This window comes from Silene latifolia, chromosome 2 (genome assembly GCF_048544455.1).
Source record: "Silene latifolia isolate original U9 population chromosome 2, ASM4854445v1, whole genome shotgun sequence".
Taxonomy (NCBI): Eukaryota; Viridiplantae; Streptophyta; class Magnoliopsida; order Caryophyllales; family Caryophyllaceae; genus Silene; species Silene latifolia.
The window spans coordinates 11,418,814-11,490,902 of record NC_133527.1 but is presented as its reverse complement, the minus strand read 5'-3'; the positions used below and the strand labels follow the sequence as shown (position 1 = coordinate 11,490,902).

Here is a 72,089-nt window from a genome sequence, read left to right as displayed (position 1 = left end):
TGAACATAAAGGAAAAGGCGATTATAAGAAGTTTGAACACATGGACACATGGTATGTTAAACTTCTATTGCAATCAACAAGTGTTTACACACTTACGATACGCATCACAAGGTTGTAATACGGTATTGACTACCCGGATGTGATGTCAACATTTGTCGTTTGAGTTATTATTAACTCACCTTATACTTTGTTACATCCTAACGGGTTGTAGAGACAATTGAACCCCGTTAAAGTGAACACGGATTAGCATTGTATTCGCCCATAGTTACTTACATGAGGTGACATCTCGAAGTGACTAGAGTGTGATGCGATTGATGGCAAGTTCAAGTGCCATGGAGTCATGTGTGATGACTAATCGATCACATAGGCAGACTGTTAGGAACACCTTATCGGGCCTTATGACCGCTTATAGAGTTCTGGCAAATTTATATAGCCTGGTCGTGGCGAGAGCTACTATAGTATTCTATTGAGTCGATTCTTTTGACTAAAGACTATTCGTCTAAGATGGCACATTTTCAGATTAACTTTGATTTGTGTTACTACGACCTTCGTAAATGGGGTCAAATAGGCATATTTTGGGTTATGATGGCTGTGGCTAGTCGAAGGGAATAAGTGCAATAGGAATTGTCCACCCCTAGTTTGAGATCGGAATTTAGATGGAAGATGACGGTGTTCTCAGATGATTATATAGTTGTTATACATTGTGTTCGCAGGTAGTTATTAGTTGTAGTTAATTGGGCTAAGTAAAGACGAGCTAAACTTCGGGACGAAGTTTAATTTTAGGAGGGCAGAATGTAACATTTCGTATTTGTATAATTAATTGATGTGTCAAAAGTGTGTGTTAACCGTGTTAGAAATGCGTGACGTCCGTAAGTACGATATGCAATACCCTCCTGAGGTTTGGGTACGGGGGCGAACTTCGGGACGAAGTTCATTTTAAGGGGGGAAGACTGTAATACCCCGTATTTTTATATAATATAATTAATTAAACGGATATTATTTTATATTATTTATTATACATTTTATATCCCTAATTAAGTCGGGTAGATTGTTGGGTCGATAATTATGTTAAGTTATTTATTTAACTCGCGTTGTGTCGATACAAGGTAATTGAGACGGGTTTATATAGGATTCGAAATGTGAGCTAACCATTTGAGTTGGGCCATTAACTGTTCAGCCCAATTAAACCCTAAGCCCAACTAAACCTAACTAACCCTAATAGTATACCCTAACCCTAATAACCCTACCCAAACCGCCTCCCTCATCTCACACTCCCTCAACCCGCCTCCCTCCTTTCCTCATCTCAAACTTCACCCTCACGCAAAACGAGAGAGAGAGAGAGAGAGAGCATAGGTGGTTGACGGTGCAGCAAGGACGAGCAAGGGACTATTGACGTCGACCTAGGGTGGCCGTGGTGACTGTTGTGGTGGCAGGAAGGTAAGAACGCAACTCACTTCCTCTGTTTTTCTTCTTTCTGTCGGGTTTTGTGGGGGGGTGCGTGTCTGTTGGAGGTGTTTCTGGTGGTGGTTGTCGGGGTATATGGGTAGAGTGGTAAGGGACGAGTGAAATCGTGATGGTTATGATGGTTTTAGGTGGTGCTAGTGGCGGTGAGAGGTGGCAGCGACAGGGGGTGCAGCAACGGGTTTTATACACGGGTTTCAGGCGGGTTTAGATGGGTAGCCTTGGGGTGGTGCCACCGTCGACTAGGGGGAGGTCGACAAGGTGGTCTTTGGGTTGTCTGTGTTCGTGGGCGACGGCGAGGGGGCGTGGTGGTTTGGCGGGGGTAGGGTTCTTGGTTGCGGTGGTGGAAAAAGGAAAACAGGAGGTGTTGGTGAGCGTGGGGTGAACCAGGCCAATTGCGGCGCTGGTTTGACTCGCCGGCGGGAGTCGACCCCAGTGGGGGTGGTTGTTGGTGGCTGGGTCGAAGTGGGGGTCTGGTCTGGTGGTTGACACGGTGGTGAGGTGGTGTGTGGTGGTGCGTGAGTGCGTGTGAAGGGGGGTAGTGCGATGACGGGCTGTTTTTGGTTTAGAAGCGGGTTTTTCATAATGTAATCGCTGTATTCGTAATGAGTCGTATTCATAATTAATTAATTTAATTCCCGTGTCACTAAATAATTTATTTAATTAATTCCCGAGTCGGTTAAATAATTCAAGTCAGGTCTTTGAGTCGGGTTCGTTAAAAGAGAAAAGTTACCATATCGGGAAGGTTTCCATTTTAAGAAATTATACTTTTATAACTTCCTATTTTGGGAAGTGGGTCAAATATTAATCGGGTTATTTTAGTTAACAATTGGGCACAAGTTGGTGTCGGGATTATATTTCGGGAAAGCTTCTATTTTGGGAAATTACTATATTTAGTAGTTAGTAATTATAATTATTATAATTGTTTTAGGTGACGGATTCGTGAAGGATCGATAGTCAAATTCATTGCTTTACTTTCTGGACTGCTTAACTGCTTAATTGGAATTGCTGACACCTTGAGGTAGGGAAATACACTTGTCCTATTATCGTCATAGTTGAATTGTGTTGACTTGATTCCTGGTTGTTGATTTCCGTTATCATTTATATTTGGGAAGTGATTGACTGAATTTATCGTATTGAGTACGATATCACAACATCGGGTATCTGGCATGACTTTGTGAATTATCAGTTCAGTGAATTATATACATATTGCATTGCATTAATTACTGTTGAGCATTTCATATGCATTGGAGTTGGAGGATGATGTGGTGGTGATGTGGAGATACGAGGTGATGTTGTGATAAGGCCCAGGCGGGTTCTGCAGGACTTGCCCTGGTGTCCTCCGCTGCGAGCGGGCAGATCGACTACGGTCGATATTTATAGTCTACCGGGGATCGGTATGGCTGGGCGTGCCGGGGTTGTGTGTGATGAGTTGAGATGGAGATGGAGGTGTCGGAGTATCATGCATATCATATTTACTGTTTTATTGTTTTCCCTACTCAACCTCGTGGTTGACCCTGTGTATTCGTGAACACCTGTGATGAACCGTTTTATGGGGAGCAGACTTGACAGGTTTATGAGATAGGACGGGAGCTGGATGGGCGTGAGACACTGGATCAGATGACCCAGTGGCTAGTTCATCATCTAGAAGACTTCACTTTTATTTACGTCAGTTCTTGTAATTTATTTTAAAAGGAGAATTTGTAATAATTAAGTTAAAATGTTAAATAAATTGCCTTGGAGTTTAATTTGTTATTCACTACCTCGGGAAACCGAGATGGTAACACCGTCATTTATCTGAGGAGTCCTAGTTCAGGCCCTTAAATAAACGGGGGTGTTACAAATATACACTACCTAAAATTATTAGTAGATTATTCATTCAACATCTAAAATAAGATTTTTAGAAAGATAAATTCTTCCTCTTTTCTCCCTTTCTCTAAACCGAAACATTGAGAGAGCAAAGAAATATTTTGGTCAATTTTATACAAAATTAATATTGTTCTAGTAATAATAATATTAATTTTATTAAGTTGTTACTTTGGGTATTAATCCTTGGGAGGGATTCTCTACTTGAATCCTTGTTCATCCACTTAAGGAAGCTCAAGAACAAGTGAGTAGGAGAACTCACTTGTGCCCAAATAATCCGAAATCTTCAATGTAAGATGATTTCTTTCTTTCTTATTCCTTTTATTGTTTGCATGCATAAGATCAACATTTAATTTTATGACTAAATTAAATCAACACATAAATGAATATGTCAAGTAATGAGATATAGATTTCTAACACCTCCTTTTTCAAGACATCAACAAAGAGGTACACATGGACGAAGCAAAATGCAAGAGCCCTTCTCCTAGCCACCTCCGAGACATTAGCATCTAATCGTTTTGAAAATATGTCGATAAGAGCCAACATGTCCACACCATGTGGAGCAAGGAGAAAGTTGATTTGGCTTGTCGACAAGCCCAACATGGAACGGAATTTCTCCTTATAGCACAACCGAGTCGGAGGAAGCATCGGAACACAACCCGGCCACCCACCAATGGCTCTAACTTCTTCGGCAAGAGGACAAAGCTCACCTTTCGGAAAAACGAAAACATGATGTTTCGAATCCCAAAACCGAGAACATGCTTCAAGAAATGAAGATTGCACCTTGACTTGACGAAGCACCAACAATTGACCAACTCCCATGCAAACGAGTTGATACTTTTCGGGAGGCGACAAATCCCGGCACCATTGTCGCAATGCGTTCTCAAAAGCATCCATTAAATATTTTTGTGGAAGTAGAAGAGGTTTTGTAGAGATGATTTTGTGTTTCGGATGATGAAACAATGAAGCGCAAACGTCCCTAGTTATACAAAATGATCAGCGCATTTTTTCAGAAAAAGGGGAGAGCTGGCTTCCATCGCCAGGCTGCTCGCGCCTCTTTGAGGCTTCCTCGGGATTCCCGCTGTTGACTTGTCTCTTTCAACTTGTGTTTCCTCCTGACATCTCAAACCTCCCGCCAGGAAGCTCGCGCCTCTTCGAGATGATTCAGGACATTTTGTGTTTCCTCACACTCACATTTCCTTGTTTTCGTGTTTTACGAAATCCGTCACGGTTTCCATGACGCAGCTTTAAACATACGGATTTTTCTTTCTTTTTTTAAGGGGGGAAGGGCTAGTCGCCCCGATCCGCGACGGATCGTTTCCATGTCAGTCGAAATTCCGAAATTTTTTCGCTTTTTTCGCAATTTTCCATCAAAAATCAAATTCGGAAATTAATAACAAGGCATCAATTTTCATCAAAATTCAAGCACTCACAAATTCGAGTCTTAACCTCAAAAATCAAAAATCAAATGTACTCGCAAAAATCCTTTTTCTAAAATTCATCCTGACGGTTTGAGTTTGAATTTTTTTCGAGTCGTAAATCAATTTCAATAATTTCGATGCAATTTAATTCACGACACAAGTTAATTGCTCAAATTTTCAAATCAATTCCTTTTGAATTCTGAACGTGTGACGATTCGTCACGGAATTTTCAAAATTCATTTCAAAATTTCAATTTTAACTTCAAGTCATCTTGGTTAATTTTGATTTTCAATCAAATGCTTTACGTGTTTTCAATCAAATGCTTCTACGTGTTTACGTTTATGTATACATGCTATCTGTTGTCTGTTTTCTACACTAACGATGCAGGAACTGTTGCAAAGCAAAAGGAGAATCAACAACCAACAGCGCTCCTCCGAAACACAACACAAAAAGGCCAAAAATTACAAAATAAACCACAATCCAAAAACACATATATACAAACCGCCTCACGCAAAATGTAAATATGTAGAGACGAGTCCAAGACACGGAAAAACTACAACAACTACTCAACGTCTCCCGTCGGGCCAGTCCTGGTCTCACTGGGAGTCGCCGCCAACGCAGACACCACCACCTGCTTAGGCTCCCTCTCCGGAGAACTCTCCAGCGTCTCCTCCTCCATCACGACGCGAAGCTCCTCCGCCGCAGCCAACTGAGCCCTAAGAGAGGCAATCTCCGCGTCTCGGCTCCGCAGCTCGTCCTCACGACGCCTCAAGTCCTGGTCCCGATGGATGATCCCCAGCTCCTGGCCCTCGATTTTCGACCTGGCTGCCTCCAACTCAGCACGGACCCGAGCAAGCTCTGCCGGATCCGCAGTGCCCTACAAAACACAATAACAGATCCTCAAGATCTAAAAACGTGAAATACAACACCAAACACACATAAACAGCACACAAAAAACGTACCTGAGAAAGTCGAGCCTCCCTCGTAGCCCAGGTCACCAGCAAACGCCTTCCAGCGGTTAGCCATCCGCCAAAAGTCCTGGTGACTAACAGTCGTCACCTACAAAACAAAAATGTCCTTCAATACAATGTAAGGGAAAGTGTAATTGGAGAAAGTGTTCAAGTCAGGAACTCACCCTCAGAACGATCAACCTCCACTCCATGCCAGCATCGGTAACCTCGGCCGCCGCGGGCTCCGGTAAGCGCAACTGACGCTCCTCGCCACCCGGTCCCTGAAAAGTGGTCTCCGTCGGGAAAGCTGGGGGCTGAGTCCTTATCAGCAGGTCAACTCCCTACCATTGGGATCCACATCAAAGATGACAAACCCTCCTACCAAGAGAGGAAATGAAAACAAAAAACAGAGGAAAACATTCCTCGATCGGGTACCAAGCAAGCCTCGACAACCGGAAGGTGTCGTAGTCAACGTTCCGCAGCAACAGCTCCTCACCTCCCCGACCGTGAAGGTACTCCTCAACCTCATCAGGGGTCGACTCCTGGAACAACACCCTAGGCAAGTCTACCGGCACGACGAAAGTCTCGGTAAAGCACTGGCGAACTAAACGCTCGCCCAAGTACCAAACCGGCTCAATCGCCGTCTCCAAGTACAGACGCAGGGAGCTGCGAGGCCGCAAACGCTCTCTGATGGCAGCCGGTACACCCGTGTAGTGCTCCCAATGCCGCCCAACAAACTACATTCAAAATAAAGCTATTCAGCTAACTGGGGGCTTCATGAGTTACCTAATCATCCTATCTCTATCTATTTCTATAAAGGAGAAGGGGAAGAGTGCAAGAACTTACATCAGCAACCCGAAACTTGTTCACGCGACGCCTGCAGTCGTCGTAAGTCGACTTAATCGACTTCTTCCGAGCCACCGTCCAACCCCTCACAGCAGGGTAGGTCGAGGGAACACCGTCTGTGGTCTCCGGACGCAGAGGAGTGAAGTAAGCATACAACCAAACCTGTAATCAAACACAACAAACACAAATCAGCTAATTTCTCAAAAATTGCCAAAATCAATATCAAAATCAAACTAAAAAAAAAAACTACCACAAAAAATACTCGAACCTCAAAGATGAGGCCGGGACCAACTAAGGCAGGAGCACTACCCGCTCCCACCGTCTCCGGACGCACCGTCGCGTGCAAGTACCGGGTGAAACTCGCCAAAGCCGGCGTAACTCGGTCAAACCGACCCAAAGTGTCAAGGTCGGTGAGGATAGGAAGCACTTTGGTCGACAAGCGCTCACCTTTGTCACCAAAGTACGTGGCACCCAAGAAGTACCACAACCACAGCCACGCCTCCTTTGTGTCGGCCTCAACCTCTGTCTCTGGACTCTCCAACGGCGCCGGAGTAACACCTGCCATCCTCCCAGTGAAGTGGTCCTTCACGTACGAACTCGCGATCAAGTACGGAGTGACGTCGGAAGGCTCCAGCAAAGCAGTACCGATCAGAGCAGTGACCGCAGGAGAGGACACTCTCTCCGGCGTCTTGGTAAACTCAATGGGCAACTCGCCACAAGGAAGGCCGGACACCATGGAAAAGTCCTCTAAAGTCACGCCGACCTCCCCAAACTCCATGTGGAACGACGATGTCGTATCCCAGTACCGATCCAACATAGCGCGGATGAAACACAGGTTCGCCCTAATCGAAGACATGTGAATGTCCCGCTAGGCGCCACCAACGGCCCAAAAGCCGACATCTCTATCAATGCCCTCGTCCCGGCTCGGAGAACGTCGTAGAAACCCAAACAGGTAGAAAAGCCCGAGAAAGTCCTCATGGTGCCAATCTCCTGAAATAAAAAACAAACAACGTCAGAATGCCTATTCAGACCTGACACTTCAAAAATGACGAAATTCAATCGGGGAACACGACTCACCAAGCCCTCGTGAACACGGTAGGAGAGGTCTCTGTCCAGTCGAAGCAACAACTGACTGCCGTCAAAACCCTCGGCCCAAGCAGGCGGTGCCCGTAAAAGCAACCCCCGCGGGGCCGTAACTCGCCTGGCTCTCCAACGCGCGTTGTCAGCATCATCCTCGGCTGTCTCCGCTCTCTGTCTCTTATAACCGCGAGACTCAACGTGGTGAGCAGGGCCCAGCTCAACGACCCTAACAACGTCCTGCAACGACCATCTGGTCGCCCGGGGACGGCGCGGCCTCGAAGAAACCTTCCTCCTAGAGGTACCAGCCTCAGACCCACTCTGAGCTCTCCCAGTGACAGTGGCCCCAACAACGGGCGCCTCACGCTCCTCGACGGCCCATGTGGCCCCAGCAGTCTGCTCAGGAGGTCTCTCCTCCTCGGTGATGTCCTCCACAACCACGGCGGGTTACTAGCCGAAGTGCTAACCGGGCCCACCCCGAACAACTCCTCAAAAGTCGCAGCAATGGACTCAGCCTGTCCCGAACACTCCTACAAACAAAAAAAACGACAGCCGAAATTTCGGCATTACGACGGCATAAAATGGATAAATCCAAACAAAAACAAAAAAACAACCTGCAAAACAAAACAAGGGAATTCCCGCCCAAGATCCAACCAAACAAAACGGTTCACAAAAAAAAAAAAAAAGACGCAAAAAACGGCTCGCCCATCTTTTCAAGCAAAAGACGAGTCAAAACCACAAAAACGGCATTTCAAGACCCATACAAGGTCCGCCTACAAACCAAAATACATTCCCGACACAATGGGGTATTTTTCTGCGACTCAAAAAGGCAATTCATACGCTAATTGGAGCCCAAACCGGTCAAAAATTCAAAAGCGACCGCAAAAAGGCAAACGTGATTTTATCACGCCTAAAGGTGACCTAAATTACTAATAAGGTCCATTTCAAGCCAAACTGACTCAATTCAAGCTCAAACAAGCGCTTATTTTGTCAGATATAAGACCGTCACAAAAGGCAAAAATCCAATTTTGCCCACATTATCCAACGAAGGTCCATAAATGGCGAATACGGGTTTTCCCAACTACAATGCAACCTAGTGGGACCCCCTACCCAAGCAAATAAACTTGGCATTGCAAAATGAGACGGTTTCTCGCCTCACTCACGTTTTTCGAGCATAGGGAGCGGGAACGGGGACCAAAATGCAAACTAAAAGCACCCTTATACTTCTAAACAGGTTTCTAACCTAATGCAAGCATCAATTTCACTCGAAATGGGCTCAATCAAAAACGTCCAATTCGATTTTCTTGGGTAAAATTCGCCCTAATTCAATCAAGCAAAGGATCAACAAATTTAAATGGATTCAGGAGGAAATACATACCTTGAGATGACATTGTTGATGATGGCACGATTTCGAGCAAGCTAGAAGGTCCAACAATGGCGAATTTGGCTTTGTTTTGTCGAAAAAAGGTTGAAGATGAAGTGAGGTTGATATGCGGACCAACCTCGCGTCTTTTACAGAAAAATAGGGAAGCCCCTTTGGTTCGCCAGGTGGCTCGCGCCTAAACCAGGTCTCCCCTTGCTCTATTCAGCGAATTTTGGGCTTTAGCCCAATTTCGCGTAATAAACTTCAAGTTTTCAATGACGATATTAAGGACCGTCATTTCCTCAAATACAAAAAAACAAATAGTGAAAATATAAATTCACTATTTTCCTTCAAAAATTTCAAGCAAACGGCGATCAAAACCGCCAATTTCAAATATAATGGTGAAATCAAATTCACTATTTTCCTTCAATTTCAAAAATAAATAGCGAAAATTCAAAAACCGCTATTTCTCCAAATTTTAAGCGACGGTAATTAAAACCGTCATTTTCAAGATAATAGTTGGAAATTGAATTCCACTATTTCCATCACATGTCAACGGCGGCACATAAACCGTCACTTCAATTAATAATGAAGATTCCAAATTCGCTATTTCCATCAAATATCAACGGCGGCATATAAACCGTCACTTCAAATGTAATAGCAAACTCAAAATTTGCTACTTTCCTTCAAAATTCAAACGGGCGATCGAAACTGCCACTCCAAAATTCGAAGAAAAACGACGAATGGTGAAGATTCCAAATTCACTATTCCTCCAAATACCAGCAGGGGGCTTCCTCGCGGAACCCGCTCATTCCAAAAACAGTGATAGTAAAAATCCATACTCACTATTTCCACAGCGGCATCATGAGTTCGTTACTTTCAAAACAAGCCCATTTGACGCGGCTATTCCCATGGTCCATTAATCGACCGCCTCATTGGCTGGCGAGCCTTTGTCCGCAAACATTCGAGGACAGATCCCAAAGATCCCTCGGGTACATTTCCTTACCTTTGTCCGGCTGGCTCGCGCCTCATATAGCCGTCTGGTACAGGGCCTGTTCCCTTCCAGCATTAGTACAGGACGATCCCGACTCCGGTTAGCCCGAATATAGGACGGATCAGATGACTATTTGATTATTCAAAACCATATTTGCAAAATGCCTTACTAAGACAAATGGAACATGTTATGCACCCTAAACCTAATACGGTAAATGGATGTTTAATTTCCGTCTTGCACGCAAATCAATCATTAATCCAACTCGACATCTTATACTTGATACTTGGATTAAATCAACCGACTTAGAAAGCTCTCACATGTTAGGTTTAAATTATTAGATGCCTATTCATGTATTTAAACCGTTTTATCAACTTTTGCATTCAACCAACCAAGATCGATCAGTAGAGGCCGCTAACGCGGGCGGGATTGGGTGTCTGATTAAAGGGCTTCCCAATAGGTACCTTCACCTCTTACTTAGAAACTTTGGATAGTGGACGACCTTATCCAGGGCGTACGAGAGTCATTCTAGAGATAGGATGCTAAAGAGGGACGATTTCCTTATCTTTAGTATCTATGTCAAACGCTGCTTTGTGCTTCGATTTGACCGAGATATAAAGTGGAATTCGAACGGGTTCCAGGCATCCCACAAATGCTTGGTGGCGACTCCGAACTTCTCTAATCGTTTCAAGACCTTAACGAAACCGACCGATCTAAAGCGATCCGATCGAAAGCATCTTTACGCCGCCGAGCGTGGCTTTTAAAAGACCGCTGCATGTCCACAGATCGAAATGGGCTCGCAGGTGGGTCGTGTCCACAACGACCTCCCGAACGGCTCAAACTGAAGTGTATATAATACACGTTTTTTCGGTATTAAAGGGTACCGGAACAAAATTCTCCGAAAATCGCGCAGAAAGTTTCTCGAGTCAGATAAAACGGCCACGCAAAATTTGATTAGCAACAGAATACATTTGGGGGTGCCTATATAACATAAACCAGCATTCGTCGAACCTCGGATAATCGTGAAAAATGTATTAATACTCGTTATCCGAGGCTGAAATCGAATAGGTTAACTCCTGAAATGACCTCGGACACGTGTTAAAAAACTGGGAGAAAAACAGGGTCCGGGACGACCTCCCGAACGACTCAAATTGAAGTGTATAATATACGGTTTTTTGGGATTCCAGGGTACCGGAACGAAATTCTCCGAAAATCGCGCAGAAAGTTACTTGGGTCAGATAAAGCGGCCACGCAAAATTTGAGTAGCAACGGAAGACATTTGGGGGTGCCGGTATGCCATAAACCGGCATTCGTCGAATCTCGGATAATCGTAAGTTTCTCGGGATAGATAAAGCGGCCAAGCAAAATTTGAGTAGCAACGGAAGACATTTGGGGGTGCCGGTATGCCATAAACCAGCATTCGTCGAACCTCGGAAAATCGTGAAAAATGTATTAGTACTCGTTATCCGAGGTTGAAATCGAATAGGTTAGCTCCTGAAATAACCTCGGACGCGTGATAAAAAAAACCGGGAGAAAAAAAAACAGGGTCCGGTACGACCTCCCGAACGGCTCAAATTGATGTGTATATATAATTAACGGTTTTTCCGGATTTCAGGGTACCGGAACAAAATTCTCTGCAAATCTCGCAAAAAGGTCCTCGGGTCAGATAAAGCGGCCACGCAAAATATGAGTAGCAACGGAAGACATTTGGGGGTGCCGGTATGCCATAAACCAGCATTCATCGAACCTCGGATAATCTTGAAAAATGTATTAATACTCGTTATCCGAGGCTGAAATCGAAAAGGTTAACTCCTGAAATGACCTCGGACGCGTGATAAAAAAACCGGGAGAAAAAGAAAAAGGGTCCGGTACGACCTCCCGAACGGCTCAAATTGAAGTGTATATAATACACGGTTTTTCGGTAGTCGAGGGTACCAGAACAAAATTCTCCGAAAATGGCGCAGAAAGTTTTTCGGGTCAGATAAAGCGGCCACGCAAAATTTGATTAGCAACAGAATACATTTGGGGGTGCCTATATACCATAAATCATCATTCGTCGAACCTCGGATAATCATGAAAAATGTATTAATACTCGTTATCCGAGGCTGAAATCGAATATGTTAACTCCTGAAATGACCTCGGACGCGTGATAAAAAACCGGGAGAACAACAGGGTCCGGTACGACCTCCCGAACGGCTCAAATTGAAGTGTATAATATACGGTTTTTTGGGATTCCAGGGTACCGGAACGAAATTCTCCGGAAATAAATCATATGCATAAGAGCATGATGGATCATTGGCAAGCCATAAAAGAATCGTCGTGAATTCTCGAGGAGAATACGATGAGCGATTTCAGTGTTGGACAGAACACTCTGTTATGTGTCAAGAGGTTGCACATATTAAAGTTCGAACACGCGTAAGGATTTATGAATATCCTAAGCTTTTCAAGCTAAAAGGAGAAATAAAAGGTTAGGAAAGATACTTAGTTGAAGTAAGAAGTTACTCAAACTAATATTTTCAAATATGCTAGAACTTGTGAGAAGTGCTAGGCTAATCATCTTGATAATTGTTGCAAGACTCTACAAAACATTTACATAGTGCATTGTGAGTGGGTGGAGTACTTGATCAGTGCAAGTTATATCATTCACCGCAAATTCATTGGTTATGTGATAATCAACAGGGAAGTTCTTTCAAGATAAAGAACACAAACTGAGGTTGGGAACCTATATGTGTACTTGGTAAGGTTCATGCTATGAAAGATAACATGAACATAAAGGAAAAGGCGATTATAAGAAGTTTGAACACATGGACACATGGTATGTTAAACTTCTATTGCAATCAACAAGTGTTTACACACTTACGATACGCATCACAAGGTTGTAATACAGTATTGACTACCCGGATGTGATGTCAACATTTGTCGTTTGAGTTATTATTAACTCACCTTATACTTTGTTACATCCTAACGGGTTGTAGAGACAATTGAACCCCGTTAAAGTGAACACGAATTAGCATTGTATTCGCCCATAGTTACTTACATGAGGTGACATCTCGAAGTGACTAGAGTGTGATGCGATTGATGGCAAGTTCAAGTGCCATGGAGTCATGTGTGATGACTAATCGATCACATAGGCAGACTGTTAGGAACACCTTATCGGGCCTTATGACCGCTTATAGAGTTCTGGCAAATTTATATAGCCTGGTCGTGGCGAGAGCTACTATAGTATTCTATTGAGTCGATTCTTTTGACTAAAGACTGTTCGTCTAAGATGGCACAGTTTCAGATTAACTTTGATTTGTGTTACTACGACCTTCGTAAATGGGGTCAAATAGGCATATTTTGGGTTATGATGGTTGTGGCTAGTCGAAGGGAATAAGTGCAATAGGAATTGTCCACCCCTAGTCAGGGTTATAAAAATATCTCAGGGCCACTCGAGGAGTAATGAACTGGAAATTTTGAGGAAAAGAGAGGTCGTTTGACGGTTCATGTTTGCGATAAAACAGCCTCGGGCGAAAGTCGGATGGTCGTGAACAATGATTTAATACAGTTATTTGGGGCTGAGATCAAATAGGGTAACTTTAAAGCGACCCCGGGTGTGTGGTAGAAAAACCGGAAGAAAATAAAATATGACTCATACGACCTCCCAAATGGGTCAAATTAAAGCGTGTAATACACGGTTATCGGGTTTCAGGGTCCCGGAACAAAATCGTCCATAAATCACACGTGCGGTTCCTCGGGTCTGCTAAAGAGGCCACATAAATTTTGAGGAAGAACAGAGGTCATTTGACGGTTCATAATTGCGATAAACCAGCCTCGCGCCAAAATCGGATGGTCGTGAATATGGATTAATACTTTTTATTTGGGGCTAAGATCGAATAAGATAATTTTTGAAGCGACCCCGGGTGTGTGGTAGAAAAACCGTGACAAAATAAACCGACCCGATACGACCTCCCGAACGGCTTAAATTAAAGTGATACACAGTTTCGGGGTCCCCGAACAAAATCATCCGTAAATCGTATGTGTAGTTCCTGGGGCAGATAAAGCGGCCACATAAATTTTGAAGAACAACAGAGGTCATTTGACTGCTCATGATTGCGATAAACCAGCTTCTGGCAAAAATCGGATGCTCGTGAACAATGGATTAATGCTTGTTATCTAGGGCTAAGATCGAATAGGGTAACTTTTGAAGTGACCCCGGGTGTGTGGTAGATAAACCGGGAGAAAATAAAACGTGATCCGGTACGACTAGGGCCGAGAATCGGTCCAATACCGGACCAAATTGGTCCGGATCGAAAACCGAAAATAAAAGTTTAGTGGACCGAAGACCGGACCTAAAACTTTTGGTCTTGGACCAGACCAAACCCGATATATTTGGTCCGATTTCGGTCCATTGGACCGAAATGGACCTAAAATTGGTTTTTCACTATTTCGTATACGATAATTACATTTTAATTCCGCTAAATAAGTGCATTTAAATACATTTTAATGCGGCCACAAAAAATTTGAGTAGCAACGGAATACATTTGGGGATGCCGGTATGCCATAAACCTGCATTCGTCGAACCTCGGATAATAGTGAAAAATGTATTAATACTCGTTATCCGAGGCTGAAATGGAATAGGTTAACTCCTGAAATGACCTCGGACGCGTGATAAAAAAACCGGGAGAAAAAGAAACAGGGTCCGGTACGACCTCACGAACGGCTCAAGTTGAAGTGTATAATACACGGTTTTTCGGGATTCCAGAGTACCAGAACAAAATTCTCCGGAAATCACGCAGAAAGTATCTCTGGTAAGATAAAGCGGCCACGCAAAATTTAAGTAGCAACGGAAGTCATTTGGGGGTGCCGTTATGCCATAAACCAGAAATCGTGGAACCTCGGATGATCGTGAAAAATGTATTAATACTCGTTGTCCGAGGCTGAAATCGAATAGGTTAACTCCTGAAATGACCACGGACGTGTGAAAAAAAAAACGGGAGAAAAAGAAAAAGGGTCTGGTACGTCATCCCGAACGGCTAAAATTGAAGTGTATAATACACGGTTTTTCGGGATTCCAGGGTACCGTAACAAAATTCTCCGGAAACCGCGCAGAAAGTTCTGTGGGTTAGATAAAGCGACCACAAAAAATTTGAGTAGCAACGGAATACATTTGGGGATGCCGGTATACCATAAACCTGCATTCGTCGAACCTCGGATAATCATTTGAGGAGAGAGACTAATTAATTGTCATATAAATCATGGCGGGGTCCGCATGCAAATTTATCCCTAAATTCAGCAACCAATGAGAAGTCACGAAAAAACCTATCTTTTATACTAGGTAGATTTCACCAACAAAAGATCCAAACTTTATCACATAAACAACTTAAATAAAACAATACCAAATTTCCCAAAGAAATCCAATAGCATACAACAAACAAATAACATTTCTAGACACCTTAATATAATGTTGCACTTACTCCGTTCAAATCATTTGTTTAACTTTGATTAAAATACTCGTAAAAAAGCATAAAAAAGTAAACAAATAAACGGAACGAAGACGGTCTAATCGTGGAATTTATAACAAACTAAAACAAACCCACCTCAGCCTGATACTCAAATTTCTCAACAGGGATTTCAGTATCCACTGGTTCAGCAACAACAACATCACAACGCACTGACAAATTGCTATTATTCAAATTTCTTTGGTTTTTCTTACCAATACTAAATCTTACACAATCTCTTGATACTTTATTTTGAGGGCAAAAATTAGTGCTAAAGTTGAGTTTATTGAAATGGGCATTTTTAAGAGTTAATGAAGAAGAAGAAGGGAGTGAAGTAAGAGAAGGAGATATTATGGTTTTATTTAGAAAGGCGCCATTTAAATGTGGAAACTTGGAAAGAGAGAAGTTTAGAGAAGTGGAGTGAAGAGTGAAAAAGGGTTTTAGGTAGAGAGCAGTTGGGAGGTTTTAGAATGACGCAAATTCTCGTTTAAGACGGAAAATATTCGTTTTAAATTTAAAATGGATCAAATAGTTAGACCATTTCAAATGGTATACGATGGATTGATGGTCATGCTTCGGTTATAATATACGGAGTACTCATGCTCTCATGCTTCGGTTATAATATTACTCAATTGTTCAAGTCAATCATTTCATTGGTATATGATGGCACAAAATCTCATTATAGACGGCAACTATTCGTCTATAATTAAACACAGGTCAAGTAACATACTACATTACGCATAAGACAAACAACTACTTGCGTGGTGGGCCCAAAAATGTCACCACTTTAAGGGTATTTAACCCGTCTCTTCCTATAGACGGATATATCCGTCTATACTCTATAGCAAGACTTGCTGATATGATGGTCATGCTTCGGATAATCGTGAAAAATGTATTAATACTCGTTATCCGAGGCTGAAATGGAATAGGTTAACTCCTGAAATGACCTCGGACGCGTGATAACAAAACCGGGAGAAAAAGAAACAGGGTCCGGGACGACCTCCCGAACGACTCAAATTGAAGTGTATAATATACGGTTTTTTGGGATTCCAGGGTACCGGAACGAAATTCTCCGGAAATCGCGCAGAAAGTTACTTGGGTCAAGATAAAGCGGCCACGCAAAATTTGAGTAGCAACGGAAGACATTTGGGGGTGCCGGTATGCCATAAACCAGCATTCGTCGAATCTCGGATAATCTTGAAAAATTATTAATATTCGTTATCCGAGGCTGAAATCGATTAGGTTAACTCCTGAAATGACCTCGGACGCATGATAAAAAAACCGGGAGAAAAAGAAACAGAGTCTGGTACGACCTGACAAGCTCTTAATGTTAGTTGAGTACCGGGCTCCCCAATGGATTGACCTGCAATAATACCTACAGCTTCTCCTAATTCGACCAGGTCGCCGTGAGTAGGACTTCGGCCATAACATAATCGACAAATCCAAGACGTACTCCTACAAGTAAAAGGAGTTTGAATGGCTATTGGTTGGGTTCGAAAGGTTATGAATATATTTACAAGCCCAATCCCGATATCTTGATTGCGAGTCGCAATGCATCGCGAACCCAGAGATATATATCGTCTGCTAATACGCGACCTATTAACATTTGGGTAAAAATTCTTTCCGGCATCCTACCGTTTCTAGGACTTACAGAAATACCCCGAATGGTGCCACAATCTGTCCTACGTACAACGATATGTTGAACTACTTCGACAAGCCTGCGGGTAAGATATCCCGCATCTGATTTTCGTACAGCGGTATCCACAACCCATTTGCGGGCTCTGTAGCAAGAAATTATATATTCTGTTAAAGAGAGTCCTTCGCGTAAATTGCTTTAAATAGGTAAATCAATCATTTGTCCTTGTGAATGAAAGCTTTTATTGGCTACGGTGGACATTTATGCTCCAAAAAAATTTCGGTAAATAAAAAACCTGTATATTTAAGTTTGTGTTGCTTATAATAGGAAATGAATTACTCCATACAAAAGTTTTGGCACACCTGTAACACATGCAAATTCTCATTTAAGACGGGATGTCCGTCTTAAGCTTAAGCCGGGTCAAAAATGCTCATGTAAGATGAATAAGACAAATGAAGAATGCATAGGGAAAACAAAATATTTGCCCTATATGTAATATAGGATGATATTTGACCCCTTTAAATATTAAAACGGATAACTCCGTCAAGAAAACTAGCTAGGTAGCACATACATGGTACATTCATAGTTTCATACCAATGAAAACAAAAAAGAAGTTAAATTTATCTGCTCAACCTTGTTTGGTTTATTATCTTACAGAATTATTTAATCATCATAATGGTCATTATGCTTAATTCTATTTACCAAATTGTTTTAAAGTGGATAAATAATATCTTCGTCACATTAAATTTCAACACTTTCTTTAATCACTACAAAATGAAAAGGAGACAATGACATATGATGTAGTTATTATCGGCACAAATAAATAGTACTCCCTCCCAATACCTATGTTTGCCCCATTTCAATAAAATACTCCACCCATATATTAGAGAAATGGGGCAAACATTGTTATTTGGAGGGAGTAGATGCTCTTTATACTAATTCTAAAAAAAGGCATAACTCTAAGTTACCAGACTCGGACTTAAACTTAACCCGGCCAAACACGGCTCAATTAACGGGTTCTCAAAATGAGTAGCTTAGGTGACTTCGGTATCAGCATGGAACAATATATGTTCCTCTTTAAATGTCCCCTCGCCAACAACTAACACCCAAGTTTCTACTACTTTTGTTACTCTACTGTCCATGAAATCTACCACCGTGAATGCACGTGACTTACCCAAGTCGAGAGGTTTTACCCTCGGTACAATGGCTGCATTCAAGTAAATAGTATTATCACTTCCAATTGATATCATATTCCGGAAACCCCCATTGAGCATTTCTTTATGCATGTGCCCGAACACAACCAAAGGTACATGATAATTACTATTCTCTTTTAAGAGGGATATGACTTGGGCTAGATCTGCATCATGAAATAAGCTTCGAATCATCAAATCCATGTTAACATCAAAGATTAGAGTGCCACAAAAGCTCAATATACGCTCAATGTACCCTACCAGTGGTAAGTCAATCAGGATGACGGAAATTGTTTCCCTCCAAATCCATAGTTTTCATAAAACAAATATTCATGTTGTACGGAGTAATTAAGGCCATTTCAGAAATTTAAATAAATTAATGATAGGATAAGTAACATGTGCCTAAATAATTATTAACATGTGCTCATAGGCCATAGGACACAATTTAGAAAAAACCCAGGTGCAAATGAAGAAACTTTTAAACCAGGAAGAGGAAGAGAGAAACAGAACTGGATCCCCAAAGTCTCCACCACCTGCCCAGTCTTTCCCGCATATGTCATCTGTATCAGAACCAAGACCTGAACACGCGGGGATACATAAGTTCATCCAAAATACCACAATCTTCGATTCTACGGCAAAGGTCTATAAATTCACTGTTCACCTACCTGTTGGCCCATTATGTGCGAGAAATATAATTCAGTGGCCGTCAGGAGTTTCAATAGCAGCCTTATGAATTTTGTCTGCACTTTCTTCCATTGTTTTGACTCCAAATCTAAAATCACAACATTAACCAAAAGCTCTATAAAAGCCAAACGAGTCTTTCAATTCCAAAGGAAAACAAAGTCCCAACTCCTATAGATATAGATAAATGCACTCAAATCTGTGCTATTTACGTGGATTTAAAACTTGGACCCAATTACTTGCTATGCTTAAGAGCCAACAGTTTGGAGTTGAGCATTGCCCAAGTTCTCGAAACTTCCAACACTAAAGGGTCTGAAAGTCTACAACGACAGAAGGAGTATGTATAACATAGCTATTACTGAGTATTGAAAAATTTCAAGATATGACTCCACTAATGTTCCTTTGTTAATTTACCTTTGACCGTATTGGCGGATTCAAACCGATACGGATTTGGATGATGATTCATGTTAGCCGACCTTAACCTATTTTGGGACTAAGGCTTTGTTGTTATTGTATGACTCCACTAATCAATGGATACAAATTGGTATTGCCAAAGTCAGTTAATATGACTCCACTAATCAATGGATAAAAGTTGGTATAATAAGAATTACTTGAGAAAGATTATAATTATTGAGAAAACGTGTATTCCTGTAGCTTTACAGGACCACCAATCAAGTGCAAGACTATAAAAGAGGAAGTTTCAGAACAATTAGATGGGAAAAAAGGTTGTAATACCGGCAACTACAGCCAGAACAAAATCTTAGATAACATAAAAATAAGTGTGACAGTATAAATCTAAATGCGGGGAAGTCCAAGCGCCCATATCCAACATGCTCTTCCCCTAAGCTAAATGTTAACAAGGGTACAAATTAGTCATTTAATTTTACCAAGCAAGTTGTACCATACATCTATTTGATAGAAAATAGGTAATTAACAAAGTTGTTTTTTTTTTTTTTTGTTTGAGGAGGGGAGGGGAAATAGGCATGCCTACTCAACTCTGCTGAGAAGCTTTGCTTGCAGCGATTGTAGAATGATAAATTCATAACTCATATAAAGCTTCTATCAATGAAAATATGATAATCAACCAATGAGGCGAGCCAAATGTAAATAGGATCAATTCTAAATGAACTCTGCTGAGAAGCTTTGCCGGCATCATCTTCCTTTCCCCCAAAATCACTCCTTGCTCTTCTATTTTTCTTTTCACAATTATCTTCTCAGGATACATGATAGAGCGCACCACCAAAAGTCTGAATTTTCTAGATTATCACGTCCAAATTTTTTTTCACTCATCATTTTTCTTCAGTACTACTTTTCATCTTTAACCATCCCCAAGCAAGGTCAATTGCTAGGTCATGACCTTGCTTGATCACACTAATCACCAATTAACAAAAAAATTATGGTGACTTTTGGAGAGAGAAGGTCAATTTGTGACTTTTGGTGGAGAGATGTAATTGGTTGGAAAGTGAAAACTAATTGGGTTGATGACCTAGGTCGTGACCTACTGCTTGGGAGGGTGAAAGTAGGTCAAGATAAATAAAGTGGGATTAAGAGTAAAATCGGGTCGCGACCTAATTAGCGTGACCTCTACTTGGAGATGGTCGAAAAGAACTGGAAATGTATCAAATTTTGCCATTTCTAATACAGTCTGAGTGTAGGCAAAAAATGACCATAACCTCTTATATTTCAATATATACCGGAATCCAGAACATGACCTAAACTATATCTAAGGTTTGTCGTTTGCATCTGAGTATTGAATTTTTTGTTTTATTCAGCTAGGAATTAATGGAGAAGAATTCTCCTAAAGACAACAGAGCGTCAGAGCCAATAAAAACTTATGATGGAAAGTTTTCAGTAAATGGGGCAAGGTTTCATCCACTTCAAAACATAAAAGCAGAATAACTGACATGTAAAAGTGCAAAACCACCAATCGAATGTTTGATTACAAAAGAAGAAAAACCCATCACCGACTTCCTCCATCCTCCATGAATCTCCCATCAATTTTGGTACTAGAATATAAGATAAGCTTTCAAATAACAGCAATTTTATTTTACAAACAACGACCCACTATGATCACATCATTGCTGCAGAAATATAGATCAAGCTTTTACGTCTTTCAATGTCATGGGAGGTGGTATTCAATTTTCAAGCAGGAATAACACAGCATTTTAAGGTAGAAAGTTTAAACAGTAAAGGAACTTACGCATCCAGCTGTAGCTGAACTCCATCGTTTTTCCTAGCACATACAGAATAGCCAAAAATAAGTAGAATTATGCAGTAGATTTGACAATCATTGGTAAATAAACAACAATAGGGAGAGTTCAAATGGACAAAACAAGTGAAGACTAATACGGATTTATATCGAGAATTCAGTCATTCACAAATGACTGCATTCAATTCATCAATACATGATGAATTTCTTCGATACCTAAAATAATTCAATAAAAAAATTATCAATTATTATACTCAATTGGGAAGTTGAACTTACTTTGAGGAGAACTTTTGGGTACCCCAGGAATCATGATTTCCAAGTATTGCTGCTTTAGGCATGTCTATCTTTGCGACACTCTTAACAAGCTCGTAATTCTCATTCCCAAAGTCACCTAATAATCCGAAAGACGAGAATGAATTCAGATGGATGAACAAAGGGGAGGCCATATCTACTGCAAAACTAAAGCAGGCAGGATAACTGCTCAGCGTATCTTACCAGTCATGACTCGTGACTCAAGATGAATAAAGGGAATAATATCTCAATGTCCTCAAAACATCAAAGAATGGTTCTTAAAGATCTAAAAACAGGAAGTAAAAAAGACTTGCCTGTAAAAAGAACCAGTTCCGACTGTAGAAAACATAATTACTTGTTAGAATGCAACTAGAATTACCAGGTTAAGTTCATTCCAGGTATAAAGCTTCGCAAGAGTAGAATTACCAGGTAAGTTCATTCAACTATTTGGTTGAGTCAGGTCAATATCGGATAACGGGTAAGGTCAGCTCCAGTCACGTTTGGATTGGAATAAATAAGGCTGCTATTAGTTATCAGTTTAGCCTTGGGTCAGGCCAGTTCCTGATTCTCCCAATTTACAGGTTCTATCAGGACAGGTTTCATTCGGTTCGGGTCAGGTTCCTCAAGTCGGATCAGCTTCTGCCAGCTCTAAGTTTAACATAACCATGTTCTAAAGGAAATTCTTCAAGTGAGTTTAAAAAAGTCGGTTTCAGCTTTTTCTATGTATTAGTCTCTTGGTTCGATAAATTGGAATTCATAAATTTCATTTATGAACTCTTGGGGATATTATTAAAGCAACCTTTTACCAATTATTACTAGTATGATTTATGTTCCTTATTAGCCTAAATCGCAATACTCTATTTGATATTTTGGATTGGGCACCACTAAACAAGTCCTACACTACAATTACCCTACCCCACCCCACCCATACAAAAAAAAGAGAAAAAAAGGAGAAAACAATTTGAATCTCCACGCATTCACATATCTTAGATAGTCAGATAACTCAGATTGTAAAAGATTGATGAACAATTAGCAAAGGCGTATTACCTGTAAACATTTGAGCGCCTTGTAATTTTGCTCTAATACCCAATCCTCATGCTTCAACATAAAAATCAACGAAATAATAAGTGAGAGAACAGTGTACACATTAAATCACATATAAGAGACCTTGAATAAAAATAGTACATAGCTAAGAAATTGACAAGATATGAAATGAGAATGGCTTAGACAGATGGCAATGAAAGATAAAAGAAAGCTTACAATGTCTCCAACAACAACAATACGAAAAGAGGTAGCCATGGTGGAGTGAAAAGAACGACACTTGACAGAAGTAAAGGGATGCTCAAACCAAGGCTTGTTGAGTGCACAAACAAATCCGGCCTTCCCTGTAGACATCAACACTATTAATCCATCTTGTGAAAATCCAAAAATAGTGGTTTCAGGCCTATAGGTAAGTATAGGTGCTTGTTTGGCAATGCGATTCGATAGGGTATTCGCTTACTTAATAAACCAATTAAAGCTATTCAATTAGTCATTTGAATTATGTGGTATGGCATAAAAAGCGCCCAGAGAATCTCGAAATGTTATGACTGTTCAAACTTATGTTCGAATCTTCTTTCCTAACAATCACAAGTTTCTAACCCAAAAGGCTATTTGAAACGCTATTTGCAAAACAATGTGCTCCATACCTTTCATTCCTATGAATTTTTTAAGCACATAGTACTCATAGGTGAAGAAATTCCAATCTCATATGCAATGAGTGCTAAATCGTTTCCGATAGGAGACATTTCATTGAATTGATTAAAAAAAAGGTAAGACATGATACCACCAAAGTGATAAAGACAGTAGATTATCAATCCCGTGGAGACTCCGTGTCTCCGTGAAGGGCATCAATATATTCCCTATGTGTCGGCGTAATGTTTGTGATTGCTTTTGAATCAATTTTTAGGTTAAACATTCTCCACAAGACAAAACAAACCTAAAATTCAAAACTTAAACTCCACGACACAAAACATATCTAGAACGAAAACGTAAAACAGAACACATAAGACCTGGGGGATCTGGAGCGTACTATTATATTACACTAATGTGATTTGGGTGAGTCAACAGACTATCTTGTTCTATATCAAATATATTCAAATTTACTAACCTATACTATCTACAGGTATATTTATGACTTTTTGACAACCAAATATGAAGCAAGCAATGGCTTTGTCCAATTTATGCAGTATATGACATCAGAACATACATAATTTGACAAAAATAAAATGAAACAAAGAAAGCTTATAAGAGTAAAATGCAGCAAAAGCTAAATACAATGATCGCAATGGGATTTTTACTCAAACCTCACAATTAACTCCAGTTCCGAACCTTTTCTCAGTATCCTGCCAGCAACTAACGCCAATTGACCCCTATTGAGATTGGTTCTATTATATCATCATGGGTACGATATCATAATACAACAGTGGGTAACCACCATAGTAACAAAATTATAATCAAGATTCAGCAATAAAGATACAATAAATACATAAGAAAGTATCATGATATGTATGGCACGCACCGAAACATCAGCTCGCATCCACACAAGCAAAACTGGAGGCGGCCTCAAGATATGTAGTCCTAAAGCAAAGGCAAAGGAACTTTTCACCACCAACTTTCAAAAGTCAAGTATTAAAAAGTTCACAGAGAGAAAAATCAAATGAATAAGGAGCAAAAAATTTCTCTATGGTATCTTATTCAATTGAAATCTAATATGACATGCAAAGTTCACAACCATAAATGTTTGTAAATTTATTGTCCATAATCATAGTCTTAGACTAGAGAGAAAAACATTAACATCAATAAGCTGCTAAAAGCACAATTACAAAATTGAAAATAAGAAAAAGGTGAAACAGTTCTCATAGGGTTTCCTGTGGGGCGGTCTGTTTAGACTCTAGGCGGCGTCTTTGATTTTCCTTCACCTCGAGGAAAGAACAGAGTTTTTCCACTACTCATTCTGTTTACTATGTCGTACTCCAATTAGGTATTCGTTTATTTTTAGTAATCTTTGTAGTTTTTTTTTTTACCTCAATCGGTTGTCAATTTTAATTTAAATTCACAGCATAAACCAATACCAATTGACAAATGTGACATCGTCCCAACAAGCACAGATGATACACAAACACCTGCTCAATCTGATATTGTTAAATATCGCTAACCTTTCAAAAATAAATCTTTCTTCATGAATCAGAAACATTAAATTGGGATGTTAACAGAAAAAGAAAATCTTATTTTTTTTAAAAATGGTTTTTTAACATGTGCTTAAGGGAACATATTAAAGGTACTTAATAGGAAAGTTTAGGAAGAATTCAAGGAAATAAAATAAATTGGCCAGATTAACACGGTGATGCTTAAATTTTGGTCCAAACCGTTATATTTGAGCCATATTGAAAAAAAAAAAATAGATGATTTCGTATCTCATAAGAATAAACTCAAATATCATTCCTAGTTAAATACGAAGGAAGTAAGTAGTCACAAGTTCAAATATATGACTACAACAAGTAGAGTACCAATTTACCGAGACGATTCGTTATTGTGGTGTAAGGCAGTTTTGCAAACAAACCAGATCCAAATATAGTTACAAGACTATAAACATATTACAGGACTCGTTTACGATAAACGGGTTTAAGACCACCCTACGCAATTATGCATTTTACTCATTATAGTACGCATTTTACAATTTCGTCCCTGTCATAAATAAATTAGGTTGTTTGTTTAGCTTTGATTAAATATCAATTCTTAAAGATCGTCTTAACTTAAGATGGCTCACACACCCGATTAAAATAGAGGTGTAACTAGGAGGTTGTGAGACTGTGAGAGGTCTTAAGTTAAGACGGTCTTAAGCGAGTCCAGTCTTTGATTAAATACCAATCATAAAGAATAAAAAAGGTAGTAATTGGGATGAAGGAAGCAAACAAACAATTTCAGGACCAAAATAAACCTAAAGGGAGATAGCTTAAAACTTAACTCGTCTCAAAGCCGTATATGATAATGATAATAGGGTATGAAAGATCTTCGAATAATCTTTTATGAGGACTTGTAAAAAGACAACTACAGCAACTAGCAAGAATCGCATAGCCAGAGCTTCGTAAATTTAAAACGCCTAAAATAATAATTAGAGTCGCATCGATACATTCCAATAAAAACCCGAACTAATCAACTCTGATTCTCACAAACACTCTCCGAAACGCAGCGATACATTCAAATAATAAACCAGGACCAATCAACTCTAATTCAAAACGCCTAAAATACTAATTTGAGTAATTATAAGGTACGACCGTCTTTTTAGTCCCGTCTTTTTAGTTTGTTATTATAAATAAATAACAGTACGCACAAAACCCGAAACGCAGCGATACCCACAACGATTTAGCAACAGTACGCACCTCTTTCAAACATTCTCAACAATATGATAACAACGACCAGTAACATAATAGTCAGAAACGCATCTATACATTCCAATGAAAACCCGAACTAATCAACTCTGATTCTCACAAACACTCTCCGAAACGCAGCGATACATTCAAATAATAAACCTGGACCAATCAACTCTAATTATTTGAATGTATCGCTGCGTTTTGGAGAGTGTTTGTGAGAATCAGAGTTGATTGGTTCGGGTTTTTATTGGAATGTATCGCTGCGTTTCTGAGTATTATGTTACTGGTCGTTGTTATCATATTGTTGGGAATGTTTGAAAGTGGTGCAGACTGTTGCTAAATCGTTGTGGGTATCGCTGCGTTTCGGGTTTTGTGCGTACTGTTATTTATTTATAATAACAAACTAAAAAGACGGGACTAAAAAGACGGTCGTACCTTATAATTACTCAAATTAGTATTTTAGGCGTTTTGAATTTACGAAGCTCTGGCTCTGCGTTTCTTGCTAGTTGCTGTAGTTGCCTTTTTACAAGTCCTCATAAAGGATTATTCGAAGATCTTTCATACCCTATTATCATTATCATATACGGCTTTGAGACGAGTTAAGTTTTAAGCTCTCTCCCTTTAGGTTTATTTTGGTCCTGAAATTGTTTGTTTGCTTCCTTCATCCCAATTACTACCTTTTTTATTCTTAATGATTGGTAGTTAATCAAAGACTGGACTCGCTTAAGACCGTCTTAACTTAAGACCTCTCACAGTCTCACAACCTCCTAGTTACACCTCTATTTTAATCGGGTGTGTGAGCCATCTTAAGTTAAGACGGTCTTTAAGAATTGGTATTTAATCAAAGCTAAACAAACAACCTAATTTATTTATGACGGGGATGAAATTGTAAAATGCGTACTATAATGAGTAAAATGCATAATTGCGTAGGGTGGTCTTAAACCCGTTTATCGTAAACGAGTCCTGTAATATGTTTATAGTCTTGTAACTATATTTGGATCTGGTTTGTTTGCAAAACTGCCTTACACCACAATAACGAATCGTCTCGGTAAATTGGTACTCTACTTGTTGTAGTCATATATTTGAACTTGTGACTACTTACTTCCTTCGTATTTAACTAGGATGATATTTGAGTTTATTCTTATGAGATGCGAAATCATCTATTTTTTTTATTTTATTTTTTGAATATGGCCCAAATATAACGGTTTGGATCAAAATTTAAGCATCACCGTGTTAATCTGGCCAATTTATTTTATTTCCTTGAATTCTTCATAAACTTTCCTATTAAGTATCTTTAATATGTTCCCTTAAGCACATGTTAAAAAACCATTTTTAAAAAAAATAAGATTTTTTTTTTCTTTTAACATCCCAATTTAATGTTTCTGATTCATGAAGAAAGATTTATATTTGAAAGGTTAGCGATATTTAACAATATCAGATTGAACAGTTGTTGTTTGTGTATCATCTGTGTTTGTTGGACGATGTCATATTTGTCAATTGATATTGGTTTATGCTGTGAATTTGCGGTTAGGTAAAAAAAAAAAAAAAACTACAAAGATTACTAAAAATAAATGAATACCTAATTGGAGTACGACATAGTAAATAGAATGAGTAGTGGAATGACTTTGTTCTTTCCTCAAGGTGAAGGAAAATCAAAGACGCCGCCTAGAGTCTAAACAGTCCGCCCCACAGGAAACCCTAGGAGAACTGTTTCACCTTTTTCTTATTTTCAATTTTGTAATTGTGCTTTTAGCAGCTTATTGATGTTAATGCTTCTCTCTAGTGTCTAAGACTATGATTATGGACAATAAATTTACAAACATTTATGGTTGTGAACTTTGCATGTCATATTAGATTTCAATTGAATAAGATACCATAGAGAAATTTTTTGCTCCTTATTTATTTGATTTCTCTCTCTGTGAACTTTTTAATACTTGACTTTTGAAAGTTATTGGTGAAAAGTTCCTTTGCCTTTGCTTTAGGACTACATATCTTGAGGTCGCCTTCAGTTTTGCTTGTGTGGGTGCGAGCTGATGTTTCGGTGCGTGCCATACATATCATGATACTTTCTTATGTATTTATTGTATCTTTATTGCTGAATCTTGATTATAATTTTGTTACTATGGTGGTTACCTACTGTTGTATTATGATATCGTACCCATGATGATATAATAGAACCAATCTCAATAGGGGTCAATTGGCGTTAGTTGGTGGCAGGATACTGAGAAAAGGTGTGGAGATTTTATGATTGTGATTTCAGTTGTGCATTTGGAACTGGAGTTAATTGTGAGGTTTGAGTAAAAATCCCATTGTGATCATTGTATTTAGCTTTTGCTGCATTTTACTCTTATAAGCTTTCTTTGTTTCATTTTATTTTTGTCAAATTAGGTATGTTCTGATATCATATACTGCATAAATTGGACAAAGTCATTGCTTGCTTCATATTAGGTTGTCAAAAAGTCATAAATATACCTGTAGATAGTATAGGTTAGTAAATTTGAATATATTTGATATAGAACAAGATAGTCTGTTGACTCACCCAAATCACATTAGTGTAATATAATAGTACGCTACAGATCCCCTTGGTCTTTATGTGTTCTGTTTTACGTTTTCGTTCTAGATATGTTTTGTGTCGTGGAGTTTGAGTTTTGAATTTTAGGTTTGTTTTGTCTGGTGGAAAGTGTTTAACCTAAAAATTGATTCAAAAGCAATCACAAACATTACGTCGGCACATATGGAATATATTGATGCCCTTCACGGAGACACGGAGTCTCCACGGTATTGATAATCTAAAGTCTTTATCACTTTGGTGGTATCATGTCTTACCTTTTTTTTAATCAATTCAATGAAATGTCTCCTATCGGAAACGACTTAGCACTCATTGCATATGAGATTGGAATTTCTTCACCTAAGAGTACTATGTGCTTAAAAAATTCATAGGAATGAAAGGTATGGAGCACATTGTTTTGCAAATAGCGTTTCAAATAGCCTTTTGGGTTATAAAGCTCGTGTTAGAAACTTGAGATTGTTAGGAAAGGAGATTCGAACATAAGTTTGAACAGTCATAACATTTCGAGATTCTCTGGGTGCTTTTTATGCCATACCACATAATTCAAATGACTAATAACTAATGTAGTTCCCTGAATAGCTTTAATTGGTTTATTAAATAAGCGAATACCCTATCGAATCGCATTGCCAAACAAGCACCTATACATGGACAATGATCAGGGTTTGGGAATATCTACCTGTAGGCCTGAAACCACTATTTTTGAATTTTCACAAGATGGATTAATAGTGTTGATGTCTACAGGGAAGGCCGGATTTGTTTGTGCACTCAACAAGCCTTGGTTTGAGAATCTCTTTACTTCTGTCCAGTGTCGTTCTTTTCGCTCCACCATGGCTACCTTTTTTCGTATTGTTGTTGTTGGAGACATTGTAAGCTTTCTTTTATCTTTCATTGACATCTGTCTAAGCCATTCTCATTTCATATCTTGTCAATTTCTTAGCTATGTACTATTTTTATTCAAGGTCTCTTATCTGTGATTTAATGTGTAAACTGTTCTCTCACTTATTATTTCGTTGATTTTTTTGTTGAAGCATGAGGATTGGGAATTAGAGCAAGATTACAAGGCGCTCAAATGTTTACAGGTAATACGCCTTTGCTAATTGTTCATCAATCTTTTACAATCTGAGTTATCTGACTATCTAAGATATGTGAATGCGTGAAGATTCACATTGTTTTCTCCTTTTTATGTATGGGTGGGGTGGGGTAAGGTAATTGCAGTGTAGGACTTGTTTAGTGGTGCCCAATCCAAAATATCAAATAGAGTATTGCGATTTAGGCTAATAAGGAACATAAATCATACAAGTAATAATAGGTAAAAGGTTGCTTTAATAATATCCCCAAGAGTTCATAAATGAAATTTATGAATTCCAATTTATCGAACCAAGAGACTAATACATAGAAAAAGCTCAAACAGACTTTTTTAAACTCACTTAAGAATTTCCTTTAGAACATGGTTATGTTAAACTTAGAGCTGGCAAAAGCTGACCCGAACCGAATGAAACTTGTCTCGATAGAACCTGTAAATTGGGAGAATCGGAACTGACCTGACCCGAGGCTAAACTGATAACTAATAGCAGCCTTATTCCAATCCAAACGTGACCGGAGCTGACTTGTCCCGTTATCCAATATTAACCTGACTCAACCAAATAGTTGAATGAACTTACCTGGTAATTCTACTCTTGCGAAGCTTTATACCAGGAATGAACTTAACCTGGTAATTCTAGTTGCATTCTAACAAGTAATTATGTTTTCTACAGCCGGAACTGGTGCTTTTTACAGGCAAGTCTTTTTAACTTCCTGTTTTTGTATCTTTAAGAACCATTCTTTGATGTTTTGAGGACATTGAGATATTATTCCCTTTATTCATCTTGAGTCACGAGTCATGACTTATAAGATACGCTGAGTAGTTATCCTGCCAGCTTTAATTTAAAGCTTTGTAGTAGATATGGCCTTCCCTTTGTTCATCCATCTAAATTCAATCTCGTCTTTCGGATTATTAGGTGACTTTGGGAATGAGAATTACGAGCTTGTTAGGAGTGTTGCAAAGATAGACATGCCTAAAGCAGCAATACTTGGAAATCTTGATTCCTGGGGTACCCAAAAGTTCTCCTCAAAGTAAGTTCAACTACCCAATTGAGTATGATAACTGAATTATATTAGCTATCGAAGAAATTCATCATGTATTGATGAATTGAATGCAGTCATTTGTGAATGACTGAATTCTCGATTGAAATCTGTATTAGTCTTCACTTGTTTTGTCCATTTGAACTCTCCCTATTGTTGTTTATTTACCAATGATTGTCAAATCTACTGCATAATTCTACTTATTTTTGGCTATTCTGTATGTGCTAGGAAAAACGATGGAGTTCAGCTGGATGCGTACGTTCCTTTACTGTTTAAAATTTCTACCTTAAAATGTTGTGTTATTCCTGCTTGAAAATTGAATACCACCTCCCATGACATTTGAACGACGTAAATGTTTGATCTATATTTCTGCAGCAATGATGTGATCATAGTGGGTCGTTGTTTGTAAAATAAAATTGCAGTTATTTGAGAGCTTATCTTATATTCTAGTACCAAAATTGATGGGAGATTCATGGGGGATGGAGGAAGCCGGTGATGGATTTTTCTTATTTTGTAATCAAACATTCGATTGGTGGTTTTGCACTTTTACATGTCAGTTATTCTGCTTTTATGTTTTGAAGTGGATGAAACATTGCCCCATTTACTGAAAACTTTCCAGCATAAGTTTTTATTGGCTCTCTGACGCTCTGTTGTCTTTAGGAGAATTCTTCTCCATTAATTCCTAGCTGAATAAAACAAAAAATTCAATACTCAGATGCAAACGACAAACCTTAGATATAATTTAGGTCATGTTCTGGATTCCGGCATATATTGAAATAGAAGAGGTTATGGTCATTTTTTGCCTACACTCAGACTGTATTAGAAATGGCAAAATTTGATACATTTCCAGTTCATTTCGACCATCCCCAAGCAGAGGTCGCGCTAATTAGGTCGCGACCCGCTTTTACTCTTAATCCCACTTTATTTATCTTGATCTACTTTCACCCTCCAAGCAGAAGGTCACAACCTAGGTCATCAACCCAAATATTTTTCACTTTCCAACCAATTGCATCTCTCCACATTATATCACCTTTTCATATATATATTTTTTTATTAATTATTAATATTGTCAATCAATCACATATCGCCACCTATAGGTCATGAGTTGGGTCAATTTACTCCACCAAAGGTCACAAATTGACCTCCTCTCTCCAAAGGTCACCATAATTTTTTTGCTAATTGGTGATTAGTGTGACCAAGCAAGGTCATGACGTAGCAATTGACCTTGCTTGGGGATGGTTAGAGATGAAAAGTAGTACTGAAGAAAAATGACGAGTGAAATAAAATTTGGACGTGATAATCTAGAAAATTCCGACTTTAGGTGGTACGCTCTATCATGTATCCTGATAAGATAATTGTGAAAAGAAAAATAGAAGAGCAAGGAGTGATTTTGGGGGAAAGGAAGATGGTGCTTGCAAAGCTTCTCAGCAGAGTTCATTTAGAATCGATCCTATTTAAATTTGGCCCGCCTCATTGGTTGATTATCATATTTTCATTGATAGAAGCTTTATATGAGTTATGAATTTATCATTCTGCAATCGCTGCAAGCAAAGCTTCTCAGCAGAGTTGAGTAGGCATGCCTATTTCCCCTCCCCTCCCCAAACACACATAAAAAAAAAACAACTTTGTTAATTACCTATTTTCTATCAAATAGATGTCTGGTACAACTTGCTTGGTAAAATTAAATGACTAATTTGTACCCTTGTTAACATTTAGCTTAGGGGAAGAGCATGTTGGATATGGACGCTTGGACTTCCCCGCATTGAAAGTTAGTGTTGTAGGTGGGAGACCTTTTTCTTGTGGAGGTGATAACTTATTCAGGAAAAAGCTTCTAAAAAGGTATGAACTTCTAAAAAGGTATGAACTGAACGCAAGATTTATACTGTCACACTTGTTTTTATGATATCTAAGATTTTGTTCTGGCTGTAGTTGCCGGTATTACAACCTTTTTCCCCCCTAATTGTTCTGAATATTCTTCTTTTATAGTCTTGCACTTGATTGTTAGTCCTGTAAAGCTACAGGAATACACGTTCTCTCAATAATTATAATCTTTCTCAAGCAATTCTTATTATACCAACTTTTATCTATTGATTAGTGGAGTCATATTAACTGACTTTGGCAATACCAATTTGTATCCATTGATTAGTGGAGTCATACAATAACAACAAAGCCTTAGTCCCAACATAGGTTAGGGTAGGTTAGGGTCGGCTAACATGAATCATCATCCAAATCCGTATAGGTTTGAATCCGCCAATACGGTCAAAGGTAAATTAACAAAGGAACATTAGTGGAGTCATATCCTGAAATTTTTCAATACTCAGTAATAGCTATGTTATACATACTCCTTCTGTCGTTATAGACATTCGGACCCTTTAGTGTTGGAAGTTTCGAGAACTTGGGCAATGCTCAACTCCAAACTGTTGGCTCTTAAGCATAGCAAGTAATTGGGTCCAAGTTTTAAATCCACGTAAATAGCATAGATCTGAGTGCATTCATCTATATCTATAGGAGTTGAGACTTTGTTTTCCTTTGGAATTAAAAGACTCGTTTGGCTTTTATAGAGCTTTTGGTTAATGTTGTGATTTTAGAGTTGGTGTCAAAACAATGGAAGAAAGTGCGGACAAAATTCATAAGGCTGCTATTGAAACTCCTGACGGCCACTCAATTATATTTGTCGCACATAATGGGCCAACAGGTATGTGAACAGTGAATTTATAGACCTTTGCCGTAGAATCGAAGATTGTGGTATTTTGGATGAACTTATGTATCCCCGCGTGTGCAGGTCTTGGTTCTGATCCAGAAGACATATGCGGGAAAGACTGGGCAGGTGGAGACTTTGGGGATCCAGGTCTGTTTCTCTCTTCCTCTTCCTGGTTTAAAAGTTTCTTCATTTGCACCTGGGTTTTTTCTAAATTGTGTCCTATGGCCTATGAGCACATGTTAATAATTATTTAGGCACATGTTACTTACACTATCATTAATTTATTTAAATTTCTGAAATGGCCTTAATTACTCCGTACAACATGAATATGGAGGGAAACAATTTCCGTCATCCTGATTGACTTACCACTGGTAGAATACATTGAGCGTACATTGAGCGTATATTAAGCTTTTGTGGCACTCTAATCTTTGATGTTAACATGGATTTGATGATTCGAAGCTTATTTCATTATGCAGATCTAGCCCAAACCATATCCCTCTTAAAAGAGAATAGTAATTATCATGTACCTTTGGTTGTGTTCGGGCACATGCATAAAGAAATGCTCAATGGGGGTTTCCGGAAGATGATATCAATTGGAAGTGATAATACTATTTACTTGAATGCAGTCATTGTACCGAGGGTAAAACCTCTAGACTTGTGTAAGTCACGTGCATTCACGGTGGTAGATTTCATGGACAGTAGAGTAACAAAAGTAGTAGAAACTTGGGTGTCAGTTGTTGGCGAGGAGACATTTAAAGAGGAACATATCTTGTTCCATGCTGATATCGAAGTCACCCAAGCTACTCATTTTGAGAACCCGTTAATTGAGCCGTGTTTGGCCGGGTTAAGTTTGAGTCCGAGTCCGGTAACTTAGAGTTATGGCTTTTTTTAGAATTAGTATAAAAAGCATCTACTATTTATTTGTGCCGATAATAACTACGTCATATGTCATTGTCTCCTTTTCATTTTGTAGTGATTAAAGAAAGTGTTGAAATTTATTGTGACGAAGATATTATTTATCCACTTTAAAAACAATTTGGTAAATAGAATTAAGCATAATGACCATTATGATGATTAAATAATTCTATAAGATAATAAGCCAAACAAGGTTGAGCAGATAAATTTAACTTCTTCTTTGTTTTCATTAAACTATGAATGTACCATGTATGTGCTACCTAGCTAGTCTTCTTGACGGAGTTATCCGTTTTAATATTAAAAGGAGTCAAATATCATCCTACACGACATATAGGGCAAATATTATGTTTTCCCTATGCATTCTTCATTTGTCTTATTCATCTTACATGAGCATATTTGACCCGTCTTAAATGAGAATTTTCATGTGTTACAGGTGTGCCAAAACTTTTGTATGGAGTAATTCATTTCCTAAATTTAAATATACAGGTTTTTTATTTACCGAAATTTTTTTGGAGCATAAATGTCCACCGTAGCCAATAAAAGCTTTCATTCTAGTATTTTTCTTCTATTTGCCTTTGCATTTATAGCTTTTATAATAAAGATGATACTCCTTATTCGTTAGGGAGGACCGCAAATTCTCACTTTAGATGGACACTATCCGTCTAGAATTGTAGATGGATAGTGCTCCTCTCACAAAATGCGAGTGGGAAGTGCAAGTGGGTGGGAAATGGATACCCCCACTTGCCCTCCCACTTGCAAAAGACATACTGAAATGCATTATAATTAGTATTGTCAATGATTTTCATAAAAAGAGGTCTAATTATTTAAATGCATTTATTTAGCGGAATTAAAATGTAATTATCGTATACGAAATAGTGAAAAACTAATTTTAGGTCCATTTCGGTCCAATGGACCGAAATCGGACCAAATATATCGAGTTTGGTCTGGTCCAAGACAAAAAGTTTTAGGTCCGGTCTTCGGTCCACTAAACTTTTATTTTCAGTTTTCGATCCGGTCCAATTTCGTCCGGTATTGGACCGATTCTCGGCCCTAGTCGTACCGGATCACGTTTTATTTTCTCCCGGTTTATCTACCACACACCCGGGGTCACTTCAAAAGTTACCCTATTCGATCTTAGCCCCAGATAACAAGCATTAATCCATTGTTCACGAGCATCCGATTTTTGCCAGAAGCTGGTTTATCGCAGTCATGAGCAGTCAAATGGCCGCTTTATCTGCCCCAGGAACTACACATATAATTTACGGACGATTTTGTTCCGGGACCCCGAAAGTGTCTATCACTTCAATTTAAGCCGTTCGGGAGGTCGTATCTGGTAGCGGTTTATTTTGTCACGGTTTTTCTACCACACACCCAGGGTCGCTTCAAAATTTATCCTATTCGATCTTAGCCTCAAATAAAAAGTATTAATCCATTTTCACGACCATCCGATTTTCGCGCGAGGCTGGTTTATCGCAATTATGAACCGTCAAACGACCTCTGTTCTTCCTCAAAATTTATGTGACCTCTTTAGCAGACCTAAGGAACCGCACGTGTGATTTATCGACGATTTTGTTCAGGGACCCTGAAACCCCAAAAACCGTGTATTATACGATTTTATTTTCTCCCGGTTTTCTACCACACACCCGGGGTCGCTTCAAAAGTTACCCTATTTGATCTGAGCCCCAAATAACAGTATTAAATCATTGTTCACGACCATCCGATTTTCGTCCGAGGCTGATTTATTGCAAACATGAACCGTCAAACGACCTCTGTTTTCCTCAAAATTTATGTAGCCTCTTAATCAGACTTCAGGAACCACACATATGATTTACGGACCATTTTTTTCCGGGACCCAAAAACCCCGAAAACCGTATATTATACGCTTCAATTCGAGCCGTTTCGAAGGTCGTATCGGGTCACGATTTATCTTCTTTCGGTTTTTCTACCACACCAGGGGACGCTTAAAAAGTTACCCTATTCGATCCCAGCTCCAAATAACAAGTATTAATCCATTGTTCACGACCATCCGATTTTCGCCCGAGGCTGGTTTATCGCAAATATGAACCGTCAAACGACCTCTGTTGTTTCTCAAAATTTAAGTGGCCGCTTTATCCGACTCGAGTAGGGGTGTTCACCGGTCCAAAACCGGACCGGACCGGACCGGATAAACCCGCGGACCGGATAGCCACATATTCCAAGACCGCGGACCGGACCGGTTAGAAGGGGACCCGGACCGGACCGGAACCCTTTAGGTCCGGGTTTTTCCGGGTTTGGACCGGACCGGTACTAATTTATAAGGCAAATTTAGTTTTATTTTTTTACTGTGGACCGGACCGGACTGGAGACCGGTCACCATATTTTTTGGGACCCGGAGACCGGACCGGTATGTATCCGGTCTGGACCGGACCGGACCGGCCGGTCCGGGTCGGTCTGGTTTGCCGGTTCGGGCCACTTTTTGTTCACCCCTAGACTCGAAGAACGGCACGTGTGATTTACGTACGATTTTGTTCCTGGACGCTGAAAACTGAAAACCGTGTATTATATACACTTCAATTTGAGCCGTTCGGGAGGTTGTCTGGGGCACGTTTTATTTTGTTCCGGTTTTTGTACCACACACCCGCGGGTCGCTTCAAAAGTTACCATATTCGATCTTAGACCCCAAATACAAGTATTAATCCATTTTTTAAGACCATCCGATTTTCGCCCGAGACTGATTTATCACAATCATGTGTCAAACGACCACTTTTGTTTTTCAAAATTTACGTGGCCGCTTTATCCGACCCGAGGAACAGCTTGTGTAATTTACGGACGATCTTGTTCCGGGACCCTGAAACCTCGAAAGTCGTGTATTATACTCTTCAACTTAAGCCATTTGGGAGGTCTACTGGGTCACGATTTATTTTCTCTCGGTTTTTCTACCACAGACCTCGGGTCGCTTCCAAAGTTACCCTAAACGATTTCAACTTCAAATAACAACTATTAATCCATTTTTCACGACAATCCGATTTTTGCTTGTGGCTGGTTTATCGCAATCATGAACCGTCAAACTAGCTCTGTTTTTCCTCAAAATTTATGTAGTCGCTTTATCTGAATGAAGGAGCCACACGTGTGATTTACGGACGATTTTGTTCTGGGGCATTAAAACCCCGAAAACCGTACATTTATTTTCTCTCGGTTTTCCTACCGTAGACCGGGGTCGCTTCTAAAGTTACCTTATTCGATCTCAGCCTCAAATAATAATTATTAATCTATTTTTCACGACAATCCGATGCTACTCAAATTTCGCGTGGCCGCTTTATCTAACCCGAGGAACTTTCTGCACGATTTCCGGAGAATTTTGTTCCGGTACCCTGGAATCCCGAAAAACCGTGTATTATACACTTCAATTTGAGCCGTTCGTGAGGTCGTACCGGACACTGTTTCTTTTTCTCCCGGTTTTTCTATCACGCGTTCGAGGTCATTTCAGGAGTTTCTATTCAAGTTCAGCCTTGGATAACGAGTATTAATAAATTTTTCACAATTATCGGAGGTTCGACGACTACTGGTTTATGGGATACCGGCACTCCCATATGTCTTCCGTTGCTACTCAAATTTTGCGTGGCCGCTTTACCTTTCTGTGTGATTTTCGGAGAACTTTGTTCCAGGACCCTTGAATCCCGAAAAACCGTAAATTATGCACTTCAATTTCAGCCGTTCAGAAGGTAGTACCGGACCCTTTTTCTTTCTCTCCCGGTTTTTCTATCACGCGTTCGAGGTCATTTCAGTAGTTAACCTATTCGATTTCAGCCTCGGATAACGAGTATTAATAAATTTTTCACGATTATCCGAGTTCGACGAATGCTGGTTTATGGCATACTAGCATCCCCAAATGTCTTCCGTTGCTACTCAAATTTGGCGTGGCCGCTTTATCTGACCCGAAGAATTTTCTGTGTGATTTCCGGAAAATTTTGTTTCGGAAACCTGGAATCCCGAAAAACCGTATATTATACACTTCAATTTCAGCCGATCCAGAGGTCGTACCGGACCCTATTTATTTTTCTCCCGATTTTTTTTATCACGCGTCCGAGGAAATTTCAGGAGTTAACCTATTCGATTTAACCTTGGATAACGGTTTTATCACATTTTTCACGATTATCCGAGGTTCGACGAATGTTGGTTTATGGCATAACGGCATTATCTGACCTGAGGAACTTTATGTGTGATTTCCGGAGAATTTTATTCCGGTATCCTGGAATCCCGAAAAACCGTGTATTAGATACACTTTAATTTCAGCCGTTCGGAAGGTCGTACCGGACACTGTTTCTTTTTCTCCCGGTTTTTCTATCACGCGTTCGAGAACATTTCAGGAGTTAACCTATTCAATTTCAGCCTTGGATAACGAGTATTAATAAATTTTTCACAATTATCGGAGGTTCGACGGCTACTGGTTTATGGGATACCGGCACCCCCATATGTCTTTTGTTCTACTCAAATTTTGCGTGGCCGCTTTAACTGACCGAGGAATTTTCGTATGATTTCCGTAGAATTTTGTTCCGGGACCCTGGAATCCCGAAATACCGTGTATTCCAATTTCAGCCGATCGAGAGGTTGTACCGGAGCATGTTTATTTTTCTCCTGGTTTCCTATCACACGTCCGAGGTAATTTTCAGGAGTTAACCTCTTCGATTTCAGCCTTGGATAACGGTTTTATCACCATTTTTTACAATTATCCGAGGTTCGACGAATTCTGGTTTATGGCATAGCGGCACACCCATATGTCTTTCGTTGCTACTCAAATTTTGCGTGGCCGCTTTATCTGTGTATTCCAATTTCAGCCGACCTGAGGAACTTTCTGTGTGATTTCTAGGGAATTTTGATCCGGGACCCTGAAATCGCGAAAAACCGTGTATTATACACTTCAGTTTCAGCCGTTCGGGAGGTCATACCGGACCTTGTTTCTATTTCTCCCGATTTTCTATCACGCGTCTGAGGTCATTTCAGGAGTTAACCTATTCGATTTCAGCCTCGGATAACGAGTATTAATACATTTTTCACCATTATCCGATGTTTGGCGAATGCTGGTTTATGACATACCGGCACCCCCCAAATATCTTCCGTTGCTACTCAAATTTTGCGTGGCCGCTTTATCTGATCCAAGGAACTTTCTTTGTGATTTCCGGAGAATTTTTCTCCCGGTTTTTCTATTACGCGTCCAGGGTAATTTCAGTAGTTAACGTATTCGATTTCAGCCTCGGATAACGTTATTAACACTTTTTTCACGATTATCCGACGTTCGACGAATGCTGGTTTATGGTATACTGGCATCCCCAAATGTCTTCCGTTGCTACTTAAATTTTGCGTGGCTGCTGATTTCCGGAGAGTTTTTTTCGAGGTCCCTGAAATCCCGAAAAACCGTGTATTAAACACTTCAATTTCAGCCGTTCAGGAGGTCGTACCAGACCTTGTTTCTTTTTTTCCCGGTTTTTCTATCAGGCGTTCGAGGTAATTTCAAGAGTTAACTTATTCGATTTCAACCTCTGATAACGAGTATTAATATATTTTTCACGATTATCGGAGGTTCGACGACTACTGGTTTATGGGATACTGGCCACCTCAAATATCTTTCGTTGCTACTTTAATTTTGTGTGGCCGCTTTATCTGACCCGAAAAACTTTTTGTGTAATTTCCGGAGAATTTTGTTCCGGGACCTTGGAATTCCGAAAAACCGTGTATTATAAATTTCAATTTCAGCCGATTGGGAGGTCGTACGGGACCCAGTTTCATTTTCTCCCGGTTTTTCTATCACACGTCCGAGGTTATTTTTGGTGTTAACCTATTCGATTTCAGCCTTGGATAATGAGTATTAATACATTTTTCACGATTATCCGAGGTTTGACGAATGCTAGTTTATGGCATAACGGCAACCCATATGTCTTTCGTTAATACTCAAATTTTGCGTGGCCGCTTTATCTGACCCGAGGAACTTTCTGTGATTTCCGGAGAATTTTGTTCCGGGACCCTGGAATCCCGAAAGACCGTGTATTACACACTTCAATTTCAGCCGATCGAGAGGTCGTACCGGACCCTGTTTATTTTTCTCCCGGATTTTCTATCACGCGTCCAAGGTAATTTCAGTAGTTAACCTATTTGATTTCAACCTCGGATAACGGTATTAATATATTTTTCACGATTATCCGAGGTTCGACGAATGTTGGCTTATGGCATATTGGCACCCCCAAATGTCTTTCGTTGCTGCTCAAATTTTGCGTGGCCGTTTTAACTGACCCGAGGAACATTTTTGTGTGATTTCCGGAGAATTTTGTTCCGGGACCCTGCCATCCCGAAAAATCATGTATTATAAACTTCAATTTGAGCCGATCGGGAGGTCGTACCGAACCCTGTTTATTTTTCTCTCAGTTATCTATCACGAGTCCGAGGTAATTTCAATAGTTAACCTATTCGATTTCACCCTCGGATAACGGTATTAATACATTTTTCACGATTTTCCCAGGTTCGACGATTCTGGTTTATGGCATACCGGTAGGGCTGTTCACTTAGTGGTCCGGACCAAAGACCAGACCAGACCGGACCAGTCAGGACTAGACCGGACCGAATTTTGTTTGGTCCGGTCCACGGTCCTGGACCAAACCAAATAGACCGCGGACCGGACCGTGGACCGAAGTTATGTAAGAAAAGAATTTTTTAAATTGTAATATTGGTTTTATTTTCTACTTTGTTTACACGTATTATAAGACGTGTAATTATGTAGTTAAATCTAGTATGAAAATAACGTTTATTTTGGTCCGATCCGGTCCACGCGTTTTTATGGTCCAGACTGGACCGGACCAATATTAATATGGTCCGGTCATCGGTCCACCTCTTAACCGTTCTTTGGTCTTCCGTCTAGAGAGTTTGGTCCGGTCCGGTCCCGGACCAATGAACACCCCTACATACCGGCACCCCCAAATGTCTTCCGTTGATACTCAAATTTTCGGAGGAGGTTATAAACCCGAGGAACTTTCTGTGTAATTTTCGGAGAATTTTGTTACGGGACCCTGGAATCCCGAAAAACCGTGTATTTATACACTTCAATTTCAGCCGTTCAGAAGGTCATACCAGACCATGTTTCTTTTTCTTCCGGTTTTTCTATCACGCATTCGAGGTCATTTTAGGAGTTAACCTATTCGATTTCAGCCTCGGATAACGAGTATTAATAAATTTCCCATCATAATTCATAATATGAAAATATTTTATTTTATAGTAAAAAAAAAAAAAAAAAACAAGCAAGTCGGGAGGAAACAATCTAACCAAGTTCCAAATCTTCCTTGCTTATATCAACAAACTTCTTCTCTTTATAGGTCTGCAGATTTTGAATTGCTATCTCATCTATAGGTTCAATCAAATATAGGACCTACAATGGACAACCAAGTACTGAATATTAGCTTTCTTTTGCTAGTGAAAGCAGCCAAATTTAGGTTCAGGGTTACATCTCGACACAATTAGTTAATCCGTTTCTTTGACAAATAGCAATGTAATGACTAATAAAATAATAAGTGCCATGTAAAATTTATCGTCTACTGCAGTTTGCAAGACCTTGAATGCCAGTCAACACTATTACGCTAACTAATCCATAACAAAGACATACTCTACCTCAATATCCTTTTGTAATAGTTTCTCCAAGAAAGGAGCGCTTTTAGCACTTTTAAGGCTGTCTGTCGCCAAGTAGTAGATTGCCTTCTGATTCTCACCCATGTTCTCCACATAATCATCTAAGCAAATCAATTCTTCATCATTTTTCGATGAGTGGAATCTTAAAAGAGGCGTCAGGCGTTTGTGATTCCCAGTGTCTTCAGTACATCCCAACTTTAGGAATTTCCGAAGTTCTCCCAGAATTTTTTATAGTCCTGAAATTGTAAATATGAATGAGTACAGTGAAACCAATTCCCCTTAACTCGCAAAAGCGAAGAAACATGGAATTAAATATAACTAACCTCTTTACTTTCACTCTCGGATAAATCTTGAATCATGTCAAATGTCTTTCTTACTAGTCTTTTTCTCATAATCCTTACCTGTGTACCAAATCAGAGAAGGCTCAAATCTAAAACAGTAAACGGGAAGAATGGTTCTGCACATGCAGACAGAACACCAAAAGAGAGAATAAATTTCATGTCTTACAATTCTGCTCCCTTGAAGTATCTCTCGGGAAACATTCAATGGAAGGTCATTTGAATCCACAACACCCTTCACAAAGCTCAAGTACCGAGGAAACTGCAAATCAAGAACATTCTATACAATAAGTTGCCATTCATGCTGCTTACCAGCAAGTACGCCTTTGGAAAACAATCTGACGTCTTGGGTTATCTAGTTAGGAAGGCTGAAAGTTTTGCATGTAGGAAAATAGCAACTACAGTCGTATACATCACAGTCCATGACGTATAAAAGACGCATAATAGCTTGAAAAGAGGAGGTTATAAACTAGTCTTCCCCACTAATTTACCATTCGTAGTTCTACCAATGTGAGAGAATGTCGCACTACATACATGGGAAGAGACCTCAATAAGTCTAGCATCATTGCTTGATAACTACTCCTTGTATAAGACAGTAAAAGTATACAATTGCAACAAACATAGAAACAAATAGAGGGGCACTAACCAGTTCACCATCAAAATCATTTGAAATAAACACGCGTTTAACGTATAAACGTATATTCTTTGTTTTTGGATTTACAACTTCCTCATTATTCATGGGTGCCATTCCAGGAATATAAAGCACACTACGAAACTCCACTTCACCGTGCACAATATCCAACATGCCAAGAGCAAGTCAATCGCCACTTCAATTACAGCTGAAACCTAATGACAGAAGAGAAGTTCCTTCATATCTCATACCTCTGTAGTGAAATGGGTGCACGTAAGAGGATCAAAAAATTCATTGAAGGTCTTCTTGTAGAATTCATAGTACTCATCCTTCTGAACTTCCTTAGAATTTCGCATCTACAGCGCATAGCGAAATGGGAATCATGTCAAACAATGCTCATGTACGCTCAAACTATCCGTGTTACACATGTTACATGAAGAAGTAGAAGAACTTATCACGCATACTAGATACCGAGTAAAAATAGGGTTACACAGGTGTATTTACCCATATAGGCTTTGTCTCATTGGCTAACTCCCAGTCCCAGTATTTCTGAGTGATAGTCTTCATTTTCTTCTTCTTTTTACCCCGGAAGTAAAAAGTCGAAGATGAGAGCCAAGTACCACTTAACTTAAAAAAAGTAACTATACTAGAAACAGGCATATACCTCTGGTTTATCTTCTTCTTCTGTTGGTTCTTCTTCTTCCACCTGAAAAGCCGATTAGATAGTGATATATACGTCCTAACGGCTAGCTTAGTGCTGCCTCATGCAGTGTTTAATACATTTCGGGGAAGAACAACATTCTCGTAAAAGAACTCCATTACAGTACAGATGATTCAGTTAAGAGGAACGGCTGACCGGCTGCCAAACTATGCATTAGCATACTAAATTACTAACCTAACTGGGTTTCAAGCAGAAAAGACTACATTAGTACTCTTCAAATAACCATTGCGGCAAGAAAAAAGTATTATTTAACCAGTAAAATTATTACCTCAACTGATCTTGATTTTTCTTGCCATGTGTATATAGGGAAGGAAACAAATTGCGAGTAATTCTTCACCATATTCTGGATCCTTGTAGGCTCTGAGAATTCATATTTGTCATCAGGCTGTAAGGCAAAAGGGAAAAGAGGACTTCAGGTGAGAAAGCACCAACGAGGGGTCTCAAGCTCTATGACACTGACTTCCAACTTGGCAATTTTCAATCATATATTGATCATTCAGGACACCAAGAACTGACCAACGAAAAATAATCATAGCACAAAGAGAATCAAATATTCACTATACCCTTAGATACAAAGTGATTTGTGTCCGAAAGCACGATTGGCCCGAATTTGCGTCATTCTAAAACCTCCCGACTCTCTACCTAAAACGCTAAAACCCTTTTTCACTCTTCACTCCACTTCTAAACTTATCTCTTCGAAGTTTCCAAATTTTCATGGTGCCTGTTCTAAATAAAATCATACGGTCCGTTTTTCTTAAGACCATTGCTTTTGGTCTGAAATAAGACGGGTAACATGTCATCATTTTACAATAAAATGTTGTTATTTTCTGATAACATGTTACCATTATTGTTCACATCATTTTCAGGGTAAAAAATGACACCCCTAGTCATAACATTTTGTGAATTAATTGGTTACATTTTCTTAAAAAATGGCAACATTTTATCCGTCTGACAAATAAGACCAAAAGTATCCGTCTGAAACAAGAATTTGTGTTTTTTTTTTTTTTTTTTTGGTACGATGAAACAAGAATTTGTGAAAACCATAATATCTCCTTCTCTTACTTCACTCCCTTCTTATTCTTCATTCACCCTTAAAAATGCCCATCTCAATAAACTCAATTTTAGCACTAATTTTTGCCCTCAAAATAAAGTACCAAGAGATTGTGTAAGATTTAGTATTGGTAAGAAAAACCAAAGAAATTTTAATAATAGCAAATTGTCAGTGCGTTGTGATGTTGCTGTTGCTGAACCAGTGGATACGGATACTGAAACCCCTGTTGAGAAATTTGAGTATCAAGCTGAGGTGGGTTTATTTACAAGACCGTCTTTTTGTATGATACCTATTGACTAGGTCCCGTTCATTTATTTACATTTTTTATTCGTTGTGCGGAGTATTTTAATCAACATTAAACAAATGGTTGAGACTAATGGAGTACCAACAATATATTAAGGTCTCTCATGTTTGTATGATTAAAAAAGTTGTAATCTTTGAACAATTGATTACAGGTTAGTAGGTTGATGGATTTGATAGTTCACAGTCTATACAGCCACAAGGAAGTTTTTCTTAGAGAACTTGTCAGGTTTGTATGCATTCATAGTTCCATACTACCTTGGATCGTATTATCATGTCATTTCTCACATGGATTTTCTTGTTTCTCTCAAAATGTGTAGTACAATGGCTCCTACAAATTGTCGGGTAAGGGGGGTTGGGGTTGGATGTACGCAGCGTTACACATGTGTTGGCAACACCAATGAGGCTTTTTCGAATGACCCAAGTTGAAAATTACATCGAGATTGTCATTGAAGGACTACTATATCACATTTCTCTAAAAAAATGTTTAGTATTAATTAAAAGTTACAAAACTAAGCTTCTATGCTAAGAACCATGTGTACCATGTTATAGCTGCTTTAGGTAGAATTGGGTTTACCTTTGTGCTGTTGCAATTGTTGCTTCTTGGAATGACTATGATCTTAGTTCATGGTAGTACAGATTACAGTAGTGATACATAAGGTCATGTGCTGATAACCTGTTTTCCCCCTCTCTATTTAGCAATGCAAGTGATGCACTGGACAAGCTGAGATTTTTGAGTGTAACTGAACCCGCTCTACTTGGTGATGCCGGAGAGCTAGTAATTCGCATAAAACCTGATCCTGATAATGGGACTGTCACAATTACGTAAGTTAGTAATTCTGTATCAATAGTATCATACTTCATTAATTTATAGGAAGATGATGTTATACTTTGTTCATGTTTTTCTTGTTCTGTAGAGATACTGGAGTTGGAATGACAAAAGAGGAGCTAATTGGTTGCCTAGGAACTATTGCGCAGAGTGGCACCTCTAAATTCCTCAAGGCTTTGAAGGTATCTCTAGAATTTAGGATTTCTAATACTTTGAGCTACTAATAAATATTAGTTATTCGATACAATTCATGACATCCATTGTGGGTTTTTAAGGTAACCTCTAAGGCCCTAGGATAATGTTGTTTTGAGCCTTTGACAATCTCAACTGTAAAATTATTAATCACGTGCAGGAAAACAAAGATCTTGCCGCTGACAACGGTTTGATAGGACAGTTTGGTGTTTGGTTTTACTCCGCATTTCTTGTTGCAGAAAGGGTAATGAGACCTTGAACGCTTTTTTTTTTTTTTTCTTGGCGCCTTCAACAGTGAGCTTAAGCAGATGACATCATATTAAACGGAAACCTCCCCTAAATATGTCTCTCACCAGGTTGTTGTTTCTACCAAAAGCCCAAAGTCTGACAAGCAATATGTTTGGGAAGCAGTCGCTGACAGCAGCTTTGACATATGAGCTACTGTCAGCGACTGCTTCCCAAACATATTGCTTGTCAGACTTTGGGCTTTTGGTAGAAACAACAACCTGGTGAGAGACATATTTAGGGGAGGTTTCCGTTTAATATGATGTCATCTGCTTAAGCTCACTGTTGAAGGCGCCAAGAAAAAAAAAAAAAAAGCGTTCAAGGTCTCATTACCCTTTCTACAACAAGAAATGCGGAGTAAAACCCAACACCAAACTGTCCTATCAAACCGTTGTCAGCGGCAAGATCTTTGTTTTCCTGCACGTGATTAATAATTTTACAGTTGAGATTGTCAAAGGCTCAAAACAACATTATCCTAGGGCCTTAGAGGTTACCTTAAAAACCCACAATGGATGTCATGAATTGTATCGAATAACTAATATTTATTAGTAGCTCAAAGTATTAGAAATCCTAAATTCTAGAGATACCTTCAAAGCCTTGAGGAATTTAGAGGTGCCACTCTGCGCAATAGTTCCTAGGCAACCAATTAGCTCCTCTTTTGTCATTCCAACACCAGTATCTCTACAGAACAAGAAAAACATGAACGAAGTATAACATCTTCCTATAAATTAATGAAGTATGATACTATTGATACAGAATTACAAACTTACGTAATTGTGATAGTCCCATTATCAGGATCAGGTTTTATGCGAATTACAAGCTCTCCAGCATCACCAAGTAGAACGGGTTCAGTTACACTTAAAAATCTCAGCTTGTCAAGTGCATCACTTGCATTGCTAAATAGAGAGGGGGAAAACAGGTTATCAACAATTGCAACTGCATAAAGGTAAACCCAATTCTACCTAAAGCAGCTATAACATGGTACACATGGTTCTTAGCAAGCTACACATTTGCGTTGTACTAATAACTTAAGTATAGAAGCTTAGTTTTGTAACTTTTAATTAATACTATACATTTTTTAGAGAAATGTGATATAGTAGTCCTTCAATGACAATCTCGATGTAATTTTCATCTTGGGTCATTCGAAAAAGCCTCATTGGTGTTGCTAACACATGTGTAAGGCTGCGTACATCCAACCCCAACCCCCCTTACCTGACAATTTGTAGGAGCCATTGACACCCTTTGGTAATCTTGTTATTGTACTACACGTTTTGAGAGAAACAAGAAAATCCATATGTGAGAAATGACAGGATAATACGAACCGAGGTAGTATGAATGTATACAAACCTGACAAGTTCTCTAAGAAAAACCTCCTTCTGGCTGTATAGATTTGTGAACTATCAAATCCATCAACCTACTAACCTGTAATCAGTTGTTCAAAGATTACAACTTTTTTAATCATACAAACATAACATCAAGTAACCAACCTTAAATCAAAATCAAAGCTTAATCCTCATCCAAATTTTGATTCAGTAGCCTACAATTATGAATACACAAATCATAGAACAAACTAGTGTTCTTATTGGTTAAACATTTATCAATTACTATCAATAAACGAGTGAATTTGTGTTATACTAGTCGTTGCGCCGCGCCCGGTGAGCCTCAATTTGACAAACATTTGTTATGATTTCCACGGTAATTAGTTTTAGTTAATGTGTGTTTTGCTTTAGATTGTCAGGTGAATTAGTTGACATAGTTGATCTTTACCATTTAACAGATTGAATGACGGCCGTACACAACTAATTTGGGCAGGGTAAATGTTATAGTATAGCGCTGGTGCTAGCACATAGAAGTATCGAAAAGGCATGATAATCGTAGTATTAAACCATCTTGGTAGGATTCAGTTGGGGCAAAGGTAGGAATATATACAATAAGTAAATTATAAGTTAGCTGAGACGCTAGATGCTTATAGCCAAAAAAAGTAGGGTTGTCTATGTTACTAATCTTCCGCTACAATCCGATATGACCTGTTTGCTCTTCCCGCTATTGAAGATACTCGGGGAACTGTCTCAAGAGTACCTAACCCGAAACGTTTTTTGCTTATACTTGAAAGTGTGTACTGGCAACAGATCTGCTTCAAAATTCGTCAAAATAATCCTGGCATATTTGTTATTTAGATTAGATAGATTTTTTGGAGCACCCACTTCAACTCTTGAGTTCTAGAGAGGCATGACTTGTAGGTACAGCTTAGTTGTCTTAAATTTGTTTTCAATATCTTTGAGGTAGGCCCTTTTAGCCTGCATTGAATGAATGTGTATTAATGGTTAGTCGCAGATGGCACAAGGCAGGGAGTCTACCCTATGCATGCACGCTTTAGGTTACAATTCCACTATTCCCAACTTCAAATGGACCAAATATATCACGGGTTTAAATCTCCGTCTCTAACCACCATCCAAGGCCAGATCAAGCCTACTCTAGCTGACTTTAAATCCACTCCCAATCAAATGAAAGGCAATAAGAGAAATTATACATGGCATTTCCGTCACTCATCAGAAAATGTCCGACTTGCCATGAATCTGACTCACCATCAATCTCTAACAAGCCTAATGCTGAATTCAACACTACTCTCAATCACCTACGGAAAGCAGAATCGGGCTTCCAACATTTAATGTTGGCCAAGAAAACTAACGATGGAATTGATGTAAAGTGCTCTTAATTTACCGGGTTATCTAGGAATATCCAATTAAGTGTAAGCCAAAAAACATGGCGATAGCAGCTCCTACCCCTCATCAACGACAATATTGATAATCAGGATAAGGCAAAATCCAAATATCAGAGTACCTAAATCCCATCAAATTGACCAAGTTATCTTCCATGCCATGTTCTCTACTTCATCCTCGTATTGAAATTTACATTTCAGAACCCCTATATAGGGAGTAAACTACTACCCGTGAAAACCATTTCAGAAAGCAGTCTAATTTGAAAATACTAACTATGCTATTTTCCTTCCAAAGTACCTAATATGTTGTCTGATGTCTCCATCATAGTTCGTTAAATGAAGTACACAAACTTGAACTCTATACCAAATTTTCACCGTCAAAATATGAAAAAGAAATATTGTCGAAAGCGTTATAAACCCCTTAGACGAGAACCAAGAAGATGAGCACACAAGCACAACACTAAATCCAAAGAGAATGAGGTAATTCACCTTTGAATCCGTGTAGTTGATTTGACTTGAAACCATCTTGCCCAGAACCATATAACTTAACTTCTGAAGTTCATCTGACCGAAGCGGAGCATTTTATGAAGAAGAAAGCAGTTGGTCGCACATTCAACTCCCTTCTTGATATACCAATAAAAAATGGTCGCACTCTGTAGAAAGTCGAACCAACTACCTGGAATACCAGTAAGAAATAGCACAATAAAATATACAGTACTGAACCGTTCTAGGTCTTACAATACTTAATTATGGATAATAGCAAACAAAGAATGTAGTAAAAAAAAGATGTAAATAACAAACAAAGGTCTGACTATCTAACATTATAAGATTTATTACTCGAGACATTTCTCTTAACTTATCCTCCTCCCCCTCATGTCTTTACCCCTCTTGCTACTACTCCTCCTTCCTCCTCCCCTCCTCATGCCCCTCGTAATCCTCCACTCCTTTAGTCCGCTACAAGAATCAGTGGATTTATACAACTACACAAGGAAGTACCCAATGAGAAAGAATCCATCCCGTCTTCCCCTTCTCCTACCCCTTATTCCTTTTCCCTAGATCTTGTCACGATCTACATCCAAGAAAACGGTCTTCACTTGTTTCTGTGTACTCCCTCCTACCTCCCCCACCCCGCCACACTGCTCCTTCTACAAGTCTTTTGGTGATGGAATTCGAGAATTAAGAAAGCAGTTTTCAAAAATATCATCAACTAAGAGAGCAACTAACAAACGGTTACAACTAAGAAAGTGTCTTGTAAAAAAAAACAAGAAGAAGAAAAAGTTACTGCTGGTAATCCGGGCAACGATTCACCACACTGACAGTGTTGAGTGACTACATTCATTAAGGTAAATTTATAATCTAAATAGAGTTCACAATAGAAATTAAAGAAATTCAGCCAACAAGAATCAAGTCGAACAATACTATAGAAAGGAGGTTAGTTCATTTCTTAATCTAAATGAGCAACTTCTCTAAGAAACAAATTAAAAACAATTCACAGAAAATAAATTCTAAAACATGAAACATTAGAGACCATGTGAATCAGGTGTATAAAATAAGTAAACGATGCCCAAACTCACAACCTTTGTCCACACTACAAATAAAACTGTGCTAAGGTGAGCCGTCACCGAAGATTTAATTAAAAATTTTAATTACTCTACTGCGCCTTGCAATTTTCCACGATATGATCTCATTCTACATTGACATTTAATTTCATCAGCTAGTTCTCTTCTTTATTGTTTATTATCCTTTCCAACAACAAATATCAAGAAATTTATCGAATATAATAACAATTTGATGGCGTTTTTCCTAAAGACAATGAACCATCCATAATACACATCCTCCTTTTTTTCCTTCTAATTAAACCTTAACAATAAAAAACAACCTCAAGCAATTGAATTCATTTTTTACAATGGAAACATGCATTGGCCAGCCAAAAAAATTACATTCTAAAAATTTGGATGAAAATGTGACTTTAAGATCTGGTTAGCCTTTAAAAGTTTTAAATTAACCGTAATTTGGAGATACCTAATTTAAATCGCCAAGTCGTCAACCTCACTATCAATGTCAACCAACTTCGTTTAACCTCCCCGCTCCTTCCGAAACATTCATCGAAATAAATTATCGGAAAATATTTCAAATGTTGTTCAAATTCGACCATAGATTTCAAACTGAAAACACTCAATTAAACATTTATTTTACTCATTACAGTATGAAAACATCCAAGATAAATGTCGGTCATATCCCTCATCAGCATCAGTATCGCAAAAGTTAACAGAAAAAAAAAATCTTTCTTCATGAATCAGAAACATTAAATTGGGATGTTAACAGAAAAAAAAAAAATCTTTCTTCATGAATCAGAAACATTAAATTGGGATGTTAACAGAAAAAAAAAAAAATCTTATTTTTTTTAAAAATGGTTTTTTAACATGTGCCTAAGGGAACATATTAAAGGTACTTAATAGGAAAGTTTAGGAAGAATTCAAGGAAATAAAATAAATTGGCCAGATTAACACGGTGATGGTTAAATTTTGGTCCAAACCGTTATATTTGTGCCATATTCAAAAAAAAAAAAATAGATGATTTCGCATCTCATAAGAATAAACTCAAATATCATCCTAGTTAAATACGAAGGAAGTAAGTAGTCACAAGTTCAAATATATGACTACAACAAGTAGAGTACCAATTTACCGAGACGATTCGTTAGTGTGGTGTAAGGCGGGTTTGCTACTGCAAGCAAACCAGATCCAAATATAGCTACAAGTCTATAACCATATTACAGGACTCGTTTACGATAAACGGGTTTAAGACCACCCTACGCAATTATGCATTTTACTCATTATAGTACGGATTTTACAATTTCGTCCCCGTCATAAATAAATTAGGTTGTTTGTTTAGCTTTGATTAAATACCAATTCTTAATGATCGTCTTAACTTAAGATGGCTCACACGCCCGATTAAAATAGAGGTGTAACTAGGAGGTTGTGAGACTATGAGAGGTCTTAAGTTAAGACGGTCTTATGCGAGTCAAGTCTTTGATTAAATACCAATCATAAAGAATAATTGGGATGAAGGAAGCAAACAAACAATTTTAGGACCAAAATAAACCTAAAGGAAGAGAGCTTAAAACTTAACTCGTATCAAAGCCGTATATGATAATGATAATAGGGTATGAAAGATCTTCGAATAATCCTTTATGAGGACTTGTAAAAAGGCAACTAGCAAGAAACGCAGAGCAAGAGATTCGTAAATTCAAAACGCCTAAAATACTAATTTGAGTAATTATAAGGTAAGACCGTCTTTTTAGTCTCGCCTTTTTAGTTTGTTATTATAAATAAATAACAGTACGCACAAAACCCGAAACGCAGCGATACCCACAACGATTTAGCAACAGTATGCACCTCTTTCAAACATTCCCAACAATATGATAACAACGACCAGTAACATATTACTCACAAACGCAGCGATGCATTCCAATAAAAACCCGAACAATCAACTCTTATTCTCACAAACACTCTCCGAAACGCAGCGATACATTCAAACATTCAAATAATAAACCTGAACCAATCAACTCTAATTCTCACAAACAATCCCTAAGTACCCTATAGCTTATATAATTTCGTTACAATATCGTCTTAATTATCATAAAACTTGACAAACCTGGTATAAACTCATCCCAAACATTAACAACACAAAACCCATAATAATCTCAACCTTAATTTAACAAAAATTGTGGAGTATTCTAAAAAAAACGATTTACCAAACCGAACAAAGCGACAATAGATAAAATACTTACAATTTATAAAAGAGGAATGATCAGGAATCGTGCTGCAAAATCAGTATGAATTGAAAGAGATGAAGGAAAGGAAAAGAAAACAGAGACCGTTGTAGGAATGAGAGGGGAAAATAAGTCAATAACAAGGGTTTTTACCGGAGAAATAAGGAAGTATTTTTCCTTTTTTTTATTTTTATAAGAGTCCAAAGTTGAATCCGAGTTAAAAAGGGAAATCCGACTTTTTAAAATTATCTTTTACTTCCGAATAATTGAATTAAATTTAATTGATATTTATATTTTTCGGAAACTCAAATAAGCTTAATTATAATCACAAATTCTCATTGAATACCGATACTCAAATAAGCTAGGGTCTCACCATCACCTACTTCAACAACCGTCTCCATGCCTTCCGGTCTGCTACCATCACCGTTAAAAATTTTTGCACCAGTTTCTTCAAGTTCTTCATCGGCATCATCGTCAAAATCTTCCCCACCAGTTTCATCAAGTTCTTCACCTTCAAAACTTTCTCCACCAGTTTCTTCAAGTTCTTCCTTAACATCACCCTCACAATTTTCTACATCAGTTTCTTCAATTTCTTCCTTACCATCACCGTCACAATTGCCTCCACTAGTTTCTTCTTTTTTAAAATCACCATCAAAATTTTCTCCGCTACTCGGAGCTTTCTTAGGAGATGCTTCAACTCGGACGGATTCATCAGTTACATTGAGCTCAGGTAGTTTTGCTAAATGTTTTTTGCCATTCTTATGTGCATCAAACACCGTCATTGAAGTAGCACCAACCTGACATATTTCACAAAAATACTGAAACTTTTTCTTTGGCTTAACACTTTTACCACTGGCGGGGCCTTTTGCTTCTCGATTACCCTTTTTGCTAAAACAAGTCCCTTTTGATTTGACAAGAGTGTCGTTAGAGTTTTGGGCAGCTTCATCCGTTTTATTAGTCACAGACAAATTGGCCAAATGTTTTTTTCCTTTCTTATGTGTCCTTTAGAAATTCAATATCGGTATTCAATGATAATTTGTGATTATAATTAAGCTTATTTGAGTTTCCGAAAAATATAATATCAATTTAATTTAATTTAATTATTCGGAAGGAAAAGATAATTTTAAAAAATCGGATTTCCCTTTTTAACTCGGATTCAACTTTGGACTCTTATAAAAATAAAAATAAAAGTAAAAAATAAAAGTAAAAATAGTAAAAACCCTTGTTATTGACTTATTTTCCCTTCTCATTCCTACAACGGTCTCCGTTTTCTTTTCCTTTCCTTCATCTCTTTCAATTCGTACTAATTTTGCAGCACGATTCCTGATAATTCCTCTTTTATAAATTGTAAGTATTTTATCTATTGTCGTTTGGTAAATCGTTTTTTTAGTATACTCCACAATTTTTGTTAAATTAAGGTTGAGATTATTATGGGTTTTGTGTTGTTAATGTTTGGGATGAGTTTATACCAGGTTTGTAACGAAATTATATAAGCTATAGGGTACTTAGGGATTGTTTGTGAGAATTAGAATTGATTGGTTCAGGTTTATTATTTGAATGTATCGCTGCATTTCGAAGAGTGTTTGTGAGAATCAGAGTTGATTGATTCGGGTTTTTATTGGAATGTATCGCTGCGTTTCTGAGTATTATGTTACTGGTCGTTGTTATCATATTGTTGAGATTGTTTGAAAGAGGTGCGTACTGTTGCTAAATCGTTGTGGGTATCGCTGCGTTTCGGGTTTTGTGCGTACTGTTATTTATTTATAATAACAAACTAAAAAGACGGGACTAAAAAGACGATCTTACCTTATAATTACTCAAATTAGTATTTTAGGCGTTTTGAATTTACGAAGCTCTTGCTCTGCGTTTCTTGCTAGTTGCTGTAGTTGCCTTTTTACAAGTCCTCATAAAGGATTATTCGAAGATCTTTCATACCCTATTATCATTATCATATACGGCTTTGTGACGAGTTAAGTTTTAAGCTCTCTCCCTTTAGGTTTATTTTGGTCCTGAAATTGTTTGTTTGCTTCCTTCATCCCAATTACTACCTTTTTTATTCTTTATGATTGGTATTTAATGGACTCGCTTAAGACCGTCTTAACTTAAGACCTCTCACAGTCTCACAACCTCCTAGTTACACCTCTATTTTAATCGGGCGCGTGGGCCATCTTAAGTTAAGCCGGTCTTTAAGAATTGGTATTTAATCAAAGCTAAACAAACAACCTAATTTATTTGACGGGCGATACGTGCATTTTGTACAGTCTTTTTAGCCTACTTTAGCACGTATTTCTATGTACTCTCGTACTGTTTATAGTACATTTTTGCCCCGAATTGGCTACTTTGGTTCGTCTTGTCTATTTTACAGGAATGAACGTAAAAGTAGTGGAATCGTACCATTTTCGTCCTTTTTGCACGCATTTTGAGGAGACGGGAATTCTTGCATTGGGATGCGTAAAGGAACGGTCTACGTAGCAGTCGGTCACGAGTTTGAGCTGTTTTGAAGGAAAAATACTCGATCGAGCTGTTTTATTACTCGATCGAGTGGTTTATATGGCTGAGAATGATCGATCGAGTAGTATTTTACTCGATCAAGAAGAGCTGGAATTAGGAGTTACTCGATCGAGTAACAATCTTGTTCGATCGAGTAGATTATTTGGAGAAATGCTCGATCGAGTGGTTTTGGCTGTCATGGGCTTTAATTAAGTCCGTGAGCTTATTTTAGTAGTTGGACTTATTAGTTTTCTATTTAAACGCATAATAACTAGGTTAATAGCATTAAGTTTTATCTTACTTTTCATCTTTCACAGTAAACACTACGTTGCTTTCTCTCTTTCACTGTAACTTTTGCTTTCGGATTTTCTCGCTCGGATTTGTTTGTTCTTTACGCCGGATTCTTGCGATTGTAATCTTTTTCTCCCTTTCTAATATTAATCTCTCTTTCATTTACTTTAATTACTTGTTTCGCTTCCTTTAATTTTCTGCCCTAATTACTTTTATGCAATTTCATTATTGTTTTATTATGTTTATAGTTAGTTCATTCTTTGTTATTAGTTTTGACAATATTAATAGCATGAGTAGCTAATCTGTTTCATGTTAGGATTAGGGGATCTACGGTAGAAATGTGACGATGTAGTAAATAGGTTAAATGAATTGTTTGTGAGATTCTGTCACCATAGCAATATAACTGTATTTACCGACTTAGTTGAATGCACGCTTCTGAGTCACCTTGAGTCACCTTTAATCTGGTTAAATTTAATTCTGGATCGGAAGATTGGACTAAATAGGCCTGCTATGAACAGTAGACTACCATGACGGGGACGGAAGTTAAGTTAGTGAGAATCTAGGATAGAAAGTGGACCGGAAGGACCTTTTCATATCCGTCTGGCAACAATTTATCTAAGTTATTTATAGTTGAGTCACTGGACTGCCGTAGTGACCGAAATCCTGACATGTCCCCTCTCCATTGATAGTTTATTCTCATTTTCTGCCTTTATCGTTGTTTCCTTATTTCTCTTGCCTTAAAGCTTAGTTTAGAAATCAAATTACAAAACTCCCCTCATTTGTGACCAAATAGACGGTCTCTTACAGATAATCTTGCCTCCCTTACCTCCCTGAGGAGATCGACCTGACTTCCCTAGCTATATAGTTAGTTTAGTTAGTTATTTCGTCTGGCAACAATTTATCTAAGTTATTTATAGTTGAGTCACTGGACTGCCGTAGTGAACCGAAATCCTGACATGTCCCCTCTCCATTAATAGTTTATTCTCATTTTCGGCCTTTATCGCTGTTTCCTTATTTCTCTTGCCTTAAAGCTTAGTTTAGAAATCAAATTACAAAACCCCCCTCATTTGTGACCAAATAGACGGTCTCTTACAGATAATCTTGCCTCCCTTACCTCCCTGAGGAGATCGACCTGACTTCCCTAGCTATATAGTTAGTTTAGTTAGTTATTTTTGATAGGTATACGACAGCCCTGTCAAATTTTGGCGCTGTTGCCGGGGAGGCAATTGCCTTATCTGTTTTTATTTCGTCTATTTCCGTCTCAGGGAATAAGGCAGTTCTTATTTATTTTCTTTCAATGTTGTGTATGCCCACGTCAGACAGGTTAGAGTTAGAGTTAGGTTAGAGTTAGAGTTAGTTTGAGCTGAGAGAGACTGCAAAGAGAATCACGAAATGAAGACTTGACTACTTTCGAACTAGAGCTTGAACATTTCCTATTTATAGAAAATCCATCTTTTAAAGAAGATATCAACCTGTAAAGAACATTGCCAGTCATTCGGAGCCTAAAGCATCATCTATTCCAAAGGGTTTGAATCTCCAGACTCAAAATGGGAATACATTTGACATCCGTCCATCCTATATCAATCTGGTGGAGAGGAATCTCTTTAGGGGTGTGGCAGGTGAAGACCCGAGGAAGCATATGGAGGTCTTTACGGACTACTGTTCTACTATCCCCGCCACAAAGGGGCTAACTCCAGACAAGATTAAAAAGGTGTTATTTCCTTTTTCTTTGACCGACTCAGCCTGGGAGTGGCTGACCAATTTGGACCGCACGGCTGCAGGGATCTGTGCTCTTGCTTTTTATAAGAGGTATTTCCCTCCGCAGCGCGCTGATAAATCAGCTGAGGGGAAAGATAACAAGTTTCAAGCAATTGCCCAGTGAGACATTTTATGAAGCATGATGCCGGTTCAAGAAACTAGTGAGGTCTCTTCCTCATCATGGGTTTGACCAATGGTTTTTATGTAACCAAATTTATAATGGATTATATGACGACCATAGAGCTATTCTAGACGCCTCATCCAATGGATGATTTCAGAAGAACATTGATGACGACAAGGGATGGGGTATCATTGAGGAGATGGCGACCCATTGTGCTGAGTATGGGTACCCAAGGGATGGTATTAGAACGGTTCATTCAGTCGACAAGTTGTGGCTCAGCCAGAAGCCATGAATGCTCGTTTTGATAAATTAGAGCTGCATTCTGCTTGGGAGCCTCAGACGGTTCATTTGCTTACTAGAGGAGAAACCGTCACATGAGAGAGGTGTGGGAGTAACGACGGTCATACTGCTATTGACTGTCTTACAGAAAAGGAACAGGTCCTTGCCTTCCAACAATTCAGGCAAGGAAGAGGTTCCTACTATAATAACACAGGGGCTATCCACCCCAATTTGAAGACAAGTCAAAATGTACTCAATCCTACCCCTCCTCCACAACAGCAGCCGCCGTATGTCCCTCCGCAGAAGGCTCAACAAAGCTTTCAAAAAACCATTTGTCAATTGGTATTGATTTATGATGTGAATTTGCGGTTACTCTTGTTTAAATTCAAATTGACAACCAGGTAAAAAAAACTACAAAGATTACTAAAAATAAACTAATACCTAATTGGAGTACGGCATAGTAAACAGAATGAGTAGTGGAATGACTTTGTTCTTTCCTAAGGTGAATGAAAATCAAAGACGCCGCCTAGAGTCTAAACAGACCGCCCCACAAGAAACCCTAGGAGAATTGTTTCACCTTTTTCTTATTTTCAATTTTGTAATTGTGTTTTTAGCAGCTTATTGATGTTAATGCTTTTCTCTCTAGTCTAAGACTATGATTATGGACAATAAATTTACAAACGTTTATGGTTGTGAACTTTGCATGTCATATTAGATTTCAATTGAATAAGATACCATAGAGAAATTTTTTGCTCCTTATTCATTTGATTTCTCTGTGTGTGAACTTTTTAATACTTGACTATTGAAAGTTGTTGGTGAGAAGTTACTTTGCCTTTGCTTTAGGACTGCATATCTTGAGGCCGCCTCCAGTTTTGCTTGTGTGGGTGCGAGCTAATGTTTCGGTGCGTGCCATACATATCATGATACTTTCTTATGTATTTATTGTATCTTTATTGCTCAATCTTGATTATAATTTTGTTACTATGGTGGTTACCTACTGTTGTATTATGATATTGTACCCATGATGATATAATAGAACCAATCTCAATAGGGGTCAATTGGCGTTAGTTGCTGGTAGGATACTGAGAAAAGGTGTGGAGATTTTATGATTGTGATTTCAGTTGTGCATTGTGCATTTGGAACTGGAGTTAATTGTAAGGTTTGAGTAAAAATCCCATTGTGATCATTGTATTTAGCTTTTGCTGCATTTTACTCTTATAAGCTTTCTTTGTTTTATTTTATTTTTGTCAAATTAGGTATGTTCTGATGTCATATACTGCATAAATTGGACAAAGTCATTGCTTGCTTCATATTAGGTTGTCAAAAAGTCATAAATATACCTGTAGATAGTATAGGTTGGTAAATTTGAATATATTTGACATAGAACAAGATAGTCTGTTGACTCACCCAAATCACATTAGTGTAATATAATAGTACGCTCTAGATCCCCCAGGTCTTTATGTGTTCTGTTTTACGTTTTCGTTCTAGACATGTTTTGTGTCGTGGAGTTTGAGTTTTAAATTTTAGGTTTGTTTTGTCTTGTGGAGAATGTTTAACCTAAAAATTGATTCAAGAGCAATCACAAACATTACGCTGGCACATAGGGAATATATTGATGCCCTTCACGGAGACACGTAGTCTCCACGGGATTGATAATCTACTGTCTTTATCACTTTGGTGGTATCATGTCTTACTTTTTTTTAATCAATTCAATGAAATGTCTCCTATCGGAAACGACTTAGCACTCATTGCATATGAGATTGGAATTTCTCCTATTGAGTACTATGTGCTTAAAAAATTCATAGGAATGAAAGGTATGGAGCACATTGTTTTGCAAATAGCGTTTCAAATAGCCTTTTGGGTTATAAAGCTCGTGTTAGAAACTTGTGATTGTTAGGAAAGGAGATTCGAACATAAGTTTGAACAGTCATAACATTTCGAGATTCTTTGGGCGCTTTTTATGTCATACCACATAATTCAAATGACTAATAACTAATTTAGTTCCCTGAACAGCTTTAATTGGTTTATTAAGCGAATACCCTATCGAGTCGCATTGCCAAACAAGCACCTATACATGGACAATGATCAGGGTTTGGGAATATTTACCTATAGGCCTGAAACCACTATTTTTGGATTTTCACAAGATGGATTAATAGTGTTGATGTCCACGGGGAAGGCTGGATTTGTTTGTGCACTCAACAAGCCTTGGTTTGAGCATCCCTTTACTTGTGTCCAGTGTCGTTCTTTTCGCTCCACCATGGCTACCTCTTTTCGTATTGCTGTTGTTGGAGACATTGTAAGCTTTCTTTTATCTTTCATTGCCATCTGTCTAAGCCATTCTCATTTCATATCTTGTCAATTTCTTAGTTATGTACTATTTTTATTGAAGGTCTCTTATCTGTGATTTAATGTGTACACTGTTCTCTCACTTATTATTTCGTTGATTTTTATGTTGAAGCATGAGGATTGGGAATTAGAGCAAGATTAAAAGGCGCTCAAATGTTTAAAGGTAATACGCCTTTGCTAATTGTTCATCAATCTTTTACAATCTGAGTTATCTGACTATCTAAGATATGTGAATGCGTGAAGATTCACATTGTTTTCTCATTTTTTTTCTCCTTTTTTTGTATGGGTGGGGTGGGGTGGAGTAGGGTAATTGCATTGTAGGACTTGTTTAGTGGTGCCCAATCCAAAATATCAAATAGAGTATTACGATTTAGGCTAATAAGGAACATAAATCATACAAGTAATAATTGGTAAAAGGTTGCTTTAATAATATCCCCAAGAGTTCATAAATGAAATTTATGAATTCCAATTTATCGAACCAAGAGACTAATATGTAGAACACTTGAAGAATTTCCTTTAGAACATGGTTATGTTAAACTTAGAGCTGGCAGAAGCTAACCCGACTTGAGGAACCTGACCCGAACCGAATGAAACCTGTCCCGATAGAACCTGTAAATTGGGAGAATCGGAACTGACCGGACCCGAGGCTAAACTGATAACTAATAGCAGCCTTATTTACTCCAATCCAAACGTGACCGGAGCTGACTTGACCCGTTATCCGATATTGACCTGACTCAACCAAATAGTTGAATGAACTTACCTGGTAATTCTACTCTTGCGAAGCTTTATACCTCAAATGAACTTAACCTGGTAATTCTAGTTGCATTCTAACAAGTAATTATGTTTTCTACAGCCGGAACTGGTGCTTTTTACATGCAAGTCTTTTTAACTTCCTGTTTTTGTATCTTTAAGAACCATTCTTTGATGTTTTGAGAGTTTTGCACTAGATATGGCCTCCCCTTTGTTCATCCATCTAAATTCAATCTCGTCTTTCGGATTATTAGGTGACTTTGGGAATGAGAATTACGAGCTTGTTAGAAGTGTCGTAAAGATAGACATGCCTAAAGCAGCAATACTTGGAAATCATGATTCCTGGGGTACCCAAAAATTCTCCTCAAAGTAAGTTCAACTTCCCAATTGAGTATGATAATTGATAATTTTTTTTATTGAATTATATTAGCTATCGAAGAAATTCATCATGTATTGATGAATTGAATGCAGTCATTCACAAATGATTCACAAATGACTGAAATTTGTGAATGACTGAATTCTCGATAGAAATCCGTATTAGTCTTCACTTGTTTTGTCCATTTGAACTCTCCCTATTGTTGTTTATTTACCAATGATTGTCAAATCTACTGCATAATTCTACTTATTTTTGGCTATTCTGTATGTGCTAGGAAAAACGATGGAGTTCAGCTGGATGCGTACGTTCCTTTACTGTTTAAACTTTCTACCTTAAAATGTTGTGTTATTCCTGCTTGAAAATTGAATACCACCTCCCATGACATTTGAAAGACGTAAATGCTTGATCTATATTTCTGCAGCAATGATGTGATCATAGTGGGTCGTTTGTAAAATAAAATTGCTGTTATTTGAGAGCTTATCTTATATTCTAATACCAAAATTGATGGGAGATTCATGGAGGATGGAGGAAGCCGGTGATGGGTTTTTCTTATTTTTTAATCAAACATTCGATTGGTGGTTTTGCACTTTTACATGTCAGTTATTCTGCTTTTATTTTACTGAAAACTTTCCATCATAAGTGATTATTGGCTCTGCCGCTCTATTGTCTTTAGAAGAATTCTTCTCCATTAATTCCTAGCTGAATAAAACAAAAAATTCAATACTCAGATGCAAACGACAAACCTTAGATATAGTTTAATTCATGAGTTCTAGATTCCGGCATATATTGAAATAGAAGAGGTTATGGTCCTTTTTTGCCTACACTCAGACACTATTAGAAATGGCAAAATTTGATACATTTCGAGTTCATTTCAACCATCCCCAAGCAGAGGTCGCGACCCGATTTTACTCTTAATCCCACTTTATTTATCTTGACCTATTTTCACCTTCCAAGCAGAAACCTTCCAAGCAGAAGGTCACGACCTAGGTCATCAACCCAATCATTTTTCACTTTCCGACCAATTACATCTCTCCACATTATATCACCTTTTCATATATATATTTTTTATTAATTATTAATATTGTCAACCAATCACATATCGCCACCTATAGGTCATGAGTGGGTCAATTTACTCCACCAAAGGTCACAAATTGACCTCTCTCCAAAGGTCACCATAATTTTTTTTGTTAATTGGTGATTAGTGTGACTAAGCAAGGTCATGACATAGCAACATGATCTTGCTTGGGGATGGTTAGAGACGAAAAGTAGTACTGAAGAAAAATGACGAGTGAAATAAAATTTGGACGTGATAATCTAGAAAATTCAGACTTTTGGTGGTACGCTCTATCATGTATCCTGATAAGATAATTGTGAAAAGAAAAATAGAAGAGCAAGGAGTGATTTGGGGGAAAGGAAGATGATGCCTGCAAAGCTTCTCAGCAGAGTTCATTTAGAATCAATCCTATTTACATTTGGCCCGCCTCATTGGTTGATTATCATATTTTCATTGATAGAAGCTTTATATGATTTCTGAATTTATCATTCTGCAATCGCAGCAAGCAAAGCTTCTCAGCAGAGTTATAAACTAGTCTTCCCCACGACGTATAAGAGACGCATAATAGCTAGAAAATAGGAGGTTATAAACTAGTCTTCCCCACTAATTTATCATTCGTAGTTCTACCAATGTGAGAGAATGTCGCACTACATACATGGGAAGAGACCTCAATAAGTCTAGCATCATTGCTTGATAACTACTCCTTGTATAAGACAGTAAAAGTATACAATTGCAACAAACATAGAAACAAATAGAGGGGCACTAACCAGTTCATCATCAAAATCATCTGAAATAAACACGCGTTTAACGTATATTCTTTGTTTTTGGATTTACAACTTCCTCATTATTTATGGGTGCCATTCCAGGAATATAAAGCACACTACGAAACTCCACTTCACCCTGCACAATATCCAACATGCCAAGAGCAAGTCAATTGCCACTTCAATTACAGCTGAAACCTCCTAATGACAGAAGAGAAGTTCCTTCATATCTCATACCTCTGTAGTGAAATGGGTGCACGTAAGAGGATCAAGAAATTCATTGAAGGTCTTCTTGTAGAATTCATAGTACTCATCCTTCTGAACTTCCTTAGAATTTCGCATCTACAGCGCATAGCGAAATGGGAATCATGTCAAACAATGCTCATGTACGCTCAAACTATCCGTGTTACACATGTTACATGAAGAAGTAGAAGAACTTATCACGCATACTAGATACCCAGTAAAAATCGGGTTACACAGGTGTATTTACCCATATAGGCTTTGTCTCATTGGCTAACTCCCAGTCCCAGTATCCAGTATTTCTGAGTGATAGTCTTCATTTTCTTCTTCTTTTCACCCCGGAAGTAAAAAAATCGAAGATGAGAGCCAAGTACCACTTAACTTACAAAAAGTAACTATACTAGAAACAGGCATATACCTCTGGTTTATCTTCTTCTGTTGGTTCTTCTTCCACCTGAAAAGCCGATTAGATAGTGATATATACGTCCTAACGGCTAACTTAATGCTGCCTCATGCAGTGTTTAATACATTTCGGGGAAGAACAACATTCTCGTAAAAGAACTACATTACAGTACAGATGATTCAGTTAAGAGGAACTGCTGACCGGCTGCCAAACCATGCATCAGCATACTAAATTACTAACCTAACTGGGTTTCAAGCAGAAAAGAGTACAATAGTACACTTCAAATAACCATTGCGCAAGAAAAAAGTATTATTTAACCAGTAAAATTATTACCTCAACTGATCTTGATTTTTCTTGCCATGTGTATATAGGGAAGGAAACAAATTGCGAGTAATTCTTCACCAAATTCAGGATCCTTGTAGGCTCTGAGAATTCATATTTGTCATCAGGCTGTAAGGCAAAAGGGAAAAGAGGACTTCAGATGAGAAAGCACCAACGAGCTCTCAGCAAAACTTAAGTTCTGGGGTCTCAAGCTCTATGACACTGACTTCCAACTTGGCAATTTTCAATCATATATTGATCATTCAGGACACCAAGAACTGACCAACGAAAAATAATCATAGCACAAAGAGAATCAAATATTCACTATACCCTTAGATACAAAGTGATTTGTGTCCCTCGCTTTAAAAGCTTCTCAGGATCAGTTTCCTCCCTGATGACATATTTCTTTGTCGCCGATCGCTTCCCAAACATATTGCTTGTCAGACTTTGGGCTTTTGGTAGAAACAACAACCTGGTGAGAGACATATTTAGGGGAGGTTTCCGTTTAATATGATGTCATCTGCTTAAGCTCACTGTTGAAAGTGCCCAGAAAAAAAAAAAAAAGCGTTTAAGGTCTCATTACCCTTTCTGCAACAAGAAATGCGGAGTAAAACCCAACACCAAACTGTCCTATCAAACCGTTGTCAGCGGCAAGATCTTTGTTTTCCTGCACGTGATTAATAATTTTACAGTTGAGATTGTCAAAGGCTCAAAACAACATTATCCTAGGGCCTTCACATTGAAACAGGTTTGTATTTCCTGTATCTTACAATTTAGCTAGCTAAGCACCAAAAAAAAGTGAACCCACAAATTCACATTCAACAAACATCTCAAGATAAAAACTGAAGTAGAAGTTTGCATTAACCTGTGGATCTCGTTAAAGTACTCTAGCATCAACGATCGCTGGTGAATTTCGCAGATCATGTAGCTTACTGTATATGGTGCCCAATGTAGCTAAACCAACCTCGAGAAAATTTGGGGGCGCCAGTCTAGGTACCTGAAGCAAGAAATTGTCCTAAATTAAGTTTAGAAGGGCTGTCGGATAGCCTTTGAGCAGTTGCTTAGAGGAAGAGAAGGTGCTAAAGATAAAAGGCAATGGAAACAACAAAAACTAAAGACACCACAAGTAAAAGTGAAGGTATTCAATACGACAAGCAAGAAAACATACGTAAATATATCCAGAACAGCAACAAGAACCAGTAGTAACCTGTAGGTCTGAGGTGCCGTTTGCAGCGTTCAGGGGAAGTAAATGCAAACCCAGGAAGTGCGTGGAGATGCTGGAAACTGGTTAGTAGACAACCTAGCTACCTGAAAGGTAAGCAAGAAAGTTTCAAAAACTATGTTTAGAAGGGCTGTCAGATAGGCTCTGAGCAGTCGCTGAGAGAAAGAGACCGTGCTAAAGATAAACGGTAATGGAAACAACAAGCCCATCCAACTCTCCCTAAATAAACCAGTTAAAAAGTCAGTGAGACAAGGACCTATACTCTATCAAACCCGTAAATAAGCAAGCTAAATACACATTGAATCCCAAGCCACGCAACCAAAAGCAACAAACACGCTTAAAAGACGGTGAAACCACAAGAAATGAACACATAGATCAATTTGTACAATCACCCAGTAAAGTAAAAGTACCACAAGCAAGTAAAGAAACGATAAGTATGATTGACCAGAAACCAGCACCTATATATGCGTAATCAGACCCCTAAATAACCACACAGTAACATCGGCACATTAAGACAAAAACGAATTTCATATAATTAGCATTAAAAAAAACTTATCTCCCACACATAACAACAAAATGAATAAATAACGAAATCAAACTGAAAATAATCAGTATAAACAACATTTGCTTTCACAAAGGGGATGAGATAATACCTTTGAGAGATTCCCATTAGATTTGCAAGCTTCCTTGAGTAAGCTTGAGAGCTCGATGAGTTATACAACTAACATTAGATATCATCGTCTCAAATCAGGGACCGCGCGATAGCAATGAACTGATGTAAAATATAAACAAAGCATTAAATTTAAACAGTAACAATCCAATTAAGAATAAAAAATAAATTATACAAAGAGTAAGATATATACCTATTATACTCCGTATAAAGAGAGAGGAAAAACGAAGAACTGAAAATCAATGTCATTTTGCAAAACCTGATAATCAAATAGAGTAAAAATCATGAATATTATTATTAGTATACGAGGAACCCTAAAAAACCAGAAAATTGAACCGATGTAAAGATTGATGAAGATGGTATTTGAGAATCCACCATTTTGAGTGAGAGAGATGAGAAGATAAACAACAGTGGATGAGAATTGAAGAAGGTGAAGCTGAGAATAGGATGTGCGGCGCAGTGAGAGGAAGGACTTTGAGCAGCAAAAGCAAATGAAATAAAAGGATGATGAAAGGTAGGGAAGGAAATAGGGTAAAGTTAGAATGGAGGGTGAGATTGAGCGTGAGAGATGAAGGGTCGAGATTTTGAAGCAACTATTCATAGGAACAGTAGCAACAAGTTTGCTCTTTCTAAAGGGTAGGGATATAAAAAGACCGTCTCACATCGTGACAGAGTCTTACACATTAATAATTGTTAAAAATAACACACAAAAATGTAAACCCAAATTGAATCCAAACCCAGAATTCTACAACCACTAGTTTTAGGCCCGTGCAAAAATATGCACGGGTATATTTCGTGTAATAATAATAATAATAATAATAATAATAATAATAATATAATATAATATTTTATAATTATGCCCGTGCAGATAGAATTTTACGGGATTTAATATTTAAAAACTTGAATAAATAAGGTACTAATAAATTTATCATTTGAAAAATTTAAATAGTTTTGAAACTCTTGCATTTACATATAGAAGAACTTTATTTTCAAACTAAAATCAGAAATATTAGAAGAATTAATTAAATGAAGAAAATAATGTACACATATACCGTAAACACAGAAAATGCAAAGAAGGGGAGGAATGTCAATGGCAGTGGGCTCCGGAGCCACAAATGCGATTTTGGTGAATATATTTAACATGGACGAACATGAAAATAAACAACAATATTAGACATGTTAAAATATGACCCGAATTTTTTAGGATCAAACACCCGTAAATCTTGACCCGCGACCCAAAATGACCCTGAATCCGAAATGACCTGTTATTCTAAGGTCGAAAATCGACCAACCCGTTCAACCCGGTGGGTAAAAAATAAATGAAGAATATTATTAAAATATTAATATTTTTATTTTATATTCGAAATAATAAATATAAAATATAGTATATTATTTTTATATTTTTAATTAAAAAATTTATTTAAACGTCAATTTTATATCATTAAATAATAAAATAATTATTAAAATAATGAATATAATAATATTATTAATATTAAATATAATTTAATTTTAAAAAATGTTTTTCGGCTGGAAAATGGTAAACTAAAAGACGTCATAAACTTTTATCTGACCCCTAATTTTAACCCTAATCTGAACCAAGACGCGTATAACCCAACCTGTAAGGCCCGACTCGAGACCCGACCCATTTGACAGGTCTACACGACATTATTGTCCACTATGGTAAAACAAAAAATGCAGAAGTTATAAAGCCCAATCAAACCAAATAAGCCCAAATTAAATTATGGACCAACAATATTACTTATCTAGGAGATTCCTAACCTAGAAGCTCACACTTAGGCCGCCTCATTCCTTCATGACTCCATCTCACCTCATCTCCTCATCTTGTTTTTTTTTTTCCTAAACTCTCTACATCATTTTTTTGGTTTTTGCAATAAAAACTCTCTATACATCCTCAAATCATTTAATCTTTCATCCCTCATATTACTCAATTTAAACAACCTTTTTCATTTCTTCTCATTTAATGCATAAAAAAGCTTTTCGATAGACCAAATTAACAATTCTATTTAAAACTATAGGATCAGAATTGAAGTTTTAAGTTAATTATTAAAGAAAAAAATTAGAAGAAATTCTTGTATGCATGCTTCAAAATTTAAATTGAATTTTTTTTATATTCACTTACATGTATTTTAAAGTGTATATATTTTTTTCAATTTTTATAAACTTTATATCGGTAATTTCAAATTTATTTATTTTTATTGTCGTTCTATATTTTGAAGTTGTTGTAAATATTTTTTTTTTGGGTATTTTGTAAATTTGTTTCCATTGTACTGTATCTACCTCTAATACAGTATAAAGATGCATTTTCATAAATTGTAGATTTACCTAAATTTGGATACTTCATACAATATCTATATTTGAAATAAATTGTCAATTTTTGGGTTTGTAGTGCATTTCATAGATTTAATCTTATTATTATTTTTAATTTCTTTATTTATTTTTATAATAAATAATTGAAATTCTAATATTTTTAATTTCTTTTTTTGTAGCTAATCAATTGGGTCTGATGATAATTGTCTTTTTTTTCAAAAAACATAAAATTACGAAATTGAATTTGTTCACAATAGTAATTGAAGCTAAAATATTTTATACTCTGTTTTTTGTACTAAATCTCATCGATTTAATGATTTTTTAAATTTTTAAATATTTTTAGTTATGTTCATTTAGTAATTTTATAGATCTATTTAATTTTTTTATCTTGTTGTTTAGCACATAAATATGTCAGATTTCCGTTTTTTATACATGTACTATGTTTTAGTTTATGATTTGATGTAAATTAAAACATTTTAATATATGCATAGTGAAATTCTGAAAAGGGGAATGAAAGAGAAATTAAATGTGGGGATTGATTTGAGGAGAGAGACTAATTAATTGTCATATAAATCATGGCGGGGTCCGCATGCAAATTTATCCCTAAATTCAGCAACCAATGAAAAATCACGAAAAAACCTATCTTTTATACTAGGTAGATTTCACCAACAAAAGATCCAAACTTTATCACATAAACAACTTAAATAAAACAATACCAAATTTCCCAAAGAAATCCAATAGCATACAACAAACAAATAACATTTCTAGACACCTTAATATAATGTTGCACTTACTCCGTTCAAATCATTTGTTTAACTTTGATTAAAATACTCGTAAAAAAGCATAAAAAAGTAAACAAATAAACGGAACGAAGACGGTCTAATCGTGGAATTTATAACAAACTAAAACAAACCCACCTCAGCCTGATACTCAAATTTCTCAACAGGGATTTCAGTATCCACTGGTTCAGCAACAGCAACATCACAACGCACTGACAAATTGCTATTATTCAAATTTCTTTGGTTTTTCTTACCAATACTAAATCTTACACAATCTCTTGATACTTTATTTTGAGGGCAAAAATTAGTGCTAAAGTTGAGTTTATTGAAATGGGCATTTTTAAGAGTGAATGAAGAAGAAGAAGGGAGTGAAGTAAGAGAAGGAGATATTATGGTTTTATTTAGAAAGGCGCCATTGAAATGTGGAAACTTGGAAAGAGATAAGTTTAGAGAAGTGGAGTGAAGAGTGAAAAAGGGTTTTAGGTAGAGAGCAGTTGGGAGGTTTTAGAATGACGCAAATTCTCGTTTAAGACGGAAAATATTCGTTTTAAATTTAAAATGGATCAAATAGTTAGACCATTTCAAATGGTATACGATGGATTGATGGTCATGCTTCGGTTATAATATACGGAGTACTCATGCTCTCATGCTTCGGTTATAATATTACTCAATTGTTCAAGTCAATCATTTCATTGGTATATGATGGCACAAAATCTCATTATAGACGGCAACTATTCGTCTATAATTAAACACAGGTCAAGTAACATACTACATTACGCATAAGACAAACAACTACTTGCGTGGTGGGCCCAAAAATGTCACCACTTTAAGGGTATTTAACCCGTCTCTTCCTATAGACGGATATATCCGTCTATACTCTATAGCAAGACTTGCTGATATGATGGTCATGCTTCGGATAATCGTGAAAAATGTATTAATACTCGTTATCCAAGGCTGAAATCGAATAGGTTAACTCCTGAAATTACCTCGGACGCGTGATAAAAAAAACCGAGAGTAAAAGAAACAGGGTCCGGTACGACCTCACGAACGGCTCAAATTGAAGTGTATAATACACGTTTTTTCGAGATTCCAGGGTACCGGAACAAAATTCTCCGGAAATCGCATAGAAAGTTTACTCGAGTCAGATAAAGCGGTCACGCAAAATTTGAGTAGCAACGGAAGACATCTGAGGGGTGCCGGTATGCCATAAACCAGCATTCGTCGAATCTCGGATAATCGTGAAAAATGTATTAATACTCGTTATCCGAGGATGAAATCGAATAGGTTAACTCCTAAAATAACCTCGGACGCGTGATAAAAAACCGAGAGAAAAAGAAACAGGGTCCGATACGACCTTTTGAACGGCTCAAATTGAAGTGTATATACATATATAATACATGATTTTTCGGGATTCCAGGGTACCAGAACAAAATTCTCCGGAAATAGCGCAGAAAGTTCCTCGGGTCAGATAAAGCGGCCACGCAAAATTTGAGTAGCAACGGAAGTCATTTGGGGGTGTCGGTATGCCATAAACCAACATTCATCGAACCTCGGATAATCGTGAAAAATGTATTAATACTCGTTATCCGAGGCTGAAATGGAATAGGTTAACTCCTGAAATAACCTCGGACGCGTGATAAAAAAACCGGGAGAAAAAGAAACAGGGTCCGGTACGACCTCCCGAACGGCTGAAATTAAAGTGTATATAATACACGGTTTTTCGGGATTCCAGGGTACCGGAACAAATTTCTCCGAAAATCGCAAAGAAAGTTCCTCGGGTCAGATAAAGCGGCCACACAAAATTTCAGTAGCAACGGAAGTCATTTGGGGGTGCCGTTATGCCATAAACCAACATTCGTCGAACCTCGGATAATCGTGAAAAATGTACTAATACTCGTTATTCGATGCTGAAATCGAATAGGTTAACTCGAGAAATGACCCCGGAGGCGTGATAAAGAAACCGGGAGAAAAAGAAACAGGGTCCAGTACGACCTCCCGAACGGCTCAAATTGAAGTGTATTATACACGACTTTTCGGGATTCCAGGGTACCGGAAAAAATTCTCTGAAAATCGCGCAGAAAGCTCCTCGGGTCAGATAAAGCGGCCACGCAAAATTTGAGTAGCAACGGAAGTCATTTGGGGGTGTCGGTATGCCATAAACCAGCATTCGTCGAACCTCGGATAATCGTGAAAAGATGTATTAATACTCGTTATTCGAGGCTGAAATCGAATAGGTTAACTCCTGAAATAACCTCGGACGCGTGATAAAAAAACAGGGAGAAAAAGAAACAGGGTCTGGTACGACCTCCGAACGGCTCAAATTGAAGTGTATATATAATAAAAGGTTTCTCGGGATTCGAGAGTACCGGAAAAAAATTCTCCGGAAATCGCGCAGAAAGTTCCTCGGGTCATATAAAGCGGCCACGCAAAATTTGAGTAACAACGAAAGACATTTGGGGGAGCCGGTATGCCATAAACCAGCATTCGTTGAACCTCGGATAATCGTGAAAAATGTATTAATACTCGTTATCCGAGGCTGAAATCGAAAAGGTTAACTCCTGAAATAACCTCGGACGTGTGATAAAAAAAATTGGGAGAAAAAGAAACAGGGTCCGGTACGACCCCCCGAACGGCTCAAATTGAAGTGTATATATAATAAACGATTTTTCGGGATTCCAGGGTACCGGAACAAAATTCTCCGGAAATCGCGCAGAAAGTTCCTCGAGGCAGATAAAGCGGCCACGCAAAATTTGAGTCGCAACGGAAGACATTTGGGGGTGCCGATATGACATAAACCAGCATTCGTCGAACCTCGGATAATCGTGAAAAATGTATTCATACTCGTTATCCGAGACCAAAATCGAATAGGTTAACTCCTGATATGACCTCGGACGCGTGATAAAAAAACCGGGAGAAAAAGAAACAGGGTCCGGTACGACCTCACGAACGGCTCAAATTGAAGTGTAGATATATAAACGGTTTTTCGGGATTCCAAGGTACCACACCCAAATTCTCCGAAAATCGCGCAAAAAGTTCCCCGGGTCAGATAAAGCGGCCACGCAAAATTTGAGTAGCAACAAAAGACATTTGGGGGCTAGGTTGCACGAAACGAACACGGACACGGACACGACACGGACACGCCAGTCCGATTTTTTTAGGACACGGCAAAAAAAAAACCCAATATACACATTAAAATAAAGGGAATTTAAAGCCCATTACAGCCAACATCTAAACT

General features: G+C 38.2%; 2 protein-coding genes and 1 pseudogene across 3 annotated transcripts; all 3 read right to left on the bottom strand.

Moving 5' to 3' along the window:
- Nucleotides 1-18,125: 18,125 nt before the first annotated feature.
- Nucleotides 18,126-18,958, bottom strand: LOC141633912 (uncharacterized). The gene is made up of 3 exons (XM_074446258.1): nucleotides 18,947-18,958; nucleotides 18,766-18,859; nucleotides 18,126-18,448 (listed from the first exon to the last, which is right to left on the bottom strand). The coding sequence occupies exons 1-3, from the start codon at nucleotides 18,956-18,958 to the stop codon at nucleotides 18,126-18,128; spliced, it is 429 nt and encodes a 142-aa protein (XP_074302359.1).
- A 602-nt stretch (nucleotides 18,959-19,560) lies between these two features.
- LOC141633900 (heat shock protein 90-5, chloroplastic-like) lies at nucleotides 19,561-53,447 on the bottom strand (annotated as a pseudogene).
- LOC141642265 (heat shock protein 90-5, chloroplastic-like) lies at nucleotides 48,038-66,306 on the bottom strand. Of its 2 annotated transcripts, XR_012543225.1 has the most exons (13): nucleotides 66,123-66,304; nucleotides 65,941-66,006; nucleotides 65,731-65,849; nucleotides 65,063-65,163; nucleotides 64,721-64,852; nucleotides 64,439-64,522; nucleotides 64,186-64,327; nucleotides 63,868-63,984; nucleotides 63,550-63,585; nucleotides 63,129-63,233; nucleotides 62,898-63,030; nucleotides 49,383-49,569; nucleotides 48,038-48,471 (listed from the first exon to the last, which is right to left on the bottom strand). XR_012543225.1 is itself a non-coding variant. In XM_074451002.1 (12 exons), exons 7-11 carry the CDS (start codon nucleotides 64,285-64,287, stop codon nucleotides 62,935-62,937), a joined length of 456 nt encoding a protein of 151 aa, XP_074307103.1. In that variant the 5' UTR covers nucleotides 64,288-64,327; nucleotides 64,439-64,522; nucleotides 64,721-64,852; nucleotides 65,063-65,163; nucleotides 65,731-65,849; nucleotides 65,941-66,006; nucleotides 66,123-66,306; the 3' UTR covers nucleotides 62,519-62,620; nucleotides 62,898-62,934. The 2 variants fall into 2 exon arrangements, 1 of the variants encoding a protein (XP_074307103.1); XM_074451002.1 differs by lacking the exons at nucleotides 48,038-48,471; nucleotides 49,383-49,569 and adding an exon at nucleotides 62,519-62,620 and having other exon boundaries at nucleotides 66,123-66,306.
- Between the last annotated feature and the right edge of the window lie 5,783 nt (nucleotides 66,307-72,089).

Coding starts and splice junctions, on each gene's coding strand:
- LOC141642265 (XM_074451002.1), bottom strand. CDS start 64,287: ATGTTTGGGAAGCGATCGGCGACAAAGAAATATGTCATCAGGGAGGAA. Junction 63,586..63,867: donor AAAAATCAAGATCAGTTGAG/GTAATAATTTTA, acceptor TCGGCTTTTCAG/GTGGAAGAAGAACCAACAGA. Junction 63,234..63,549: donor CAGAAGAAGATAAACCAGAG/GTATATGCCTGT, acceptor TATGCGCTGTAG/ATGCGAAATTCTAAGGAAGT.
- LOC141633912 (XM_074446258.1), bottom strand. Junction 18,449..18,765: donor TTTCTCTCTTCCTCTTCCTG/GTTTAAAAGTTT, acceptor TTCATGATGCAG/ATCTAGCCCAAGTCATATCC.